This window comes from Sorghum bicolor, chromosome 2 (assembly GCF_000003195.3).
Source record: "Sorghum bicolor cultivar BTx623 chromosome 2, Sorghum_bicolor_NCBIv3, whole genome shotgun sequence".
Taxonomy (NCBI): Eukaryota; Viridiplantae; Streptophyta; class Magnoliopsida; order Poales; family Poaceae; genus Sorghum; species Sorghum bicolor.
This window is the reverse complement of record NC_012871.2, coordinates 14,325,557-14,396,168: the sequence shown is the minus strand read 5'-3', so window position 1 is coordinate 14,396,168 and position 70,612 is coordinate 14,325,557. Positions and strand designations below refer to the sequence as shown.

General features: G+C 44.6%; 6 protein-coding genes across 6 annotated transcripts in view; 4 read left to right on the top strand and 2 right to left on the bottom strand.

Annotated features, from left to right (window-relative positions):
• Window positions 1-1,918, top strand: part of LOC8059662 (methyltransferase-like protein 6) — a 3,576-nt gene extending 1,658 nt beyond the window's left edge. Inside the window, exons 3-7 of the mRNA XM_002461846.2 lie at window positions 1-95; window positions 182-270; window positions 491-593; window positions 671-813; window positions 1,210-1,918. The exon at window positions 1-95 is cut by the window's left edge and continues 114 nt beyond it. Of these exons, the coding sequence (XP_002461891.1) occupies window positions 1-95; window positions 182-270; window positions 491-593; window positions 671-813; window positions 1,210-1,311 (532 nt within the window). The 3' untranslated portion in view covers window positions 1,312-1,918. The remainder of the gene's footprint in view (window positions 96-181; window positions 271-490; window positions 594-670; window positions 814-1,209) is intronic.
• LOC110432522 lies at window positions 8,105-9,541 on the top strand. The gene is made up of 2 exons (XM_021453128.1): window positions 8,105-8,782; window positions 8,871-9,541. The coding sequence occupies exons 1-2, from the start codon at window positions 8,250-8,252 to the stop codon at window positions 8,887-8,889; spliced, it is 552 nt and encodes a 183-aa protein (XP_021308803.1). The 5' UTR covers window positions 8,105-8,249; the 3' UTR covers window positions 8,890-9,541.
• Window positions 9,878-21,888, bottom strand: LOC8057336 (poly [ADP-ribose] polymerase 1). The gene is made up of 20 exons (XM_002459710.2): window positions 21,632-21,888; window positions 20,844-20,893; window positions 20,531-20,717; window positions 19,887-20,067; window positions 19,508-19,805; window positions 18,609-18,801; window positions 18,372-18,530; window positions 17,912-17,972; window positions 16,022-16,085; window positions 15,661-15,918; window positions 13,974-14,211; window positions 13,779-13,891; window positions 13,616-13,692; window positions 13,356-13,519; window positions 11,960-12,151; window positions 11,745-11,853; window positions 11,444-11,526; window positions 11,211-11,348; window positions 10,444-10,626; window positions 9,878-10,344 (listed from the first exon to the last, which is right to left on the bottom strand). Exons 1-20 carry the CDS (start codon window positions 21,773-21,775, stop codon window positions 10,297-10,299), a joined length of 2,940 nt encoding a protein of 979 aa, XP_002459755.2. The 5' UTR covers window positions 21,776-21,888; the 3' UTR covers window positions 9,878-10,296.
• LOC8057928 (adenylate kinase isoenzyme 6 homolog) lies at window positions 23,081-28,816 on the bottom strand. The gene is made up of 3 exons (XM_002459708.2): window positions 27,816-28,816; window positions 23,528-23,673; window positions 23,081-23,447 (listed from the first exon to the last, which is right to left on the bottom strand). Exons 1-3 carry the CDS (start codon window positions 28,023-28,025, stop codon window positions 23,264-23,266), a joined length of 540 nt encoding a protein of 179 aa, XP_002459753.1. The 5' UTR covers window positions 28,026-28,816; the 3' UTR covers window positions 23,081-23,263.
• On the top strand, window positions 36,334-37,959 carry LOC8057927 (probable inorganic phosphate transporter 1-4). Its single transcript, XM_002461845.1, has one exon. It carries the CDS (start codon window positions 36,334-36,336, stop codon window positions 37,957-37,959), a length of 1,626 nt encoding a protein of 541 aa, XP_002461890.1.
• Window positions 55,242-62,021, top strand: LOC8057926 (granule-bound starch synthase 1b, chloroplastic/amyloplastic). The gene is made up of 14 exons (XM_002461844.2): window positions 55,242-55,378; window positions 57,551-57,894; window positions 58,168-58,248; window positions 58,352-58,450; window positions 58,545-58,634; window positions 59,820-59,880; window positions 59,959-60,059; window positions 60,188-60,297; window positions 60,376-60,622; window positions 60,696-60,872; window positions 60,963-61,154; window positions 61,331-61,417; window positions 61,505-61,633; window positions 61,727-62,021. The coding sequence occupies exons 2-14, from the start codon at window positions 57,562-57,564 to the stop codon at window positions 61,841-61,843; spliced, it is 1,824 nt and encodes a 607-aa protein (XP_002461889.1). The 5' UTR covers window positions 55,242-55,378; window positions 57,551-57,561; the 3' UTR covers window positions 61,844-62,021.

The window sequence follows — 70,612 nt, the reverse complement described above, 5'->3', positions numbered from 1 at the left end:
CTTTTTAATGGATGTTTCTAAAGAAACTTTCCCAGATTGGTTATTCTGCAAAGCCTGTCAATGTTCGCTGGGAAAAGATGCTGCACTTTTACTTGGTTATACATTTTGTTTCAAATATTCCTTCATTTGAGTAATATTTTCAGATTACCAAGTTTTGAACTCATTATATTTTTGCTTTCAGATCCAAGTCACCATGGAATTAGAAAAGAGCACCCAGTCTTCCTTAGAGAGAACCAATGTTGTGCTGGTGGCATGGATTTTATTACCATGGTAGATTAATTTTATCTGGTGCTAGTTGATTGGTCATACTCATATCATTTGTTTGCATATAAAAAAAATGATCATGGTGGACATGTATATGTATTAAGCTTGATTGCACATGTTATAGTTTTGAATGTACTTTAAAGAGCAGCACTAACACATTCTCAGTATAGGTACTCGTCTTTTACCAGTTAATAGATGTTATAGTTTTTATTTTTATTATTGGCAGATATTCACACTGTCAGCCATACCCTTCGACATAATGCCAACTACTATAGAACAATGTGTTTCTGTTCTGAAACCAGGCGGCCTTCTTCTGTTTAGGGATTACGGTACTGGCTTACATACAACTGTGTAATTTCACACTGCGTACAACCAACTGCTTTCTGATAGCTTTTTCTTGTACCAGGTCTTTACGACATGACAATGCTTCGGTTTTTACCTCATCAAAGAGTAGGGTTTCGGGAATATATGCGATCAGATGGTACCTTTTCATATTTCTTCTCATTGGATACTGTGAGAGAACTCTTTCATGCTGCTGGGTTAGTAGAGGTAACCTCTCAATTGCTTGGAATGTTTTCAGTATCTGATTGTACTCTTTGAATTTCCACCACTTGCTTTGAGCCCATCTATATTCCCTTTGATGCAAGAGTGCCAGAGCTATGTTAGTTAATATATAGCAGCTAAGTCAACTATTTCTTATGCTCATTCAAAAGAAGATTTGTTTTTAACTTTTTATGGATCTAATGCCCTGTAGTTTTACATAAAGAGTAGTAAATTAATTATGAGTTATAATAAGCGGTAACGTATACTGTTGTTGGTAGTGATCTTAATGGTTCAACACTTCTAACGAATTCATCAACAGTATCCTTTCATATCTTGTCAATTATTATAGAGTACTCATCATTACTATAATTGTTTATTGCTCACTGCTCTGCACTTCTGCAGTTGGAGCTGGAATACTGCTGTGTCAAGTCCGTGAACCGAAAGAAAGGGAAGACGATGCAGCGGGTATGGGTGCATGGCAAATTCCAAAAACCACCTACCTGACACCAGTTAGCTGTGGAGGTAGTAGCAACATAGGCCAGGTAGTTTTCTCGGCCACTTTGGTGTTGCAACAAAGCGCTGTAACAGTTTTGTAACCACAAACTTTAATGCCATGGAAATTCTGTTCCCCTGCATCAACACTAGCCATTCTGAGTCCCTTGTGTTGACTGCTTGACCACTCCCGGACTCTATTTCATAGTTGCATGTTAGCAACTCACAGGTGGATAGGGACCTGTTTGAATGAAGCAGTTTTCAAAAACTGCTGTATCAAAAAACTATGGGTTTATAAGCTAATAAAAAGACGCAGACCTATGGTTTAGAGAAAAAAAAGTTTTGACAAAATCATTGTTTTAGAGCTACAAAATTTGCTGCATCCAAACACCCAGTAGCCTTTGAAAACCTAAGTATTTTGCAAAACCACAGTATTTCTCCAAAATTTGTTGTAAAACCAGTACTTTGCATCTGTTTGCGTTGGAATGTAAATGAGAATGTAAATGGGCGAATGAACAGTTGTTTTCATTGATCTTGTGATGTATATTTATACATCCGTACGGACGCCATGGGGAAGTGCTCGCAGGCAACCGCCATGGCGCCGACGGTTCGTTCCGAACGTGGGAGCGTAGCGGGAGCGGGAACGGTTCCCGTCAAGGAGCGGAAGCAGTTCTGTCTTTGATGAGATTAACTCCGTTTAGTTGTAACACTCCCCCTTTGATCGAATCCATCTTGAGATCAATGAATAGTATTAATCCTCCAAAAATTCCTGTTTGGATAAAAACAAGGAGAAATACTTGATAGATATGCTGCTAAAAACTCCTTCAAACCCAATGGAAAAATAAGGAGAAAGCGATACAGCATATAATGTATTGCCTCATTGTAAACTCATATGAGAAAAACCTTTGCAGGAACAAAACTCATAGATAGTTTAGAGGACAATGTATGTCTTTTGTATCTCCTTAAAAACCCTGATGGGGAAAACAGAAAATACGACATATGCTTATGTTAATATTGCCTCATTAAAAACTTCATATGAGAAAGCTTGTGAGTAAAACTCATACGAAGAAAAGAGTGCAATATGATGGTTTGGACAAGGCAACATCTAGGAGATTTCTCCCCCTGAACCTTGCAAATCTCGAAGTCGTCCCATACCAATCCCTTGAACACATTTCTGGAACGAGGGAGGTGGTAAGGACTTTGTGAACAAATCAGCGAGGTTATCGCATGATTTAGTTTGCAAGATGTCTATTTCTCCCATTTGTTTTAACTCATGGGGATAAAACAACTTAGGAGAAATATGCTTAGTTATGTTGCTTTTGATGTAGCCTGTCTCCATCTGAGTAACACAAGCAGAGTTATCTTCATAGATAACAGTTGGTGAATCAAGACCACCAATACCACATGATTGTTGTATGTGGTTGATCACTCTGCGAAGCCAAACACATTCACGTGAGGCCTCATATAGTGCAATTATCTCAGAGTGATTGGTGGAGGTAGACACTAGGGTCTGTTTTGATGACTTCCATGAAATGGCTGTCCCTCCGTGTAAGAATACAAAACCTGTCTGGGATCGGCCATTATGGGGATTAGATAAATAGCCAGCATCAGTGTATCCAATCATATTGGAGTCTGGATTCCTTTGGAAAAATAATCCAAGATCTCGTGTGCCATTTACATATCTGAGGATATGTTTTACTCCTGTCCAATGACGTTTGGTAGGAGCAGCACTATGTCGAGCTAGCAAGTTCACTGCAAATGCAATATCAGACCTGGTGCAATTTGCAAGATACATGAGCGCTCCAATGGCACTGAGATATGGATAATGAGGACCCAAAATCTCTTCTCCTTCATCCCGCGGTCTAAATTGATCAGTCTTGAGCTCTAATGACCGAACAACCATGGGAGTTTTGGAGGGATATGATTTATCCATATTGAATTTCTCCAATACTTTCTGGACATAGGCAGATTGATGCACTAAAATTTCAGCGGGAAGGTGCTCAAGTTGTAAACCTAAGCAAAATTTGGTTTGACCCAAATCCTTCATTTCAAACTCCGTCTTTAAATGATTGCGTGCTTCATTAATATCTTGTGGGTTGCCAATGATATTTAAATCATCAACATACACTGATATTATGCAGAATCCCGTTTGGGATTTCTTTGTGAAGACACAAGGACAATCATCATTGTTAGTGTATCCCTTCTTCAGAAGAAATTCACTAAGTCGGTTATACCACATTCTTCCCGACTGCTTTAAGCCATAGAGTGACTTTTGAAGCTTGACACAATACATGTTGCGATTTGCGTTTTGATCCGGTATAGAGACTCCATCTGGAACCTTCATATATATATCCGAATCAAGTGACCCATAGAGATATGCAGTCACTACGTCCATCAACTGCATAGATAGACGATTTTGAACAGCCAGAGATATAAGGTATCGGAATGTGATTCCACTCATAACTGGAGAATATGTTTCATTGAAATCAATGCCGGGTCTCTGCGTAAACCCTTGGCTACAAGCCTCGCCTTATGTCTCACTACCTCGTTGTTTTCATTCCATTTCCGGACGAAAACCCATTTAAATCCCACAGGGAAGATTCCACGAGGTGTAGGTATTGGTTGACCGAATACCTTTCTTTTGGAGAGGGAGGCTAATTCCGCTTGAATTGCATCTTTCCATTGTTTCCAGTCCGAGCGCTTTTTGCACTCTACCATGGATTTAGGATCTGGATCATTTTGGATGATTTCTGCAATTGACTCAGCGAAATAGATGTCAATGACAGTAGACTTTCTGTCATAAGATTCTCCAGATTCAATGTAGTTAATGGAAATTTCATGTACCCTTTGAGATGTATCGTTATTTCCCAATACGACTGCATCAGGGTGTTCCGATGTCCCAACATCAGATATTGAGTGCACTGTTGATGTGGGATGTGAAGGTTGAACCTCCACTGGGTGTTTCTCAACATGAGGTTGAGTTGCATTTGCTGTGTTGAGGGATTTATTCTTCCCTTTCCTTTGCTTGCTGGAAGCTGCATCCGTGGAAATGGCCGTATTTCTCCCCCTCTTACTTGGGAGCTGAGTAGTTTTATTTGGTACCTCTACTCTTTCTGGCACATTTCTCGCAGGATTGTAGGATTTTGTAACACCCTTGTAATCAGTAAATGCATCTGGCATGTTATTTGCAATGTGTTGCAAATCAATGATCTTCTGAACTTGAAGTTCAGTTTCAGATGTACGTGGATCTGAATAAGAGATGTCTTTAGCATCCCAATTAATTTCCTGGCATTGTTTGTGGTTTTCAGTTCCTGCCCCTAATGCCGGGAAATGATCTTCATTGAAGATACTATCAGCATACCGGGCTGTAAATACATCCCCTCTTAGGGGTTCCAAGTATTTAATGATCGACGGAGATTGATATCCCACGTAGATCCCCAACTTCCTGTGTGGGCCCATAGATGTACGCTTTGGTGGTGAGATCGGTACGTATACAGCGCAACCGAACTTCCGCAGATGGGAAATATTTGGTGTATTTCCACGTACAAGTTGCAATGGGGAGGTTGCATGATATGCAGTTGGACGCAATTGAATCAAGTCTGCAGCGTGTAAGACTGCATGACCCCAACATGATGTTGGTAGACTGCAATTCTGTAGTAAAGGTCTTGCAATAAGCTTCACTCTCTTGATGAGAGATTCTGCCAACCCATTTTGAGTATGGACATATGGGACCGAGTGCTGAACTTGAATTCCTAAGGCCATGCAATAGTCATTGAAGGCACGTGAGGAAAATTCAGCAGCATTATCCATTCGGATAGATTGGATTTGATGTTCAGGATGTTGTGCCTTAAGTTTAATAACTTGGGCAATTATCTTAGAAAATGCATGGTTCCTCGTGGAGAGGAGACTCACGTTAGACCATCGTGTAGATGCGTCTATGAGAACCATGAAATACTTGAACGGCCCAGACGATGGTTGAATGGGACCACATATGTCTCCTTGAATACGTTCAAGGAACTTTAAAGGTTCAGCATGAATTTTGAGGTAAGAGGGCCACAAAATTAATTTCCCCGTGGCACATGCAGTGCACACAAAATCTGATGATTGACGAAATTTTGCATCACTTAAAGTGTGACCAACAGAATTGCTTATAATTTTCTGCATCATCCCGATGCCAGGATGGCCAAGGCGTTCATGCCAAGTTTGGAATGCGTTAACATTCTGGAAAATTATTTTATAAGCAACATGTGGTACGGGTTTTAAAACATTTAATTCTCAACAAATATGTATAGAATACATACTATATATAGGTATAAATTGTGCATAATACAATTATAATACCCAATGTGCTTAAACAAGTATAGTCAAGAACTAACTTATTACAACCATTCACAATTTAACAACATCATCCACAAATACTATATAAGGTAGCAAGGTATCTCGAAGTGCAGGAGCCTAGTTGAAGTCTCCAAAGATGTCGCCAGAGGTGTACTCCACGATCATGTTCTCCGTATCAGCGTCATTTCCATCAGGTGGTGGCAGTGCCTTGGTGTTGCTCGGTCCCGCAGGAGCGGTGTTGGAGCACCCAGGGGCATCTAGCATCGGTAGGTCAAGTTGGAATGCTTGTTCCATGTTGACACCAGCTTGAGAGTTGAAGTGTGCTTCAAATTGTCCACCTTGATTGGAACGTCCTTGATCAGAGCGTCCTCGTCCCACGGATTTCAAGTACAATTCCACAAGGTGCTTGGGAGTGCGACATTTCTGAGTCGGATGGCTATAACAACCACATTTGTCACAAGTGCTAGACTTGTTAGGCTTCTTTTTGTCCGACTTAGGAACATCCTTTCCCTTGTTAGCAACCCGAGACTTACGCTGTCTCTGTCTCTTACGCTTGTTCTTTTCTTTGAAGTTTCCAGGATTACCAGAGTTAGTGGTATTCCTTTGCTGTTTATTCTGAGTGTTAGCATGTACTTCTGGCAGAGGCTTGGTTCCCACAGGACGTAGGTTGGAGTTCCACATAAGGACCTCACCATGCTTTTCTGCCTGAAGTAATGTCTTAATTAACTCAGAATAAACAGTGAAACCTCTTTCACGGTATTGTTGCTGAAGGATCATCTGAGCAGGAAGCATGGTAGACAGAGTCTTCTCAATTTTCTCTACATCAGATGGTTCCTTTTCGCAAAACTTCAGTTTAGCACTGAGTTTATGAACAGCATGATTGAACTCTACCACAGATTTAAAATCTTGTATACGGAGATGGTTCCACTCATTTAGAGCTTCTGGCAGGATGACTGCCTTTTGCTGTTCATACCGTGTTTGAAGAGCAAGCCACAGAGCGCGTGGGTCTTCTTCCAACAGGTACTAAGCTTTGAGATCCTGGTGGATGTGGTTCCTTATGATGAATAAGGCATTGTACTTGTGAGGATCAGACAATGCATCAACTCCCTGTTGGGGTGGTGCAATTGCCTGATACAATCCGCGCAACGACAGACTCACTTTGAGATCCATCGCCCATGTGGGGAAGTTGTGGCCATCAAGAGCGAGAACCTCAAACTCTTTGGTGGCCATTGTGCCTACATAAGTAGGGCCATAGATTTGTTAAAAATCCTTGGCAATGTTGAATAAATAGTGCAAAATGCAATTAATCAAGGTAAACTTGAAATAGAGGGACATTCTCTATTTATGGAATAACATAGTCAAACACTGATAGTGTTAACTTTAGTTTAATTCAATTCTCAACATTGGGTACGCACGGTGAGGATAAAAATCCCGCAGTAGTACTAAGGTACTACCTTGTGTATGGCCAATGTGAGAAGAATTATATGGTAATCACTTCGGTGTAGACCTTGTTTATTTTATAATCAAATTGGGTACGCACGTTGAGGATAAAAATCCCGCAGCAGTACTATGGTACTACCTTGTGTATGGCCAATTTGAGAATAAATAAAGATAGTCACCAAAAGTGTAGACCAAATAGTTTCAAAACTTGATATTGGGTACGCACGTTGAGGAATAAATCCCGCAGTAGTACTAGGGTACTACCTTGTGTATGGCCAATATCAAAATTAAGAGAACTTAGTGTTATTCCAGAAATGAAGAAAATCAACCGAAAGCATTTGCATAAAATATTAAGTGCTTGTATGGAAAGCTAGAAACTTAATATATAAATTGCATAAAATAAATTGCAATAATTTTATGGAGTATATTGTTATAGGAAATGCCGGAGGCAACACTTTGAACAATATACTCAACACAAAATATTCATGTTATTGGGAATTGCGTGAAGCAAACACTTTGAACATGAACAACCATGTATATAATATTGTATTTAAACAAACACATATGTACATATACATGGATACATCAGGAGTCTAAAAACATTAAAATAATTTAGACTAATACACTGATGAACAGTACTGCGAAATTAGCAATTAACAACATAGTTAACATACTAAATACAGCAGAAATAAGTAGATAACTATTGGAAACAAACATAGTAGATGCAAGCCATCCAGCATGAGTGCTGCACGAGCGTACACCTAGGCCCTGTTTAGTTCTCCAACAAGAAATTTTTCATCCATCCCATCGAATCTTTGGACATATGCATGGAACATTAAATGTAGATAAAAAAATAAACTAATTACACAGTTTAGTTGAGAATCGCGAGACGAATCTTTTAAGCCTAGTTACTCCATGATTAGCCTTAAGTGCTACAGTAACCCACATATGCTAATGACAGATTAATTATGTTTAATAAATTTGTCTTGCAGTTTTCTGACGAGCTATGTAATTTGTTTTTTTATTAGTTTCTAAAAACCCCTCCCGACATCCTTCCGACACATCCGATGTGACACCCCAAAAAAAATTCATCCACAATCTAAACAGGGCCCTAGCAATAAAGAAAAGCCTAGCTGTCTTCGACCAGAAAGCAAAATCAACCAGACACTCGCATGTGGGAGCAAGCAGGTAGTGCAGTCCACCACACACTCGCATCCTCTGCTTCCCAGCTGAAGACTCCGCCGCCGCCGCTTCAAGAACTGCAGCAACTGCCGTCGAAGTGCCCGCCGTCGGCCAAGCCAAGTGGTGGAGACGCAGATCCGAAGGACCTCCGCCACCAGCACCTAGAAGGAGCGCTCGCCATCGCCGATTCGCGCCGTCACCAGCGGATTCGGGGGCACAAGCGAGGCTCCTCCACCATGGCGTGCTCAAGCCGGCGGGGAAGCACGGCCCCCATCCTCGTCGGAGGAGGACCGTGCGCCACCGTTTCCGCTGGGCCCGGCATGGCCGTTCGGGAGGCTGCGCGCCGAGTCGCCGTGGGGAACGCGGAGCCAAGTCCGGCGGAGCCCAGGGCGGCGGTTGGCGGCTTCTCCGGCGTGCACGCGACGACGGGGCGTTCCAGCAGGTTGTGGAGGAGGAGGCGGTGCAGCAAGCTCCGGATCGGCGATGATGCGGCGTGCCGGGGCAGATCGACGTGCCGCGATGGTCGAAGGAGATCGGCTCCGGCGTCTCCTCAGTCCGGCCGCGGTGAAGGACGGTGTCGGCGCTCGGGCGCCGGCTCGACATCCATCGCCATGGGGCCGGCCCAGTTAGAAGGACCGGCAACGTCCGGCGCAGGAGGTGATGGGAGCGCGCGACGCGGACAGGGACCGTGGCCATGTTCGTCGCAGTAAAGCGGCAACCATGGCGGACACGGCCCCGGTCCGTGCTCGGGGCACTCATTCGCCGGAGGGGGCGCAGGGGCCACAGCAGCATCGCCGGCGCGACGACGACGTCCACCACGTCCACCGACCCGCATCCGGAGCCCCCGACGCCTTCCCCGGCGTTCACCGGCCCGGCGTTCGCCGAGAAGGTAGCGGAAAGTGTCGAGGAGTTCGTCGCGGATGTAGTGGTGGTCGTGCGGGATCCGCATGTCGACGGCGCGGTGGAGAATCATGTAGACAAGATCGACGAAGAGCATCGCCGGAGGTATGTAGCGAAACATCGGCATGGTACCTTCCGATGGGAGTTTCTTCGCGAACTCGCCGGCGTTCTCGTCGGCTTCTTCTTCCTTGACTCCCTCTCGAGAGCACAGGGACTCGAGCAAGTGCTGATAACGTGTTCGCGTTGGAATGTAAATGAGAATGTAAATGGGCGAATGAACAGTTGTTTTCATTGATCTTGTGATGTATATTTATACATCCGTACGGACGCCATGGGGAAGTGCTCGCAGGCAACCGCCATGGCGCCGACGGTTCGTTCCGAACGTGGGAGTGTAGCGGGAGCGGGAACGGTTCCCGTCAAGGAGCGGAAGCAGTTCTGTCTTTGATGAGATTAACTCCATTTAGTTGTAACAGCATCCATTGCTCTTGGGAAGTCTGCTGGCATAGGCAGTGTTGAGCCTCGTAAGGGGAGCGTCCAATGTCCACGTGCAAGGCTGCCGGCATGCGTGCAAGACCTCTAGACTCAGCTCACTGGATTTTTCCTTTTAGGGTTTTGCTCCCATGTAGGCATGCAATTTACTCAATTTTCGAAACATGCCTGAAGATCCAGAGGAAACTTCGCAGCAGTTTCTCAGTTCCAAACTGAAGTGGGATCGGCATTGCTTTGATTTTGCAAATGACCTTCAACACACGCTTGTAACGTCCAGCTCGGGAATACAGAAGTTAAGTTCAGACGACAAGCCACCTTCCACTTCTTCGACCAAAAATACTCCTAAGTCCCATCGAAAGCAGTCATCACAAGTGAAGATAGCAGGTCCAGCTAACATATTACTCCTAGTAGATTCATGCAGTAACACGTCATCTTGTAAAAGTGGATGATTTGTGCTACTCGCACTGATGCCCAAGCAACACTTCCCAAAATGGATCAAGCGCGAGCACCCCATAATAACCTACCCAAACTACAGGCTAACAGGACCGTGGACCGGATATACAGGCCAGACTGACTAATAGTACCAAAAGAGACGCATCAACAAACTCTACCTCTCTAGCTTCCAACTCTACTTGCCTAGTCTCCCAGTCACCTCTTGTGATGGAAACGCACCTTCAGCAAGAACTGCATCTTTACCTGATGACACACACAGGGTTTCACAAAAGGTCAGTGCCCATCTCCTATGAACCGCAACACTGCAAGAGAGCAAAGGCGGGGCAAAGAACATTTCTGGACCTGGGATGTGTTGTAGACGATGTACTCATTGTACATGAGTTCAGAGCTCCTAATTGATGATGGCACTGGCTTGCCACAGGGAACGACGACATCATCCCTCCACTTCACAAACTCTGACTCCAGTGGCACAGTTTTGCCTAAACCTTTGGTCGAATGCTTCCCTCTTGGAGGTTTGTCCATGTACTGCAGCAACAAGCATCAATGGCAAACTCTCATGAGATCATAAACATGGAAAATAAAACAAAAAATGGTGACACTTGAATTATGAGTAAACGATGATAAATCTTCTCTCAATGTCATATCAAGTGTACGGAGATAATAGCAACAATGGTGTGCTTACTAGCCCCATACGATAAAACAACCCTAAACTAAATTCTTCTCACGATGTCATATCGAGTGTAGCGTCGATGATTTGATTACTAGCCCATAGGATAAAACAACCCTAAACTAAAGGTGTAGAGTATAGTTAAATGTTGCCTGTCAGAAGACTGCAAGTTGTGACTAAGATTGCAGGGTAGACCGAAGTGCCCCCTTCTAAATCTTTTGGTTATAACCGTTTATCACTGGTGCAGTTTATCACTGGTGCAACAGAGCAATATGTGAACAAATTTAAGGCATTAGAGTATTGAGATGTCTATGGTAAATTCATTCTAACAGGATCCTGTAAGAACAAAAAAACATGGCATGAACCGCATGATAGATAAAATGCAAGGATAAAAGCCAATATGAGCAATTACGTTGGTTTCACCAAGATATTTGAAGCTTACCGTGGCTTTCTTTAGTTCATTCATGTCTCCTAAAGCAACCTCAGAAAGAATCATCAAACCTACAGGATTATTCCTGTCCACATTACAATACTGTGCGCTCTTGCTTACTAAATCTGCAAAGTAGAGGCCTTTGCCAAACTGTCAAAGAAATGAGGAGCATCATCACATAATTGTATTCAACTAACATAATGACTGATGCTACACTCGAAACATATAGTGAATAACGAGCGAACCATATAGCCTGAAACAGGTGCCTCAGGAGGTGCAATTCTTAGCCCTTGACTAAGAATTCCCACAAAATTCGTCAACCTTGAACCTACAAATCAAGTTTTATAGTGAGACGGTGAGAAGAGAAAAACTTCTTATGAAGAAATGTTCGAGACCTTAAATGCTACCGAATGAACTGTATACCTGCAAACTATCTTTTCACCACCAACAACACAATTACACTTAGACCCATGCAATGATTGTACACTGAAGGCGATAACTAACGTACTTTTCTTTATTGATTGAAGTTATTGCTTTAATGCTTACCATGCCATAATAGCATCTTGTTATGCAGATTATTTTTATATCTTGAGTATTTATTAAGTTCTCCATCTCGATCGAGTGAAAAAACTTCCTCCAGTTCCAGCGACCAGTCCTATAAATAAAAAAAGATATTAAAAAAAACTTTGGCAAAGGACCTAAAAACAGGAAAGAAAACAGCTACATATCTCTTGATATATTAACAAAAAAACAGACCATACCTTGTGAGTAGGAGCATGTGTGTTGAGGAGATACTGCTCAATTAGCTTGTAATCTTCACTATCGTGATCCAGCGGGGTGATGTTACAGTGAAGTTTCATATATTTATCATCAAGAGATTCATCATTGTCGCTATCGAAGCCAACTAGCTTTGAAGCAATTTCAATATCCTGCAGAGCTTCAAGCATTTTTGCCTGTACATAAATTACAGGCAGGTTAGGTCTAACCGTCTAAGAAAGCTCTTTGATCATATTGAAGGAAAAAATTTAAAACTTAAGGACTGGGCATCAATGTTTTCTGGTCGGCTGGTCGATCCTGGTCGACCTGGGACCGACCAGGTGATTAATCAGCGACCAGGTCGATTAATCGACCCTAGTCGTCCCTGGTCGTCCAGGCATATCAGCTGGTCGACCTATATATATACCTCTATATATACACTATATTATACACAATAAAGGAAGCTTCAAGACTGCATTAGTGTAAACCAACATTCCTCTTCATCTTCAACTTGTGCTGGCGCCTCTAGAACAGTCCTTGAACTCTTTTTGATGTAAACCAACATCTCCTTCTTAACTATTTCTAGAGAACTGGGACAACCAACAGCAACTCCATACCCCCCACATATCTGCCCAGTAGCCCAAAAACAGAGCACACAACCTGGTCGTCCATGTCCTAATCGGACGATTAATCGCAATAAGTGGACGACTAATCAGAAGACCAGGTTTCTGGTCGACCTGGTCGGGTCGGACCTCCTAATCGAGCACTCCTGACCGACCAGGACGATTAATCACGATTAATCGTGATTAATCACGATTAATCGGACGACCTGAAAACATTGCTGGGCATAGGGAAGCATAAACACAAAATGGACAGAATAATAATCATAAATAGACCAAGGTTGCAAGGAAGATACATTATGTCATGAACAAAGAAATAACAAATGTCCCTGCTGAGTTACTGTATTATAATTCTGTACAGCCCTAGCAAGTGCACACCAGAGAAAAAGATAAGCAAAATTCAAGATACATTTAGAATATGCACAAGTAGCTGCAATGAACATATGTTTAGTTCACCTGTGGCACCATTTCCCAATGAGGTAATGCAAGGCTTATTCCGTATTCTTTTGATTATGTTCAAGCTTTAAGTAGCATGTCTAATAGTGTAGCTATCATTACATGTCACGAAGGATCAAGAGTTAGTTTAAAAAAAAAGGATCCAGAGTTGAAGACATCACAAAGCAATGAACTATTTGCAGCATTATAGCCAGACTTTTTCACAGAGGAATTATAGGTAAAATCATCTACTCCATGTGAAGAAGTTAACATGAATTACGAAATATAAGAGTCATTGCATGCTTCTCCCAATTTACAGGAATACGACTAGGTAATGAGCACATACTTTGATCATCAAATCATCCTCATCCCGTATAATATGAGGATGAATAGAAGGAATAAGAGTGAAAAAGCGATTGCTCGCAGCAACAATTAAGCTTTCTCTAACAGCCAGTGCTTGATCCGCGGTGTCCTTCAATAAATTCTGTATCTCAGTTAATGCTTCAAAGCCTGCAAGTAGTGCTGGTGTAACCATCTTCATATAATAATAAATAAATTTGAAAATTTGAAAACAAATAGTTCCACAAGAAAACGATATCAATGCACCTTTCTGAATATTTTCCTTGCTTAGCTTCCCAAGAGGCATTTCTGACATATTAATTTCAAATTCCATCATAGCAGCTCTGGAAAAAAGGTTTACTTTAATAGAAGAAAAGGAGCAAAAAAAATGTGGACAAGCATGGCATTGAAAAAAGAAGCAAGTATGCACCTATATGTCTCCACGTTGAAAAGCATCTTCATGAGTTCTAGCAACTGAGGAGCAAGAGAACTTTTCATTTCACTGATATCTTTCCGTTTTGGTGCTTGCTTAACACCATAATCCTGCATTATATATAACAACTTAGAATCCACAAAATTAGGGGAAAAACATGTCGTTAACCAGATTGTTTTTTTCCCAACATACAATATCAAGTGGGTAAAATCTCCCAGGCTGCTTCCGGAAATTGGTTTTACGTTCCCAAGCTTCCCATGGGTTTCCAGTCTTCTCCAGAAATAATCTTTTGAATTCCTTGATTGCATCAGTTTTTGACATCTCCTCCAGCTTTTTCCCTCCAATTTTTTCATTCCCAACCCGTCCCCACTTTCGAAATACATAGCACTCAGACCCATCATCCTCTTCAATGATCTGGAGTATATAGTAGCTTCACAAAAGGAAAAAAAGAAATAACTATTAAGAAAGGGGCCAGGGCAATAACATCAGAATGGAATAACATAACAAATAAGCTAGCACATAGTAAAACTATAGTATGACTCTAAAAGAAATTACATCATCAAACTGAGTTCTTTTTCCTTTCACTACTGTATTACACTTTTTAGCATTAATCAATCTCAGACAGGACAAAGAAAAAATATGCCAATTTCAAACCTTCTGGGTAGCGATCTGACAGGAAACAAGACAACTACTGCCTGTAGACATATTATGTCCATCACCTAGAAGTATTTGAACAGATAAGCATGCATCTATATTGATTAATTATTGAAGAGATTGGTTACAAAGTATATATAGAAAGGGAGGCTACGCTAGGGATTAAAGGGGGGAAGAACCAAGGCAGCACACCGAGGGAGAATCCAGCAGGCATGCTAACCAAGGCAGCGGACAATTGGTAGAACTACTACACCATGTTGGGTTTATCACTAGCCAGAAAAACTACGGTTTGTGCAGAGAGAGCAAGGCGAAGAAAGATGAATGACTCAGTGTATGTCTCTAACATGAAAGTGACACCATGTGGAAAACCAGGTCAGATTGTCTTCGGGAGGTAAGGTGTACTGTTGCTCGGCATGTATACAAACAAACAGTTTAGATGCTCAGGGTGAAATTTGGGCTCCAAACACAATGGAGGGTGTCAGAAACTTGCTCGAAACTACAACAAAAAGCCTTTTAGTCCCAAACAAGTTAGGGTAGACCCGACCCAATAACTTAATCAAAAGGAAAAACTACAATGATGATTTTTCTTTTTGGTAGCAGATAGTAGCAAATAGGGACTCTAAAGTCTAAATATCTAATCAAAGTTAGTAAGTTGCACAAAAATGCAGAATTGTAACTTTGTAAGAAAAAAAAACTCAGGTAAAGCCCATAGTTGGGGGAACTAACTGTTAGAGCCTAAGTTGTGTGTCCTCCATGTTGCACTGTATCTACCATATGCGTGATCTAAGACCCCAAATGCTGAAAAAGGATAGGATATGGCTTCCAAGTCCCCAAAAGGTAATCTATACAAAGACTACTAATCCAACATTAATGGCCTCTTGATTAGTAACTAGACAGGACAAGACAGATGGTTACTTTGCATATACATTCCTGTTCTATTATAACACTAAAGGTCAGGAAAATCCAAAAATAAATGAAAGATAGGTCACAATACAGACATATAGGAGCCAAATCCACCAAAATTAACAGGAAGTAGCAACAAGGATATATATTGCCATATTGGGTTATTGCAATCAGATAGAACTTGGTGTGGGTAAATGATAGAAAGAAACTTGCTGGAGGTTTCATAAAAATTGCACGCAATACTATGAACTCCTTTAATCTACTCCAACTAAAAACCAAGTTTTGAATATCAGAAGAAAATATTGTGAATAAAATTCCTAACCTGTTCACACCTAGTGCCAGGTCAGACATGTTTAGGGTTGTATTGTAAATGCTCTTCCCATCTTCAAGAATATGAGCAGTATCTTGCAAACCGGAGGACTCATGAACAGCACTTCGACCCTTAACTTTAACAGTGACAGTACCACCTTTTGAGGACTCTATGGTATTCTCTAGTTTATACAAATCAAATGGAAGCATTCTATTCTTTTTAATGCATTCTCCAATGTAACCCTCCCTTACAATTGGTATCTTCAGCCTCCTGCAAGCAATTGCATATATATGTCATGGTATTTGAACTCCAATAATAGCTAACAAAAACAATAAATAAACTATATTGAAGATGGATAGTAAAAAAAAGAGACCTTGCTTTCCTGACTTCAGCATTCTCATTGTCGAGCTCACCACATGAAATTAAACAATCAATATCTGCAATGTAAGTATTCCCTATAAGCATATAATGAAACATCATTTCTTTGATTCTTTCTAAACATGGTACCATATATTTGTTCTCCTTTACTCTTTCAAAAATTGCAAATACCACCATAGAAATCACTTCAAATTGTAAAATACCACCCAACAGGTTTATTAGTTAAATTTACCACCTGACAACTCAAAACCTCAGTGTATTCATCATTTACAAAAAAAGAAAACGATAAACTCAAATCTTGTACAGAATCCCCCTTCCTTTAGGTGTTTATGCCGATGCATGTCAGTACCCTGGGTGCTCCTCGTAGTTGCTGGTGTGGGAGGAAGAGGCTGAATTTTTTTTCTCAAACGGATTATATTGAGGAGGGCTGAGGATTCAAGGATGCCACAAGATCGCATTAGAGCTCTCAATTGTGACTCGGTCTCGCTCCTCGAATGTGGAGACAACAACTATGCATCAAGAGACCAGAGTTACATTGCCAGAAAGATGTCATCATGGCACAGAAGAGGCTAGAAAACAGGATTTGGGTATCTATCTATCTCTATCTATATCTCTTATAAAGCTAATCCCCACTACAAAGTCTATCTCAACATGTAAGACATCCACGTCATCTCCCACTCATAGTCATGTCACTCTCTAACTTCCAACCTCTTAATGCAAGCTATCCACTTAATTCATTCCAAATTATTCGCAATCCCCGCAGCAATGCGCAGGGTATCTTCTAGTTCACTTGATATATACTCCCTCCATTATAAATTATAGTTCACTTTAGATTTATCCTAAGTCAAACTTTTCTAATTTTGACCAAGTTTATAGAAAAACGCACCAACATCTACAACACCAAATTAGTATTGTTACATTTCTCCATGAAACGGTCTTGATACTGCATTCATTTGAACTTGTAGATGTTATATATTTCCTAAACATTTGATCAAATTTAAAGTTGTAGGAGAAAGCTCAAGTGAATGTTGAAATGATTGGATATTCAAACAAGTCACACCTTGTGTAGAAGCTTGTATTTAAACATGAATTTGCAATGCTTCGCATCGTGCAAAGCAGAGTTACTTTCTGGCTACACAGCCTAATGTAAATTTCGAAATTTTTTTCCTCCCTATTTTTTCTTTTCTTCTTGGGACAGTTTTTTTTACTTGTTTAATATATATTCAGTAGGTTTCCTAAAAAAATGGAAGAGGAAGTATTATTTTTTAATTTATTAATCAATTCTAAGTCTTTATCTTTAGTCATAAAAACAGGTGTTAATGAATACCAGAACAACTAATCTATTTCAATTCTAGCGCTGAATGTAGATCTACCACAAGATAAAAGGGGGTGAAAGGAAAAACAATAGAGAAAAGACAAGATGTGCTTCCATGCGCTGGCCTGCTAGCCCATCTAGACTCTTAGAGACCTTAAGATACCCTAAACAATCATCTCCAGCTCACGCATGCAGCACTAGCTGCCAACACTGCTCTTCTTCCCCATCACTGATCTTTCTTCTTCCCCCACACAGCCTCTTCGCTGGCGAAGATCGCTGCAGCTGTAGCTGAACGGGCTTCTCTGATGTGGCGTGTGCCGACACAGGATACTTGTCAATGTGGAAAAAGAAAACATTTGGAAACACAAATCCATGTATGCTACTGCGTTTATAATTGTGGCGGTATTTGCAATCCTTTTTGCTCTCTAAGAAACAATGACCTGACTAAGTCACCCATGTCTGTTTAATAAAGCAATCTCCTAGGCTCCAGCGGCAAATCTAATAAGAAACTCATATGCCTGAGGTACAAGAGAAGCCAGTTCTAGACTGAGAAAGGGAATAGAAATAAACCTTTGACAACCCTGGCATAGAAGTTGGCACCAGCAAGTTTGAGCTTCTCGATCCATTCATTCTGAAACGGATAAATAAGAGGCAATATCAAAATCATGAAGCAATAAATATATGTGAACCTACTATCCTGTACAATGTGGTAAGACTTATCCTAACCCTAGCAATAAACAACCTAAAGAATCATGATTATGGTTTTTATTTAATTATTGTGCCTGGTGCAAGCCAAAACTTGCAGTGTGGCCATAGTAAGACGGTTGCTTGTTTAACTGATGCAACTCATAAAAAGGCAGTTTATTGGCATGTGTTCATTAGGAAAAGACATGTACGTCTTTCTTATATCAGATTGATACATTTAACAAAGCACCAACTTTCCATAGGACCAAAAAAAAAGAAGCAAATAAAAATAACTGAAGGTATTAAGCACAACTGCACCAAAAATAAAAGTTGAAGATTTACTTACGGCCACTTCTTTTGATTGTCCTACAACAGAAAACCTTAATTTGTCCAACCCTTTAGAAGACAGCGATGACGTTCTCTGAGTTGCTTTACTTCCGGATTTCTCAGGTGACATTGGTGGAAGAACCCTCTCTGGTTTCTTAACCTTTTGAGACTTGAACCACTGCAAGGTATACCTATTTGTCAACCATTAACTGCAGCACACAAGCATCAAGGCAAAGCTACCTTTCATTAGGCATACCTTCATAAGGTAATCATTCTTTGTTCCATCTGGAACTTGCCACTTCTTAATGCGGACAGGTTCTGTGGTAGAGTATGTACACTTGGACCACTCTGACACATTACCACTGCATTGGTACTGACCATTATAATAGTACAGGCCACTAGCACAGACTGGGCAAGGACCCAATGCTCCAAATAGCATTCCATCAGCACTGTCAGAAAACAAAGAGGAAAGTTATCGAAGTTAGTTGCATATACGAAAAAGTTATGAAAAGTAAAGCCACTCAAATCTGTGCATGAAACACAGAAGAGAGAGCAATGCCCCAGAAATGTCCATGGAACCAATTATATCTGCTGCAATTAACTGTGTCATGCCACCTCTATCTGCACTAGGCCACACCTGCTCTGGTCCGTCCTTTGTCCACTAGTGTTGCAGTCCACAGCAGTTTCCAGAATTGGAGCAAACAACAAGGTTGGGACAATTTAGATAGTAGTGGTAGCAGCTTGGATGTGGCATGAACAGTAAATGCCTTGGAAGGGTCCAACAGGTTGATGGGCATAGAGTTCAGTACAGTGGCTAAAGTGCTAATCTATCAAATCCACCAAGTTAGATCCAAGGACCAGTTGGTGCTTAAACATTCCCATTCAGGTGATCCTTTTTTATGTTGCTTAACAAGTGTTTTCTTCCTTTACAAGTACTATCCGTCATTTATCATTGTAAATTTGTAACTACTTACTTCGGGAATACTAAGGTCCATTTATGACAAGGATCCTTTCAGTATTGTTTGTTTTGGTGCCAATTGATCTTCAGCTGTTATTAACACAGTCCAAAGAGCCAAATTCTTAAATAAAAGGTAGGAAAAAACGCATCATCAACAAATTCCTTTTCAGAAAAGGGAGAGACAGAAAGCAAATTACCAGCGGTCCAATAGGTGCCTCTCTGGTCCAGATATATCCTGCCCATTAGCCTCAAGCATATCCCTTAATTCAGCAGCCGATACATGGCTCTTAAGTTCATCCTTTAACTTCCAAAGTGTGTCACTTTGCACTTTAAGCTTTTGTTGGGTATCAGCTGAACTAGTATTGGAATCACATGGGTCCACAAGTTTCCCTTTGTTTCGCACTGTACCTTCAGATGTACTTTCATCTAACCTAGCGGCTTTGCAGCTATCCATATCATTTTCGCCCTTCTTGCGCTTGGAACCCTTAGTTTGTTCTTGATGAGCAAAATAAACAAAGTCAGATTACTAAGTAAAAAACGGTGAGTGGGGTTATCTGATTTCCATGATTTTCTTACCATTGTCACCGACATCTTTTTTAACAAGATCAAGCACGGTTCTCTTATCCTCATCTGACAGAGTATCCCAGCCTGAGAACTTCTCAACAGTTGCAGATGGGGATACCTCAAAGAAACAGTTAGCATGATACCATGGTATACCCTTGGAACCTTGACTCTCAAGCTTAGCTGACAGACGGACCTAGTCAAACATATAAAACTGTTATTGACAAAAATTGAGTCAAGCCAAAAAACAATGTTTTACAGCATACTTGCTCAGCATTAACGGAATTAAATATTAAATATTAAATATGCAATTCTTGAGAGTTAAGAACCAATATTGCATGGATCAAAGTTTCAAAAATTATGATACCAGCCACCACCACCAAAAAAAAAAGATATATACATATAGGAATGCTAATTCAATGCAATTGCTTTAAACTAAAAATCCAAAAGGTACCATTCCTGCCTACATGTAAATTACGCTTAAGACTGCTCACTAATGGCTAAAGGGGGTAGTTAGTTTATGAACATACTATGAACACAACAAAAGAAACACTTAATAAACTCTAGCAAACAAAAAAACAATCATGTGTGTCATTCAATAGCAATGATGCTTCACAAGAACTGATGACAGAGAAATTTATTAATCAAAATATACTTACTGATCCTTTTGCAATCTTTTCACTGCATCGTCTACATGAAGTACGGGCAGATGGAGCAATCTCAATAGTACATTTATCAGGAGCAGCAGCTGTGGAACTTGTAGCAGCTGAGGCACTCCCAATGTAGTTTCTTATCTTCTCTTGATCATCCCATCTAAGTGCATCTATTCCTTCAACATCATCGACGCTGATTGCAAATTACGAATCAAGTTAAAATGTTGACGATCAATACCCAAAAGACAAAAGGAAACTGAATAAATTAAGAAAGTTAAGCCAAAAATCTACTTGACAGGTAAAAGACACAACTACTTACGATTTTATCTGGTTCTTCTTACTGAAGATGCACCTAGCATGGTTCCACATCTGGAAAGGAGAAAACAGGGAGTATAAGGTTCCTTCAAAGATAATTGGCAGAAGCATCATGTACTCTGCTGTTCCAACAAAAAAAAAAGGTGTTGTTCCAGAAAGAGAGAAAGAGAAAGGATATTGTTCACAAAAATATTACCAAGACATAGTTGTGCACATCCAATCCTATACTACAAGTATCACCGAGCCACAAACTATCCTTGTTTAACAACATGATGAAATGCAGGTGACATGTATAACCAGAAAATGTGAAAACATACAATATCCTTCCCCTAAATGCCATTTATATGGTTTTTTAATAAGCGCAAAAAATAGATTAAAAAATAATCCGAGAAAAGGATACTACAGCAACCGAATGCACCACGAGCACAGCAGAATAGAAGGAACTACGTTCAATCAAACGCACCAAAATCAAGTGGGATTACCGCCATGCACGATATACAGTCACAGATCAAGATAAATCCCTACCACAACATGAGGCCTGAAGATTTTTCATAGCAAAGGCCCCCAAACCGGCCACCAGTAATACAGTATGACCTGCATTCTGACACAACCCACAGAAACCACCGAGAACGGCCTGCATTCCAGACCCAACTCACAGAAACCCCCGAGAACGCGACGAGGCACCTAAACCCTAACCTTCGGAACCCATCCGAGATTTAACGAAGGTTCGCTAATCTACCAACGGAGATTGGCTGCGAAGAGTGCGGGGAGCGCTGGTAGAGAGATACGCACGGGCATGAAGCCGTCGAACTGTGACGCCTGAACCATCTTGCCGAGACGGAGCTGGTCCTTGGCGATGGGGGACTTGCACGACTTGCACGACGCCCGCCCGGACTTGGCGTACTCCGCCTTCCACGCCCTCGGCGGCGCCGCCATTCCGCCGGCCAGCTGCGGTGCGGTTCCCCTCTTCTCTCAGCCCCTTCGGTGGAGTCGGAGGCCGGACCAAGGAAGACGGAGGTGGGTTCTGACTTCTGAGGTGTCAACAGGAAAAGCCCGTCTCTTTTCACGTGTGCCATCGCAAATTCGTTTGTTTTTAAAATATTTCTGTTTCTCGGAATATTTGGGAATATTTGGATAATCACTTCCTCCGTTCAGTTAATCAGTTCTCAGAATATGTTGGAGTATTTGGGGTTTCGTAGTCACGTTCATGTCAAAAGCACAAAAAAAATAACGAATGGATTAGAAAAATATGGTGAATTGTATACGTTGAAATTAACATGAAAATGTTTTACATATAAACAATTGTGACTCATTTATGTTTTATTTTCTTTAATGGTATTCCTTCAACCAATCTTGTCATTGATTCAGGTCTTGTTTATTTCCACCCAAAAACTCAAAATTTTTCAAGATTCTCCGTCACATCAAATCTTTAGACGCGTGCATGGAGTATTAAATAGAGACGAAAATAAAAACTAATTGCACAGTTTGGTCGAGATTCACGAGAAGAATCTTTTGAGCCTAGTTAATCTATGGTTAGACAATAATTACCACAAACAAACGAAAGTGCTACAGTGTCGCGAAATTTTTTTCTTCGAAAACTAAACAAGGTCTCATTGCTCGCTACAACATTGTGTGATGGGAGTGCAAAAACCACCCCATGTCACTTGAGTGCTCATATTTTTTCTGTATATTTATTTTATGATTTAATAATATCATTTTTGATAAAAATTGAAATGACATCATAAAATAAATAATATTTATTTTTTTCTTACGCCGAGCATGAAAACCCCACTCGCAACCCAAACCCTACCTGGTGGCGGCAGCGAGGCTCGGGTGAGGTCCTGTCCACTGTTTTGTGTGTTTTCTGTGTGCGTGCTGTTCGTTAAGAACGTTCTCGCTACATGACCCCCGTCTCATGAATTTTTGTAGCATCATCGCATTCCTTATGTCTGTAGCAAATATTAACTTCAAGTATTTTTGTTAAAAATCACTCAATTAAAAGAAAAAAGAGTAAGACCACGATGAACAACTTCGTTTCTTTAACCAAAACATCTCGTACATTCCTCTCAAAAAAAAAGAGACACCCGTACTCCCTCTATCCATGAAAAAAATACAATTATAAGATCTATGTCCGTCAAACTCATATAAGTTTGACCAAATTTATAGCAAATAGTATTAATATTTATATCTCTAATTATTTTTAAATGAAAATATATTATAAAACTAATCTAATGATATTTATTTTGTATTATAAATGTTGATTCCTTTTTATAGAAATTTAGTCAAAGTTCAAAACGTTTGACTTCTTAAAAAAAAGAATTGCATTAGTCGTCCACTCAATCCAGATCAACACACAAAGCATAAGACGACATTCCTTTTCTGGGAGAGGCAGCTATGCCCCTAGAGGCATCCTATAGTGTAAAGTCAACTAGGTCTCCAATTGTTTATCCAGTCTGTCAATGCACCCACGTTCCTACTAATATCCTCCACGTTGTCACTTCGCAATGGCATCACGATGTCCTCTCTGTAGCTCTCCCTCGCCTCCTCGAGAAGCACTTGGAAGATTTCGCACTCGATGTTGTTCGTGAGCTTGGAACCCGTATAACCTCTGAACAAGTTCAGTCACAAATATAAGGATGAAGGATGAGGTGACTAAAAGGCACTTAAGTCGAATTCAACTTGGATTACCTGCCGGTCAGACGATCATGCAGAATTGAGTTGTCAGTCTGGAGCACAACTACGAGGTCAAACCAACGTTCAGGAAAGAAATCACATCCGTGGTAATCTACTAGTATACCACCTTCTTCCATCACGTCCTCAAGCTCATCGCAGACCTGCAACAAAAAATTATAGCATCCATTTAGCAAATTTCTATCCAACAGCAGAATCCCAAATGTAAGGGAGTTGTATAGTCACCAAGAAGCTTTGATTGTTCAAAATAACTGGATCTAGGAAGTCAACATAATGAGGAAAGAGCGTTAATCAAATCCAAACAGTACAAATATCTATGGCATTTGCTCCAAAAGAAGCGCATGGGGTAGCTAAAACTCCCGGCTGTGGTGAAAGATTTTTAAGGAAAATCCATATTATGATGCCATTTTCATTTTATCAGAACATGAAAATTTTCATTTTCTGATTTCAGCACAACCATTTCTACCTTTTTATTACTTATTTTGATAAAGAAAAAGGGGAAAACCCTGTAACGACGGCTTTCCAACCGTTTTTATCCTTACCCAACTATCTATCGAAAATCATTATACAGGCTGCTTCTTTTGCAGCACTGCAAACAATCTACATCTACCATATAATGTACATCACAAAGACTATCCAGCTAATCAAATAAATAATTATATTATGAAGAGAACACACACAAATCACTCTAGTCTGTCATGATGGCTGTTCTAGAGCTAGGATGTAGATCCACAAAGCAAAAAAATGGTGCTATTGTGCTAGTCTTAGTCTTAATTCTTAAGGAAGAAAACTAGCACAACAGAACAGCACCTGAGAAAATTCGTATTTCCAACACTGGCATTAGTTGATCCATGGATAGACATCCCAGGTCAACAACCACGAAACCACCACCATCAAAGATTATCTTATTCCCAAATCCCAACACTAGTATTAGTTGATCCATGGCATGGATAGACATCCCAGGTGAACAACCACCATCATCAAAGATTAGAGGATTTGTTGTAAATATAATTGTCAATCCCATAAATAATTATGGACAGTAACTTCCACCATCCCAACATGTTTTCAATTTTTATAGTGCATTCTACTAAGAGTGTGTTAGTTGTAGCTATTCATAACGACAGCATGGTGAATGGTTAGAACTAACGATTTCTGACTATGACTGCAGTTAGGCAGAGAAAGGAATTGTTAATCATCCAACAAGTTACAACTGATTTCTCAAATCTCAATGTATAGCTAGGATAGGATGTAAGGCCACAAAGCAAGTCTCAAGACAAAAAGTTTTGAGTGGAATGCTGCAGTTATTGATTGTGTTTTCATCCTGAACATGCCATGAAACAAGCTGTGGACAAACATCTAAAACCGTGAACATTGAAGAACAGAGAACTTTGTTGCGAAGTTATTACTTAGTCCAATACATAAGTATGACAATTCCACTATTCAAACTTGTACTAGTACTAGTCATAGTTTTGAAATGTTAGTTTGGTAAAATGAGCATGGCATCATTAGAATTTTCAACAGAAGTACCTGAATCATACCAACTGTCAGCATGGATTTGGATTTTAACTACCTACAGATGGGATTACCCAAAGAACTTGCCACAGATAGCCCCAGTTCCAGGTGATCATTGCAGTAGGGCTAGGATGTAGGTCCACAAAGCACACCCATGCTAGTCTAAAAGAAGAAATGTTTAGTCCAGTAGAAGAGCACCATCCACAACGAGAATGGAGTGATTCTGTGTGGGATGCTGCGCTAGTGGACTGCATCTTCTTGAATAGCAGCATCGGTTGAGCCATAGACAGACATCCCAGATCCACAACAATCATCATCAACAAACAGGATCATCTACTGCAAGTTCATTAGTCAATCCTATACAAATAGACAGTAACAAGACTGGGTTCAATGCAACTACATACAGACAGAATCATCCAAAGAACTTATATAGATAACTCCGTTCCAGGTGATCACTGTTGTAGAGCTAGGATGTAGGTCCACAAAGCAGACCCATGCTAGTTTCAAGAAGAAAAGTTTAATCCAGTAGAAGAGCACCATCCACAAGAGAATGGAGTGATTCCGTGTGGATGTTGCACTAGTGGTTTGTCTCCTTCTTGAATACAAGCATCAGTTGATCCATGGACAGACATCCCAGGTCTACAGCAATCATCATCGACAAACAGGATCATCTGCTGTAAGTTCATTTGTCAATCCTATACAATAGACAGTAAAAAGACTGGGTTCAGATTGCAACTACATACAGACAGAATTATCCAAAGAACTTATGACCCTGATCGGCTGCACTTCTGCAGAGGCGGCTGCAGCTGTGGCTGCTTAGTTTCTACAGTGTGCACTGAGAGGTGCTGAAGCCACAGCACTGCTGCTGCAAACAGTTCCGACCATTCCAGGTGATCATTGTTGTAGAGCTAGGGTGTAGGTCCATAAAGCAGACCCATGCTACTTTCAAGGAAGAAAAGTTTAATCCAGTAGAAGAGCACCATCCATAATGAGAATGGAGTGATTCTGTGTCTATGTTGCACTAGTGGTTTGCGTCTTCTTAAATACGAGCATCAGTTGAGCCATGGACGGACATCCCAGGTCTACAATAATCGTCATCAACAAATAGAATCATTTGTTGTAAGTTCACTAGTCAATCCTACACAACAGGTAGTAACTATCACTTTGACTTACACTATTCAACCCTTGACGACAAAACTATTGACACATGAGGCTAAATAAAATCAAAATATCATTTTATACATTCATTGTTGAAGGCAAAAGGCATAATTCCAATTCTGCGGCAGGCTATAAGACGCTGCTGACAGAGCATGCAATGGGCATCATGAAATGAATGCCAAATCCTCTATTTGCATGAAATAAACCCACAGATAGCAGAATAATAATAAGCACACAAGAACAATTGCACACAAAATGTCCACACCACTGTTGCGATGCCATATCAATTTAACAAATTGAAAAGCAGAATCATGCCTCTCAGTATTGTTCCTGATGGACTATGTGCAGCTTGCAATTCATTGTGCCTGAATGTATGTGTTTGCTGGAAAATTGCAGAAGAGACTTTAGAGGTAGATGGGCACTTTGATTGACAGACCTCCAGTTCAATGAAGTTAACTGAACAATAATGAGGGATTGGCTACTTTCTTTATTCTGTTTAATTAGAATTACAAAGCTAAATTATCAGTTAAGATGAGACCAAAAACATATGACCATTGTAATCCATAAGGTAATGATCTCCGCCATATGAGTTGGCTTGCCGCACATCCATGCCTAACTGGTGACTTAGAGCATGTGTAAACTCATGTCATTAAAGAAGACCTTTTTTTTATTGCCTCAACCTTAGTATTTGAACTCACGCACACACACGCTACTCACTCACTCACACCACACACCTAGTGCGCAAGCTAGATCTACATCCTATACCTAGTAGGCTATGAAACACGGAGTTGTGGCACATCCGTGTGAAACAATGGAAATTATTTAGGGAACCACTGTTCCCAGGTGAGACACTGGCGTCGAAGCCAGGCTTCGAATGCGAGTGGGCTGGACGCACACCAGCAATCCAAGCCAACTCATGTCATTAAAGAAGACTTGAACAAATGTAGACCCTTGTTTAATGTTAGATGGCACTAGGTCAACCTATGGGACATGAGATGCGAAGGTGGGACCTATTGGTCCATGGTATAGGCATCAATCAATTCAACATGGAACTCTGTTTGTTGCAGATCGACCTCTTCTACCAGTTCTATAATGGTCAACTGACCATCCACGAGGACCTGTTTCCTTAACGACATCTAGCAAAAGAAACAGAGCTAACCCTGACCTGCAGTGCGGCTGATGACATTACATACCACAAAAAAGAAATCCACTAAGGGCCTGTTTAGTTCGCCTTGCTAAATTTTAGCCAACTAAATTTTAGTCACTTTAGTAGCTAATAAAGTTCCAAACACAATGACTAAAAAGGAACTAAAATAGTTTAGTCTCACTGGTTACCCAAGAGTAGCTAAAATTAATATTTTTAGCTGGCTAAGGGGAACCAATCAGGGCCTAAATCTTAAAAATTAAACATGGGGGCACTTCAACGGTTCAACCCCAAAATAAACTCAAAATTTCAGGTTTCACGCATAAGAATCCTGATATTTCAGCTCTTATATTTAATCTACAGGGCAAATGCTGAAATTCTGCGGTCCAGGTTAACACGATACGACGAACACAGGAATATCCGAAGAAATGAGCGGAGCGGAGCACAGTCGGGCGGAGGTGAGAGACTTACCAGGTCCTCGTTGATGACATGGCACTCGAGGTCGTCGTCCCAGCCGTCGTGGAGGCTCTTCTCGCGGACGAGGTCGCCGATGTTGACGTGACGGAGGCCTGCGGCGTCGGCAAGGAGGGAGCACGTCGTCGTCTTCCCCGTCCCCGGCGTCCCCGTCACTAGCACGTTCGGACGCGCGCGCCGCGAGCCGCCGCCGCTCCCTGCGGCCATCGCGGGGGAAGAGGGTTCTAGGTTTGAGGTCCCTCTGTAGCTTGGAGCCCAGCCCCTGGATGAAGGCACGGGTGCCGACTGCCGAGGCTCCGGCGCGGGCGCGAGTGGCCGGCTGGCGGCGCGGGCGCGTCTGCGCGTGAGTGCGTGACCTAGTCGGCCGCGTGGCTGAAATTACCATGGGCTAATATGCATGGGCCAAATACAAAGAGGGCTACCTGGGGTTATTGGGCCGCGACTAGTAGCCTTAGGCTAAAAAAACTCTAAAGCATGAAATCATATTTCAGGATACACCCTCCATTTTAAGAAATAAATTATTTTAGTTAAAAAAAAGGAAAAAAAATGGAGCTAGCCCATGCCGGCCGCCGCCAGGCACTGCCCCGCCGTGTGCGCTCTCTTTCCCTCCCTCATCGTCGCCATCTTCTCCAGCTTCGTCGAGCTCGCCCTCCTCCATCTTCTCTAGATCCACCAAGCCTTCCCTGCTCCGACCTAGCCCGACCACGCCTGTCATCGCCAGCTCTCCTAAGCCGCCCATCGACCACTTTCACTCTGACCTACCTGTCTCCCCCAAACCCTATTTCCTTCTAAGCCCACTGGAGTTTGGGAAGAAGGGAGAGAGAGCTCGCCAGAACCCTAAAATCCTAGATCCAGCAGCAGCGGGAAGAGAAGGAGGACAAAGGACCTACCTAGTGTTGGATCCGCCGCTGTCGCCACTTCTGCCATGGTCGTGCGTGGGGGGAGGTGGTGGGGCAGACGTGAGGAGGCCGCTGGTCACCGACGAGAGAGAGAGAGCGGGTGGGGGAGGGGATAACTGTGGGTGGGACGCGGGATAGGGTGTGCGGGCCTTAAAGATATCAAGAACACAAAGACCGCATCAGCTGTTGCGGTGGCTAGGGATGAAAGGGGCACTTTTCTAGGAGCATCGGCCCTATAAGGCATAGATGAAGCAGGGGTGGGCAATCACTAAGGCCCCGTTTAGTTGGGTTTATTAAACTTTAACTTTCATCACAACGAATGTTAGGACACATATATGAAGTGCTAAATATAGATTATTTACGAAACTAAAAACACAGGTAAAAAGTAATTTACAAGACGAATCTTTTGAGCATAATTGGTCCATGATTAGACACTAATTGTCAGATAAATCGAAAATGCTACAATACCTGTTAAACTTTAACACCTCCAACCAAATACCCCCTAATTAAAATAGCCAAACAATGGGTCCTCTAAGTATCTCTACGGTACTCACGTTAAAATTTGGATTATTCTCCAACACATATAACCTAGCATCCAAATACAAATGAACACATATAAGGGCACTCACAGTGCAGACTCTATCATAGAGTCTAAAGTTATTTATTATCTCGAACAATATGGACTTAGAGTTTAAATAAGACTTGAAGTCTTATTTTTTTCTACCTCTTTCTTCAATAAATATGCTGCCACATCAGCAAAATACCATAAATAATATGTAATTAATTGTCTTGGACTCTGTGATAGAGTCTTGCATCGTGAGTGCCCTAAGAGCAAGTATTATGGTGGGCTGCAAGCTGACTAAATGCTGATGTGGAGGAGAGAAGGGAGGAGAGAGAGGAGAAGCAGGTTGTAAGCTTACAGCCAGCTTAGACACAAGAACCAAGAAACTTTGTGAGAGAGATAAGTGAGTCATGTATTAATAGTGAATACCTAACTATTATATGGATGAGTTGGAAGAAGACTGCAAAGAACCTTACAGCTAAGTGGGGCTAATTAATTTGCGGTCGCGTAGGTGCCTTTTTCCATGCTGATCATGTAATCATGTATGTCATCGGTGGGTGAGCAATTCGTCATATTCCACGTAGATGCAACTGCCGAATATAGATACAGGATATGAGTCATCCTCTCGTGACTCCTTCCTAATTTCTCCTACTGTCATTTTCCCCAGCGGTTACAGGATGCAGCTGCTAGTGGTCCGAGTTAACTGCCACCACTTGCAGCCTCTCCCATGCGGCTCCAATCTGTCCATTTCTTTCATAACCTCTGCCTCAGCTAAATCCCTACCACCAATTAAGCTACCACATGATGCTGGATTATATGCAGGTGCTTTTCGCAGAGTTTTTTCTTCCAAAAAAAAGGTGTCTATTTGTTATGCAAGTTGTCTGGAACGATTTCTCAGCTGTTCGCTTTTTTTAGCATGGAGAATAATTTTTTTTTAATTCAGACAAGGTGAAATCAATCAATAGAAACGTCCGAAATGAAAACCAGAAGAAGTCAAATTATTCTAATTAACTCTTGCATTGCCAATGACAGGATTTTGAACATTTCTTTCCTAATGAAGTGATGACAAGCTAAGCACTCTATCAATTGATTCTTGGTGCAGCGGGGGTCAAATCTCTGTCCTTTGGTAGTTGTTGGAGAGAATAATTCAGAACTGCCTCCACATAGGAACACAAAGGATGCTCTATTTTGTTTAATGATGATGAAAGCTCAAGTTTAGTTTTGATAATTAATGACACCAAGTTGCTAATATTATTGTGTTTAAGTGATTTGAGTTAGGCATAACAACATATGCGATAAAAGAGAAATGTGATATGGAGTGGTGGCCACATTATCACAAAAAGACGAAACATGAAGTGGAGATCATGATGATCGAAAACTTGGTTATGGCCAAGGAGTAAAACGATCAAGGCAAAGGTATAGCCATAGGGTTTTTTTGCTTTTGCCAGTCTAAGGTAAGTAGAGAAGTGATTCACCGAATTTAGGATAGATAGTCAATTATCAAGAGAGAAAATCACGGTCATCTCTCGAATCAAATGCTACTAGGTCAATATCTTGAATGTGTGCATTAGGATTTAGTAAAGTGCTAACATAACTCCTTTGAGAATTTTTTGTGAAAATACTAACACACATGCACATGGTGGTGTACACTCGGTGGTGTCAGCACACTTGCAAAGGAGGTGGAGTTTGAGGGATAGAGAGGGGTTTGGGTTCCTGTCTCCAAGCTCGGTGGGATTCAGCGTTTTTGAGAAAATAAAATGCTTATTTTCTATTGTGTCGGAGGAAAGTTTTGGCAAAGTCACATGAGTGTTTCTCGCTGAGAAAACACTCGTCGGACGCTAGGTCAGATAGCTTTGGACACTGAGGCCATGTCCGATGAGTACAACATAGCGAGGCAGATTTTGTTTGTGCATCAGAGCGTTCGACGCTCAGGCGTCGGCGTGTTCGGTACTTGCATTGTAGCAGTGTTGTTTCGACGTTGTGTGCGTCGGACGCAACCACACGTCGAACACATCCGACGCGTCCCAGAGAGTTTCTAGAACTCTCTGAGTAGCGTCCGGTGGGAGGTGGCACATCCGACATTTGGCATGTGACGCATCTAACGCATGCTCCAAAAGTTCGTTAACGTTTAAGTGACCATTGACGATCAACAGGTCACATTTAACTAAGGACACATGGCAGCGAGCGTCAAACGCTAGACTACGTCCGACGAGCAAGCGTCGGAGCGTGTGACGCCCCTGAGTTTCCCCTAACGGCTAGCTCTTGGGTGGAACGTTATAAATAGTTGGTGGTCATGTTTGGAGAGCTCACTCTTGCACATCTGAATACTTGAGGTATACTTTGAGCTAGAGAACATCCTCTCCACTCATCTCCTTGCTTGATTACTCATCCTAGTGAGATTGAGTGAGATTCAAGTGCGTTGCTTTGAGAGTTGCATCTAATGGCACTTGATCCTTGAGTTTGTTACGGATTTCTTGTTACTCTTGGGTGTTTCCTCACACCCTAGACAGTTTGGAGCAGCTGAAAGCCCTAGTTTGGTTTTGGATAATTGATGAAACCCTAGTACTAACCTCTATACTAAGTGTGTGTAGACTTAATGAGGTTGGTACATGCCAAGTGATGGAGCAAGAGATGATCATGGTGATGACCACAAGATGATCAAGTGCTCAACTTGGAAAAGAAGAGAGAGAAAAACAAAACCCAATGGAGATCAAGGCAAAGGTATTGCTTAGGTTTTGGTTTTGGTGATCAAGACACCATAGAGGGTATGATCACATTTAGGACAGATAGTCGTACTATAAAGAGGGGAATTCTTTGGCTAAGCGGTTATCAAGTGCCACTAGGTGTCATTGTTCATGTGCATGCATTTAGAACCTAGTGAGCTAACTTAACTCTTTCAAAGAAAATGATTGTGAAAATGCTAACACACGTGCACGGTGCACTTGTTGGTTTACACATTGTGGTGTTGACACACTTTGAGAAGGAGGTGGAGTTTAAAGTGTAGAGAGAGGATGGGTTCCTCTCTCCCTCCCGCCGAGATTTGATGCTTTTTGAGAAAATAAAGTGCATATTTTCTATTGCGTCGGTGGGAAATTTGGAGAAGTCGCGGGAGTGTTTCTCGCTGAGAAACACTCACCGGACGCTGGCCACGGAAGCACCGGACGCTGTGCCTACGCGTCCGGTGTCCTGTGGTGCTTGGCTCGGTTAGGGTTAGGCACCGGACGCAGGTTAGACCCTGTTAGAGTGTCCGGTGTTGTGAGTCCGGTGTTCTGCGCTTTTGCTTTGCTCTCTGGGTTTGAGACCGGTGTGCACCGGACGGTCCGGTGCTCAGCGTCCGGTGATTGAGCTCTCTGCAGATCTCTGTGTGTTTAAGTCCGTTGAGGACCGGATGAGTCTGGTGTGGACTCACTGAGACTCCGGTGCTGCAGCAACAGGGAGACTCACGTTGGCGGCAATGGTTGGATTTCAAACGGTCGAAATGTTCAAGGCACCGGACGCGTCTGGTGTAACATGAAGAGCGTCCGGTGGCTCCGTTTTCAGTCCAGTGAAAGAGCCAACGACTCTATTTGTTTGAGGGGCTTATAAATAGTTGTTGGCCGGCTTGGGGCTCACCCTCTTGGCATTCTAACACACTTGACATTCTTGTGAGCCTAAGCAAATACCTCACACTCATCTCCTTCATAGATTATTCATCTTTGTGAGATTGGGAGTGATTCCAAGTGCATTTGCTTGAGTGATTGCATCTAGTGGCACTTGGGGATCGATTTGGCTGCGGTTTTCTTGTTACTCTTGGTGGTTGCCGCCACCTAGACGGCTTGGAGCAGCGGAGGACGTTTGGCACGAGTTGGTGATTGTTCGTGGCCATCTTTCGGTGATTGTGAGGGGTCTCCTAGCTTCCCCGGCGGAGAGCCGAAAGGTAACTCTAGTGGATTGCTCGTGTCATTGAGTTACCTCACTTGTGGGTCGGTTCTTGCGGTGTCCTAGTGAGGACGAGGTTCGTGCTACACCTCTTAGATGCCGAACCACCAAGTGTTGGTCGACACAACGGGGACGTAGCGTGCCGGCAAGCACGTGAACCTCGGGAGAAAATTGTGTGTCTCCACTGTGATTGTTCATTGGATTTCTCCCGGTGATTGGACTTGATATTATTGATTGGTTCATCCCCTCTACGCGGCGGTATAAAGATCAAACCATCTCTTTTTTACATTCTCGCAAACTAGAGTAGCTTACTTACTTGTATAGAAACTTTATGTAGCTTTCTAGTGTAAGTAGTGACATAGCTCTTATGTGCCTAGTGATTATATCAACTAGAATTGTTAGATAGGTGGCTTGCAAACACTCCTTTAGAGTTAGAGCAAAAAGCTTCGCTTTATTATTTACTAACCTCTTGCTCTAGTGAGTTTATAGAATTTTTAAATAGGTTATTCACCCCCCTCTAGCCATATTAGGACCTTTCAGCAGCGGAGGTGTTGAGCTTGTGATTGGAGATTATTTCAAACCTCACCAAGTGATTTGTGAGGGGTTCTTGAGCCTTCTTCGCGGGCCATGTTACCCTAGTCCATCGTGCCTGGCCGGATGAGGGCTGACACTACAAACCAGATCCAATAAGGAGACCCGATCCAAAGGCATGACTAACAGAACAACCCTAATCCTAGCCGGTCTGACAACAACGGTATAGGATCTCGGGTAGTGGTGGGTGGAGATGGAGCTGGCAAGAGAGACACGAAACTACTGAAGTCTTTACTAACACTGCAGTTGAGGACTACCGAACCAAGCCTGAATAGGGTGTAGGTGGTGCCTAAAGTGATGGTCGTGGTCAGACAACGACAACAACATAAAGAGAACACCACCATATAAGACTATAACTCAAGTAAAACAAACTAAAACTGAAAGCAAAGACTCGGAGGGGGGTTCCCACCTCTAGTGCGCTAGGGGAGGAGGGGACCAAGCGGCGCTTGTGTTGTGTCCTAAAACAGGCTATATCCGGCTATAGCAGGCTATAGCGGGCTAGCGGCAGCTAAGGGCTAACTTGTACATGAAAAAACTTAGCTAAATCCTTCTCAAATAGTTATAGTTGGAGATAGCGGAGGCTATAGCCGAAGATTAAAAACTTTGGTTGAGAGGCGCTTGGAGGGGGATCCTTGCTACCTCGGTTGGGAACTAGTCCCACTTGGAAAATTCTCATATTTCTGTCACCATCATTGGCTTCACGATATGATGTCCATGGCGCCTTAATGGTGCATGTTATTCTCTAGTACCTTGAAGTTTTCACATTCCTCACTGTCGCCAAGCATATTACCCAACCACCTAAACTATCCTCAGTTTGCGAGTGCTAGTTGGTTCTACAACTAAGCATATAATGTCAGCCTGAGTTGTTTGGAAAACTGAAAAGGAGTAAGGGCAGTCGTAATGCTAGAAATTTTATATAGTTTCTATACTTATTAATTTCTATAAACACTATATATAAAAACTATGGTCAATGGATAACTTCTACAGAATAATTCTTTATCCAACTTCCAATCACATACATTCTCTACCAATCATATTTCTTTACGTCTTGGTTCTCGTGTAGAGTGCCACTTAAGCATTTTGCTGATGTGGCAAGAGAGTTATTGAAGAGAGAGAGCAAAAATCATAGAAACTGGGTCTAAGTTAGAAACCATGTCTACACAAAATCCAAAACATAAAGTGATATGATTGGGTGAGAATGGATGTAATTGGATAAAAAAAATTCTATAAAAACTATCCATTGGGACCATAGTTTCTATATATAGTGTCTATAAAAATTAATAGGCATAGAAACTAATTGTAGTTCTAGCGTTGGGAGTGCCCTAACTTACTCCATTTGTGCTGTAATATAGTACATTATAGCATTCAAAATTTGTCCTAAAACATAATACATTCTGGAGGACAACAAACCCAACTTTGCATTAAATATTTTTCATTTATCAACCAATCATCATTAAACACGTTGATGATAGCATCTAATTAGGAAATAAAACGAGGATACATGCATATTTTATGTTCTCTCTTAATTTGTCTTAAAAATTACTGAACTATATTACATGACAGAGGGAGTAGACTCATTTATATGATTTTTTTTCTCTCTCTCTTTAATAACTACATTGCCACATTGTAAAATGCTTACTCCCTCAGTCCTGAAATACAGACAACATTGTGATTATTCTCAGACAAAATAAGGGAGGACAATAGACACATGTACTCCTCACTTAACTTCCTAAACTATTGAAATCTAATCCTATTTTGCATGATAAAAAGGGTGGAAACTGCATTTCCTTATAGAAAATATGCTAAGCATGAAATTACTTTCATTATTTAAGTAGAAAAATGAATAAAAAAGGAAGCAGTAAATCATGTATTTTTATTTTTATTTTCTTGTTCACTGGATGTACTATATTTGGAGACACCTCTCAAACGCTATATACACTCTACAGTCTACTCCAGGATGGAGGGAGTAATCTAGCTACATTGGGAATGTCATACAAGTATACAACTCTATTCTCGCTTGGGTACGTCCTGAGTGTGTGCACATATTTCTAATGGCACCTTGCCATAACAACACTGTAGTGCCCCAGTACTACTACTAACGTCCAGAAAGGTTTATTGAGCATCCTATTTAGGATATTCTGCTCTCACAACATTTGACACACCTCTGTGTACTGCACCGGCTCCAGTCCACTGCCCACCGTGCCTCGGAATTTCCATCCGCGCGCGTACGGCGTATGTAAGCAGCCAGCCAGCCACTCTGACACCTGCCGGGCTACCGCTGCTTGTTGTTTCTGCGCCATGCGGAAACTGCACACTCCGTCAGCGTCAGTGTGAAATATAATGGGCAGGGCAGGTCGCGGAGGCGGCCGGAGTGACAGCTACGTCGACGCGCGTCTCGTATCTTGCCCTTGTCCCGTTCGTCGCGCCAAATGGGCGACTGGCCGCCTGCTTATATAAAGCTTAGCCGTCGCGAGCTGAGCACTGGTGGATTGCCAAGAGCCCAAGCCTCAAAGCTTGCGAGAGTGCGAGGCGGCTGGCGGCGGCAATGGCGCTGGAGAAGCTGCACGCGCTGCACGCGCTGGACGTCGCGGAGACGCAGCGGTACCACGTCCGCGCGGTGGTCATCGCCGGCATGGGCTTCTTCGCCGACGCGTACGACCTCTTCTGCATCACCCTGGTGACCAAGCTCCTGGGCCGCATCTACTACCACGTCCCGGGGCGCGGGGAGCCCGGGAGGATCCCGCCCAGGCTGGAGGCCGCCATCGCCGGCGTCACCTTCTGCGGCATGGTCGTGGGGCAGCTCCTCTTCGGCTGGCTCGGCGACAAGGTCGGCCGCAAGAAGTTCTACGGCAAGACCATCATGCTCATGATCCTGGGCTCCTTCCTGTCCGGCCTCTCCTTCGGCAGCACCGCCGGCGGCGTCATGGCCACGCTCTGCTTCTTCCGCTTCTGGCTCGGCGTCGGCATCGGCGGCGACTACCCGCTCTCCGCCACCATCATGTCCGAGTACGCCAACAAGCGCACCAGGGGCAGCTTCGTCGCCGCCGTCTTCGCCATGGAAGGCCTCGGCGTCCTCGCCGGCTGCATTGTCACGCTCGTCGTCTCGGCCACGTTCCAGGCGCGCTTCGCCGCGCCGGCGTACGAGGAGGACCCCGCGGCGTCCACCCCGCCGCAGGCCGACTACGCGTGGCGGATCGTCCTCATGGTCGGCGCCATCCCGGCCTGCTTCACCTACCACTGGCGGATGCGGATGCCGGAGACGGCGCGCTACACGGCGCTGGTGGCCCGCGACGCCGACAAGGCCGCGCGCGACATGTCCAGGGTGCTGGAGGTGGACGTCACGGGCGAGCCGGACAAGGTGGAGAGCATCGCCAGGGACAGGGGCGACTACGGCGTCTTCTCCCGCCGCTTCGCCCGCCGCCACGGCGCGCACCTCGCCGGCGCCGTCGCCTGCTGGTTCGTGCTGGACGTCGTCTTCTACTCCCAGAACATCCTCCAGGAGAAGATCTTCAGCGACGTCAAGTGGGTCGCAAGGGCGCGCACCATGAGCGCCCTCGAGGAGACCTACCGCGTCGGCCGCGCGCACGCCATCATCGCGCTCTGCGGCACCCTGCCGGGCTACTGGTTCACCGTCGCCTTCGTCGACGTCGTCGGCCGCAAGGCCATCCAGTTCCTGGGCTTCGCCATGATGATGGGCTTCATGCTCGTCATCGCCGCCTTCTACGACAGCCTCATCAGCCCCGGGCGGAGGATATGGCTGGTGCTCATGTACACCTTCACCTTCTTCTTCGCCAACTTCGGGCCCAACAGCACCACCTTCATCCTGCCGGCGGAGATCTTCCCGGCGCACCTGCGCACGACGTGCCACGGGATATCGGCCGCGGCCGGGAAGGTCGGCGCCATCGTCGGGACGTTCGGGTTCATGTACGCGGGTCAAAAGGCGGACGGCAGCGAGGCCAATGAGACTGGGTACCCGTCGGGCATCGGCGTGCGCGCCTCCCTGTTCGTGCTCGCCGCGTCCAACTCGCTGGGGATACTCTTCACCTGCTTCCTACCGGAGCCAATGGGGCGGTCGCTGGAGGAGGTGTCCGGCGAAGACGGCGAGTACACGAACACGAGCACGAGCAGAGATGACGCTGACGTGGGAGACTCCCAGATTATCCCGCTGTAGATGTTCATCTTCGTTACCGGGGTTCATGCTCATGGCTGAGGGGTAATAGATTTAATTTGTGCTCATTGTTTTGTGCGAAATTTAAACAACAAGCGGTTGTTTCCCCTGTCTCCGACGCACGTTTTTCCAGTAAGATAAGATAAAACTTAGGGTATGTATACAACTCGCGGAAAGAGTACTGAAAAAAAAAAAGTTAAGTGTGCACCTAGTTTTTTAATGGAAATTGGGCCAAAAACCATACAACTAAAAGTGTTCCTGTCGACGAAAGCTGGTCGGCAGTCTACCTTGGGGTATACCCACGGTAGTAGTTTATCGGTAGACGGTGCGCAAACTACGAACTCGATGGTGACGCAAGACACGGACAAGCTTTTTATCCAGGTTCGTCCGCCGAGTTGGCGTAATACCTACGTCCTGCGTCTGGTTGTATTGATTTTTGCTGAGAGAATATGATGTCCTAGGGGGGTCCCTTGCCTCTCCTTATATAGTCTGAAGGGCAGGGTTACAGATCTGGAAACTAATCCTAGTCGGTTACAATTGCCATGGATAATTCGATATCAATTCCTATTCTAACCGACTAGAATCCTGCTTGATCTCCCCATCTTGTTTCCTTGCGCGAAACTCCAGGTTGTCGGATCAAGCCTTGAACTCGTCTCGTAATGGGCCAAGCTTCCTGGCCGAAGTCTAGTCGTAAGGGTATAGGGGTTTATACCCCCACAGCTAGTCCCCGAGCACCATGCATTGTGATGTAACACGCCGTCTTGAGCTTCTTCGATCAGTGAGACTTGACGTCTTCAATAAGTGGGAAAGTCGCCCAAACAGTTGCAACGGTTCTTTGACCAACTCAAAAGACAGTTGATCAACATTGACATCGAAGAAGCGAGTTGTTCGAAGAATGCATGGTGCTCTAAATTAAAAAAGATTTCTTTCCTGGTGAAGTGTGCCCACTTTACTTTTTTGAAAGGTATAAACATAAAAAAAGCAAGCATATTCACCGCAAGGTGAAGTGTGCCCACTTAGTCCCCGAGCCTGGTAGTAGGTGACGTAGGCACGTGGTGCCAGGGTCAAAATAAAAGTCCTCAAAGAAATTCTGTAACTGAGATGCATCGCCAGATGCATCGTACCGATGTAGTCCCCGAGCTTGCTGGAAGGCGAAGTATGAGCCTTGTAGCAAGGTCTAAAAAATTGAATTTACCAGTCCGTCTGCAATTGAATAGACTAATCGACCAGTCCCCGGGTGTATAATAGTATGACGACCAGTCCCCAAGCACCAAGTGCGCTCCTTAGAATTCTGCGTTGCTATACTGTACGACCAGTCCCCGAGCATCGAGTGCTCGGTGGTCGGTGCAGTCTTTGAAGTTCCAAGCTGATAGACTGGGCGACCAGTCCCCGAGCGTCGAGTGCTCGGTGGTCGGTGCAGTCTTTGAAGTTCCGAGCTGATAGACTGGGCGACCAGTCCCCGAGCGTCGAGTGCTCGGTGGTCGGTGCAGTCTTTGAAGTTCCGAGCTGATAGACTGGGCGACCAGTCCCCGAGCGTCGAGTGCTCGGTGGTCGGTGCAGTCTTTGAAGTTCCGAGCTGATAGACTGGGCGACCAGTCCCCGAGCGTCGAGTGCTCGGTGGTCGGTGCAGTCCTTGAAGTTCCGAGCTGATAGACTGGGCGACCAGTCCCCGAGCGTCAAGTGCTCGGTGGTCGGTGCAGTCCCCGGATTGTTGACTCTCTGGCATATTTGTCTTCTTTTTATTGAAACGATCTTTTCAGTTAAAGTTGACATGACGAGACCTCCTGATGGGTTGTCAGATGGACGCATGAAAAGTTGCGCCTGGCAACTGTACAGCCGCCCTTTGCGTGGTTTGAGAAAAAGGGAACCATCAATTGGTACGAAAACTCCGCCGCATTAATTGTCTATAATCATTATAAACCGAAACGCCGCATCCGCCGCATGGCCCGCCCACTTCCCGAGAATACGGGAAGTGGGAGAGGTGGAGTTGCGGGTTATAAAAGCCTGACAGTTCCGCCTGTACTCCTTACCCTGCCATTGCCCTCAAGCCTTCCATTTTCGCCTCCTTCAATCACCTGCATCTTCGTAACCCAAATCCACTTCTCTCCTCCAATGGCGAAGAGCAACGCCAAGAAGAGGGCTGAACTAATGGCCAAGGAGTGGAAGAAGTCCCGCAGCACCACCAAATCCCTCGGTGACCTCGTCAACATGGGACTCCTGCACAGCTCGGAGCTCGGCGGCTGGAGAGCACCGGAAGGAGAAAGCTTCCCCGACCCTCGTGCCGGTGAGATCGTCGTGTTCGAAGATTTCGTTAAGAGGGGCTTTGGGGTTCCGGTTCATCCTTTTCTCCAAGGTCTTCTTCTGTATTATGAGATCGGGATTTGCAATCTGCACCCGAACTCAATTCTCCTTATTTCCACGTTTATTCATCTGTGCGAGGCCTATGTTGGCATAGAACCGCACTTCGATCTTTTTCGTTACCTTTTCTGCTTGAGGAAGAAGGGAGCAGTTGGAGGCTCCAAGGTTGCAGGTGGAGTGTACCTCAACCTTCGTGATGGAATGAGGAATCACTACCTGCACTGTCCATGGAACACTTCCTTGACCGAATGGTATAGGAAGTGGTTCTACGTCAGGGAGGAACCGGGCAGCTCCACGTTCTGCGACGTGGGGTACATTCCCGAGAAGAGGGTAAGCTGGACCGACCGCCCGGAGTTCGACGGTCAAGTGGCGGATCTGATGAAGCTGATCGACTGGTCGCGCCTGGATGGACTTGGTGTGGTCGGCAACTTCATTTGTCGTCGGGTGATGCCCTGCCAGAAGAGGGTGCACTCGGCGTACGAGTATTCCGGAAGCGTGGACCCGACCAGGATGCGACCGGAGATCTTGGAGAAGGCGGAGGTACAACGGCTGTTGAACGAGCTGTTCAACTTTGCGGACGGAGGCTTCATCCGCGGCAGTGATCGGGTGCAAGCCTTCAAGTTAGGCCGACCAGCACCAAAGGTATGTTGCAGAGTATTTTGTTTTAGCATTCGTATATCGTCTGTAGCTGACTCATCTTTGTTGCTTTTGCAGATCGGCGATGTCGACCGGTGCACAGTGTATGTATCACTGGCACCGGGGATGGAGAATCCTGCGGGAGAAGACCTGCCAGAAGACGATGCTGCTAGGTGTACTCGTTACACCAGCAGTGAGGAGGAACAAGCCCGCCCCGTCCCGACCACCGAGGAGAGGGTAGCGGGGAAAAGGCCATTGCCGGCAGATCCCTCGCCGACACCGATGTTGCCGGCAGATCTACCGGCGGAGAGCAGCCAAGCGCCGAAGCGTCGTCGGCTCGTGCGGATCGTTGACGACGACGACGAGGAGGCTGCACCGTCGTTAGTCCGACGGCCTCGGAGCCGCCCAGATAATGCGCCGGCCGCTACTGATCGAGTGGCCAGCGACCCCCATGCACCGCAAGTTGTCGAGATGAGGGCGCAGGTGCCGACCGGCCGGGCGAGGAGGAGGTTCACCGCGACCCACCGTCGATCAGACCTGTAAGTGTTCGACTTACGTATTTTGGACTCCTCTTTGCTTTTTTTTTAAAATTACACTTTTGTTCCTGTAGTGCGGCGTCAGATGTCGACCCCGGCCAGGCTGCCAGCCAGGGGACGGGCGAGCCTGTCCGCGCTGCTGAAGATACGGCCCTCCAGACCACAGAGCAGCCTACAACTGCAGCCGCGCCTGGGAGCACCGAAGGGCTCCCGACCGCGGCACCGACTACGACAGGCAGCCCGACCAGGGCTGAAGAGGCTCCCCCAGCTGGCTCCACAGAAGAGGAGGGAAGAGCCCCGACCCCTCCTCCCGCCGGGGAGGGTGAAGTCTCCACACCGCCCCGAGCAGGGGCCGCTTCGACTGCAGGCTCCCCAGGTCTGGTCTGGGGACCAGTAATGCCTGGGACCGCTACCGGGAGCAACGCAGCGCGGGAGGAGGAAGCTCAGGCGGCCTCCGAGGACGAGGTGGAGGAGATTGAGGGTCGTCCCCGTGATGGCCGCCAACACGTGTATGTGTGGCGCCAACGCGGGGATCACTTTATCGGGCATGAAGAGCTCGCCGAGACCGAGGAGGCCGCCAGGGTGGAGCGCGCAGCCAAGCGCCTCGTCGACAAAGTCAAGGTAAGCGACTTTTTGTACTGCTGTACATTCTATGCCTTGTCTTGCATGGTCGTTAAATGTTCGCTTTGTAGGGCGCAATGAAAACGGCAAAGTACCGGAAACGGTGCTTTGACCAGATAGAAGGCGTCGTGGCCGAGAACAAGGCCCTGGCCGCGGAGGTAGACCGGCTGCGGTCGGAAGTCGGGGAGAAGGTGGCCGAGATGAGCGCCCAAGAGGAGCGTCGTCTCGACCTCACTCGTCGCTTGGCCGACCAGTACCGGCAGCGAGAAGGTTAGTCACACGCTCCGAGCAGCTTTGCGTACTTGTGTAGTTTGCTTTACTGACCAGTTTATGATTCACGCAGACTTGAAGGAGGAGGTGGCGCGCCTCCGACAAGAGAAGGAGCAGCTCAGCCAACAGCTCGCCGGTGCGCTGGAGTCCGGGCGGCGAGCAGGAGAGGAATTGGGTCGAAAGGACCGAGAATTATCTGGTAATGGGTGCCGCCTTGTTGGCTGCTGCTTGTCGCCCCTTTGTTTGTTTGGTATGCCGAAAATAACGCTTTGTTTCCTTTGCAGTGCTCAAGGTGAACGCCAAGAAGCACCTGGATGATCTGATCAAGGACCGGGACTCCTGGAAGGTCAACTGTTGCAGGATCTGGAAAGGAGTGTCCCCGGTCCTAGACCTGATCAGTCCCGAGCTCCCGGAGAGCCAGCCCCGCGCGCCACAGTTGACCCCGGTCGAGAAGGCGCAACGGGCGTGGGACTGGCTCCAGCAGTTCGTGAAGGACGCCGGGGAGTTTGCCGGCGCGCACGTCCTCAGCATGGTGCGCGCCCACTATCCCCTGGTCGACTTGAGCAGGCTGGAGAAGGGGTACCCAAAGGAGGTCGGCCCACAGGAAGCGGACGAGCTTCGGGGTAGTCTGCTGGATTTGTCGTCGACAGTGATTGGCGACATCAATCTGTGCGGAACGGCCACTCCCCCAGACCAGCCGAGTTCAGATAGGTCGGCCAGGGAGTTGTCGGGCGCGTCCGTTGTGGGAGATGGGCGGTCGACGCCTGCGGTCTCGACCAGCCAGGCGCCGGTGGCCCCGACCCCTTCGTCCGGGCAGCAGGGCCAGGCGGGTGATCAGCCCGAGCAGCTAGGCCAATAGAGTAGTCTGTAGGAATAGACTAGTGTCTGCCCGTCAGGGTATTTATTGTAAACTTTGTATGTAAAGTTTGTAATAAAGTTTGCTTTTTGTCATGACTGTTGTTTTTGAGCGCTGTAAGATTATCTGAGTGACGTGTCACCGTATTCGTCTTGGTGGTCGTTAAGAGCATCCATTGCAGGAGTTTTGCCGAGTGCTGTGTGCGACAAGGTATAGGCAAAAAATAGAGAATTTCATTATCAACAATTATAAGATACTTACAGAGGAAAGTTATTAAGACTTTATGGATAGAAACGTCGCAGTTTGTCTATGTGCCAAGAGTTAGGCACTCGTGTTCCGTCTGGGTATGCCAATCTGTAGGACGTAGGTCGTGTGACCTCGGTCACCACGAAGGGTCCTTCCCAGGGAGTGGATAGCTTGTGCATTCCCTCCTGGCTTGTTTTCCATCGAAGTACCAGATCGCCGACCACGAAGGAACGGTCCTTGACGTTCCTGTTGTAGTATCGCCTGACTGCCGCGAGATATTTTGCTGTTCGGAGACAAGAATCTAGACGCTTTTCCTCCATGCAATTGATTTCGAGTTCTCTGGCGTTGTCGGCGGTCGCCTGGTCGAAGTGTTCGATTCTAGGAGATCCGAAGTGTATGTCAGACGGCAGGACCGCCTCTGCACCGTACACCATGAAGTAGGGAGACACCCCTGTGTTTCGACTGGTCTGAGTTCGGAGGCCCCAGACCACTGCCGGCAATTCTTTCATCCATCGACCGGGTGCTCTGTCGTTTTCGGTGTACAACCTTTTCTTTAGGGCGTCAACGATCATTCCGTTAGCACGTTCAACTTGACCGTTGGCACGTGGATGTGCCACTGACACGTATTTTATGACTATGCCTCTGTCATCGCAGAAGTCCCAAAAAGTGGTGCCAGTAAACTGAGTGCCCAGGTCGGTGATTATGCTGTTCGGGATGCCGAATCTGTGTATGATTTGATTGAGGAACTCCACAGCCTTTTCGGAGGTTGCCTTGACCAGAGGCATGTATTCAATCCACTTGGAGAACTTGTCGATTAACACGAAAACAAACTTGAAATTGCCCGGGGCTGGTTTAAATGGCCCGATCATGTCAAGCCCCCAGCAAGCAAAGGGCCAAGACGACGGGATGGTTTGAATTTCGTGGGCAGGTACGTGGGTCCTCTTAGCGAAAAACTGACATCCTTCGCAATGTCGAACCAGTTTTTCTGCGTCGCCGACCGCGGTTGGCCAATAAAAACCTGCTCGGAAAGCCTTTCCGACCAGCGTTCTGGATGCGGCGTGATTGCCGCAGGATCCAGCATGTATGTCCTCTAAGAGCTTGATACCATCATCTTGGGGTATGCACTTGAGCAGTACTTCGGAGCTTGCGTTTTTCCGCATGAGTTTGCCGTCGACCAGGATGTAGTTCTTTGATCGTCGAATGAGGCGCTCGTTCTCTGTTTTGTCCTGAAGGCCTGTCCCGTCTGATATGTATTTGATGAATGGGGTACGCCAGTCACGCCCACCGGTTGTCGGAGTGGCGTCGTCTATGAGCATTGCCTCGGTGGGTTGCTTGTCGCCCAGGGAGGAGCCTACGCTCGGCTCGCGGACATCCTGGACGAAAATACCCCGCGGGATCTGGGCCCGAGATGAGCCTAACTTTGACAACGCATCTGCTGCTTGGTTCTTATCCCGGACCACGTGGATGTACTCTATGCCGTAGAAGTTGGTTTCCCATTTGCGAATTTCTTTGCAGTAGAGATCCATCTTCTCGTGGGTTGCGTCCCACTCCTTGTTGAGCTGGTTGATGACCAAAGCGGAGTCGCCATAAACATAGAGGCGCTTGACTCCCAGCTCAACGGCTAGTCTTATGCCATGCAAGCATGCTTCGTATTCGGCGACGTTGTTTGACGCCGGAAAAAGGATACGAAGGACGTAACGCAGTTTGTCCTTGTTGGGTGATACGAACAGTATCCCAGCGCCGGCACCGTTGATGTTCAGGGACCCGTCAAAGAACATTGACCAGTGGTCTGAGACATCGGGAACGGAAGGCTCGTTGAGATCCGTCCATTCAGCAATGAAATCGACCAGGGCCTGAGACTTGACAGTGGTGCGACTCTGGAACTCCAGGGAAAATGGACATAATTCCATTGCCCATTTCACGATTCTGCCATTGGCGTCTTTATTGCGCAGGATGTCCCCGAGAGGGAAACTGGTTGTCACCAGGACTCGATGGCCGTCGAAGTAGTGCTTCAGCTTTCTTGACGTTATTAGAATGGCGTATATGAGCTTCTGTATTTGTGGATACCTGGCCTTGGACTCGTTTAAGACTTCACTTATGAAGTAAACTGGTCTCTGGACCTTGTAGGCGTGACCTGGTTCACCTCGCTCGACCACTATTGCCGTGGAAACAACCCTGTCGGTTGCAGCAATGTAAAGGAGTAGGTCTTCATTGGGCTGAGGCGCTGTAAGGACAGGTGGTGAAGTGAGGAAGGTCTTAAGCTGGTTGAATGCGGTGTCGGCTTCTTCTATCCAAGAAAATTTTTCCGACGCTTTTAATAGTTTGAAGAAAGGGAGGCCTTTTTCTCCTAGCCTTGAGATGAAGCGACTGAGGGCGGCCATACATCCGGTTAGCTTTTGGATATCCTTTACGTTCTTCGGTGGTCGCATGTCGAGTACCGCCTTTACTTTTGAAGGGTTTGGTCGTATGCCGTCGCGACTGACAACGTTGCCGAGCAGTAGACCGGAAGGAACGTCGAAAATGCATTTCTTGGGGTTGAGCTTGCACTTGTACCTATTGAGTGCCTTGAAGGTTCGGTCTAAGTTGTCGATTAGGGTGCTCGCGTCCCTTGTTTTTACGACCACGTCGTCCACATAGGCCTCGACGAGGTCATCACGAATCTCGTCGTGGAGGCATTGCTGGATGGCCCTTTGATAAGTGGCTCCGGCGTTTTTGAGTCCGAAAGACATGGTCGTGTAGCAGTATGCGCCGAAAGGAGTGATAAAGGATGTTTTGATCTGATCTTCTTCCTTTAACGAAATCTGGTGATAACCAGAGTAGCAGTCTAGAAAGGAGAGGAGTTCGCATCCGGCCGTTGAGTCGACCACCTCGTCGATGCGAGGGAGACCAAAAGGATCTTTAGGACAGTGTTTATTGAGATCAGTGTAATCAACGCACATTCTCCATTCATTATTCTTTTTGCGTACAAGAACCGGATTGGCAAGCCAATCGGGGTGATACACTTCTTTTATGAATCCGGCTGCTAGAAGCCGTGTGATTTCTGTCCTAATAGCCTCCTTTTTGTCGCGAGCGAACCGTCGCAGCTTTTGCTTGATTGGTCTTGCGGTCTTCGAGACATTTAAGGAGTGCTCGATCAGGTTTCGTGGGACGCCGGGCATGTCTGCGAGTTTCCATGCGAAAACGCTTACGTTGTCCCTTAGAAACCTGACGAGCGCGTCTTCCTATTTTGGATCCAGGTTGGCCCCGATGAGGGCCGTCTTCTCGGGGCTTCCGTCGACCAGCTGAACTTCCTTGTGCTCCTTGGATTTTGAGTTCTTTCTGGCTGTCTCCTGCTCAGGTAATCGGAGCTGGTCGGGAAGCAGCTGCGCGGCTTGAGTTGCTGTTTCTGCCATGCGGATTGAAAGGTCGATTGCTTCGGTGATCTTGAAGCTCTCCTCTTCGCAGGTATACGCAGTGTAAACATTGCCTCTGACGGTTAGGACACCCTTCTCCGTAGGCATCTTAAGGACCAGGTATGAGTAGTGCGGGACTGCCATGAACTTTGTCAGCGATGGTCGGCCCAGTATAGCGTGATAGGTCCCGTCGAAATCGGCGACCACGAAGTTGATGAACTTCGTCCGGAAGTGGTCGGGTGTGCCGAATTGGACAGGCAATGTTATCTGTCCGAGAGGCACTGAACTTTGACCCGGCAAAACCCCCCAGAATTGGGCGTCGTAAGGTTTTAGTTGTGCAGGAGATATCTTGAGGGCGGGCAGGCTGTTGCGAAAGAGGATGTCAATGGAGCTTCCCCTGTCCACGAGCACGCGCTCGAATCTGATGCTGTTGATGCAAGGGTCCAGAATCAGGGGGAAACGACCCGGCTCTGGGATAGCGGCCCACTGGTCTTTCCTGCTGAACGAGATCTCCCTGTGGGACCACGGGAGGAATTTTGGGTCTGCGATCAGCCCGTCCGTGCTGTCTATGTTGAGGCAAGCTCTCTTTAACAGCTTTCTTTCTCGCTTAGATTCAATGGAGACCTTGCCCCCGAAAATGGAGTGGACCACGTCGGTGGGGCTGACGTACTGGTGTCGGGGGTCCCTATCTTGGTCCTCGTCCTCATCTTCGTGGTCGTGCCCGTCTCGCTTGTTGTTTTTCTTGGCGGAGTCGTCTTGGGCGGCCCGCCGTGTATAGATGCTTTTGAGGACGCGGCACTCTTCCATGGTATGATTAGACTTTGGGTGCAGTTGGCATGGTCCCTTCAACGTTTTGTTGTAGTCTTCTTGGTAGTCCCGTCGTCCGTTGGGACGCTTGACCGTGTTTACTTCGTGATCGTAGTCGCGAGGGCGCTTTCCTCTGAAATCGTCGCGGTTGTCGCGCCGCCGATCCCAACCCTCTCGGTGATCGCGGTTGTCGGAGCGGCGGTGGCTTCTGCTGTCGTAGCGACCACGACCATCATCTCGCCGGGAAGGCTGGTCGGGACCTCTCGCATCGTCTCGGATTAGTTTTTCTGCGTCGTCGGCATCGGCGTAATTTTTGGCCGTGGCGAGGAGCTCTGCTACCGTTGTTGGACGTTTACGCAGCAGCTTGTTCCTCAGCGCTTCGTGGAAACGCAGGCCCTTGATGAAGGCTGAGATGGCCTCGTCGTGGGAAATCTTCGGGATTTTGAGGCGCATATCCGAGAATCGTCGGATGTAATCGCGCAGGGGTTCGTTCTTCCTGTCCCTTATCCTTTCGAGGTCATACTTGTTGCCGGGCTGCTCGCATGTGGCGATGAAGTTGTCGATGAAAGCCTGGCGTAGCTCTTCCCAAGAGTCGAAGGAGTCCTCGGGCAAGCCAAGAAGCCACTGATGACCAGCCTGGTCGAGGACTACGGGGAAGTAGTTAGCCATGACGTGCTCATCCCCTGCCGCTGATCGGACGGCGATTTCATAGAGGGTGATCCAGTTCTCTGGATTTTCCTTGCTGTCGTATTTTTTAAGTTTTTCGAGCTTGAAATTGCGGGGCCACACGACCTGGCGGAGGTGTGAGGAGAATTGTCTTAGGCCCGGAGGACCGTGCGTTGCATCGTACTCGATGCGGCGCAGGTTTTCGTGGACTGCTCTCTCTGCGGCGCGCCTGTTGATGCGGTCCCGGGCATCTTTGGGAGGGATGTCGTGGCGGAGATCCCTGTGCTGGTTTACTTCTTGGCCGCGTACGTGGTTCTGCTTGCGGTGACCGTCGGCGTCCCGACCACCGTCGTCGCGCCGTGAGTCCCCTCGACGGTTGTCGGGGGAGCGGCTGCGGTGACGCCTGCTGGGAGGCGGTGGGGCCCGGCTACGATTAGTCTGGTCAGAGGCGGCTCCCGTATAAGAGACGTCCTGGACTCTCTTGAGCAGAATGGCTGTCTGTCCCATTGCAGCGATCAGGTGTGCTCGGATGCTGGTCCGGACTCCCTGGCATTCGGGGGTATCAGGAAGCCGATCTAGGTTAGCCATGGCGACAGCCACGTTGGCGCTTGGCGTTTTGTAGACTGGCTGGTCCCCGACCATGTCAAAGGCATCGTTGAGATTATTTGGTGGCATTTGTTGTTGCTCGTCTGCGCGTCATCGGGCGCGATCGGCGTTGCGCTGTTCGCGGAGTTGCCTCTGGTCATCTGTTTCTCCATCAACGACCGGTTCGTCGGCGCTGACATTGAACACAATATCCCCTCGCCGGGGGGGAAATATCGGGAATCGGTCGAAACCCGGAGGGTGTGAAGGAAAATCCAGGTCGTAGTCCTCGTCTTCGGTGTTTATAACCTCGGTGGGGACGGAACCGGTGCTTGAGTTGGTGCTGGAAACCTGGTCGTCCCGTAGTTCTCGGATTGTCACCATGTTGACGTAGTGACGATCGTTCCTTGTCGGCAACCAACCCGCCTTGCTGAAAACGGATTGGGTGTGCTGTGAGTAAACAGAGGCCGAGTTGTTCAGGCCGCAAGGATAATCTTCCTTCTTGAGCTCGATGGATCGTCCTGAGGGTGTTGAGGTTATCGTCAGAGACGTTCCCAGCCGTTCGTGTGTGGCGACACGAGTTGGCCGGCGGGATTTGAAAAAATCCGCTGGAGCAGCTTGGTCGGGCCGACGCAGAACTCCGTCTACTAGTTGGGAAACTTCGAGTAGCTTGGAGTCAGCGCGATCAAGCGCTTGGAGAAGGTCCGAGCTGTCGATCTTCTTTCCCTTGTAGAGCGGGAGCGGTGGTCGGGCGCTCGGTGCGGCCACGTGTGTGGTCGGAGACGGCATGATCTCAGATTGGATCTGGGTCTCTTTCGAAACCGTGGTCGTGAGGCCGCCGCTGCACGTCGTCCACGTGATCTGGCCAACGGTGAACGTGAGGCCTTCAGGCACGGTCGCGGAAGCTGGGATCGTGACCATCTTGTTCGCCGTAAAAGTTGCACGCACACCCCCTACCTGGCGCGCCACTGTCGACGAAAGCTGGTCGGCAGTCTACCTTGGGGTATACCCACGGTAGTAGTTTATCGGTAGACGGTGCGCAAACTACGAACTCGATGGTGACGCAAGACACGGACAAGCTTTTTATCCAGGTTCGGCCGCCGAGTTGGCGTAATACCTACGTCCTGCGTCTGGTTGTATTGATTTGTGTTGAGAGAATATGATGTCCTAGGGGGGTCCCTTGCCTCTCCTTATATAGTCTAAAGGGCAGGGTTACAGATCTGGAAACTAATCCTAGTCGGTTACAATTGCCATGGATAATTCGATATCAATTCCTATTCTAACCGACTAGAATCCTGCTTGATCTCCCCATCTTGTTTCCTTGCGCGAAACTCCAGGTTGTCGGATCAAGCCTTGAACTCGTCTCGTAATGGGCCAAGCTTCCTGACCGAAGTCTAGTCGTAAGGGTATAGGGGTTTATACCCCCACAGTTCCACTCGTCCTACACAGCTCTGGTACAACATTCAGCCAACTTACGTCTCTACTTATTTTAAATTGGTCGAATTGGCCTAACTAACAACTCAATTAAACAACTAACAAGGACAGGAGAAGCACGTTGACCTACCGGGTGACACCAAACAACACAATTTGAGGCACCACCAAGACCAGATGGCAAGGAGCAAACACGGAACTGGAAAGCCTAGCCTCCACCCAAGGAGAAAACGACACAGAAGCATGGACAAGTTAGCCCATCATGGGAAGGTTTTTACCTACAAAATCCAGCACGGTAGGAGGAGAGGTAGTAAAGGACGTCTCCAAGAAGAGAACGACATCTGCAGGAGGCAGGGTGTGGCAAAGATTCAGCAGCAGCCCCGCCCGTCCGCCCCTTGTCGAAACCAGCAAAGCCGGCTAGCAGTGAGCAGAAACGGCTCGCTCCGCTATGGAAGCTACCTTGAGGAAGGGGGAAGGTAGGTGACAGGAATAAGAGGGCCAGAATAAAAAAAGCCCTAGTCACCTAGGCCACTAGCATCCCAACCCCTTGTTGAGTCAACCTTGCGTCGTCCACCACACCGTGCAAAGTCTCTAGCAGCCTCCGCACCAAAACTGTCGTTGTCTTGTGCCAGCCCCACGACACCTCCACCGCCAGTGAGCTCCACCGGAGTAGATCCTGCTCAGGGACTGCCAAATCCAACAACTGAGGCGGACGATCTACGATCATAACCTTGGCTCGGCACTGCTGGCCGCACCATCATAGCACCACAGGCATGCCAATGCTAGGTCTCCACCAGCCAGCTCCACCTTAACGCACTAGAGCACACCCAGACAAGCCACGCTGCCCACTCCACCACGATGATGGGATGGGGTTCCTAATCTTCCGTTAGGTTCAAGATAAACACTGCAACATTAGCACCACGTCAGCCGTTTCACAAGCTGGTTGACCTTACCAAGAAGTCTAGCCTTCCCAATAAGGACTATTGAGCCGATGAAGAACCGAAAGTTCAACTTTGATGTGCTTGTACTCCAAGATTGCTCTTGTTCATGACATATCCATACTCTATCATCATTGTCATCCTTCCTAAGCACAATTGAAATACCTATATTAGATTGTAACAAATTCTTAGTCTTACCATTATACAAACATAAAAAAGAGCTCACCTTGTCTTTAACATTCATCGACATGTCTATACTTGTCATGTCCTCATCAGACGATGTCACTGACGAACCACTGCACCACCGTTGCCTCCACACGCACCACACTGATAGCTAGGGCCACATCGCAGAGCTATAGATCTGGGTCGGAACACCACTAGCACATCCACCGCACCACCATGTCACCGCAACCTCCTCCCACTACCACGTAGAAGGACCACATGCCACTAGACTGGACCGGCCGAGGGGAAGTCAGATCCACATGCAGCAGGCTCGAATCCCGCCACCAACCACCATCCCCAAGCAAATCCACCATGGGAACACCTCTAGGATAGGGAGGAGAAGGGGGAGAAGAAGACCTAGCCGCCACTATCCTTGCCCTAGGCCGGACTGCTGATGTCAAGCTCTGGCGGCGACTAGGGAAGGCTGCTCGAGGGAGAGGGTTCGAGGGTGGGAGGGCGCCACTTGGTGAGAGCGACGCTGGGACTAAGTCCTATTTTTCACTTGACAAATAGACAACTAAATAGACAACTTGTACAATGTGATGTCTGTTTTGTTGTTATTGTTTATTTAATGCTTGCATGTAGTTAAGATCAAGGGTCAATATTAATCATGTAAACTATGTGATGCTTATTGATACAAAATAGATCAAACAAAACTAGTATATTTATTATATATTTATATGTAATGTAATATAATGGATTTTTTGAACCATCTCCGTATATTATTTTGTTGTTTTTTTAATACAAATAAGATCTTCAGAATGACATAGTTGCTTCATTCATCAATAATATATTCTCAAAAAAAAAAGAATGACAGAGTTGCTTCATTCATCAATAATATAGTTACATATACAACATTTGGTCGTCAGGTCGTGCAGGCAACTTAAACAAGAAGAAAAAAAAAACCCTAAGCTAGAGTATCTGCATCCTGCAGAGCCAATAATCATCGTGCTCCGAACTTTGTTCTACTACTCACCCACCAGCCACCAATCTGTCTGCAAACTCCGATTCAGAGAACATTATGCTTTGAGCAGGCGGTAGAACACAAAGGACATGCTGGAGGCATCTGCTCCATGAAAACATGCTTCGTTTGGGCATTGCGTCGAACAGGCTCCAGACATCATGCCTTCCGCTTCACAAATACTTCTCGGCACTGTCACGTGATGCTGCATCTAGCGGCGTGGAGAAGAGATGACGGGTGCTAGGCGAGGGTTAGCGCGTAAACCGATTTTGCCAGCAGCGTACTCCCTCCATATCATTAATAGAAGTCGTTCTGCGGTTAGAATGGAGTTGACGAAAAGATTTCGTTCTGCCGCATGAACGCAACTTTGGATGCTGCTGCCCCCGCGCTTGGGCTCCCGCACCGTGTGAGTTGTTAGCACCATGCTCGACGCATGTGCGATTGGCCTCCCATCCGTACGAGTTATTAGCGTCGCTACTTCCATTCGCTCGACGCATGCCCTCCCATCCGGCGGCAAAGGTGCTTGAACGCAAAAATTTGAAAGGAAAACGTGGTTGTACATGCGCTCATAAGCAACACTAGCGAAAACTATGGATTTCTTTCTCTCTCTCAACTAGGTTAACATCTCTCTCTTCTAGTTTAGTTTCTAAAACCTTTAACTCCTCAAGGAGCTCTTTCTTTAACTTCTTCATACTAGCATTAATATTAATAGCTCATCCTTTAATTTTCTTTCTTAACAATTTGATTTTGAATTGTCAAATATTTAATAGGTCAAAAAAGGCACAAGGAGTTAACCAAATCTTTACAATCAGACCTTTAAAGTCTGGTTGTTCTAGCCACCACTTTCTCAAATCTAAACAAACTAGGTTTTTTAAGTCTTTGTGAGCCCGAAATTTAAAAGAAGAGGCACATGGTCACTAGCAGCACTGGCCTTAATAGACACAAAAGCTAAAGGATATTTGCTCAAAAGTAGTGGTGTAGAAGATTTCATCAACAACAGCCATTGGATTTTCTTGATCGTTGGTCCAAATATTTAGTCTTGTTCACTTGTCTGAAAAGTCATAGTAAGTATTGTTCACTGATTTATTGTAAGAGAAAAATAATATTAAATGACTGACAGATTTAACAGATAAATTCAAACGGACAGACTCTAGCAGAATTTTTAAGTTCTATAAATCAGTCCACTTTTGGTTGATCACACCATTATTTTTCTCTCTAGCATTTGTCACTAGATTAAAACCTCCCCCAATAATTGTAGGACCTTCCCAGTTATCTAGGAGGCCCTCAAGTTCTTGCAAGAAATCTGTTTTTCCTCCTTGTAAGGGACCCATCTGCAACAATTTCAGATAAAGTTGTCAACACAGTTTTAAAATACACTGGCCACACTAAAAAAATCTCATTTACCAATAAAGCACTTCAAATTTGTACTGTTACCTCCCAACAAAGATGCTCCCAGCAGTACCTACAGCAGGTAAAGCTTGCCAAACAAAGTCATCAGAAATTATTGAGACTCTAAATGATTTTAATTTAAAAACTTTTCAACTATAAAGTTGTAAATCACACTGCTGGCTACAATTTTGATATAAAATATATCTTTATTTGAGTTCATATGAAAAAATATGAGTTATTTTTTCATATAAAGTTTTTAGATTCACCCGGTTTTTGATCCAGATGAGTCTTAAAAATAAGTTTAGAAATCGGGACGACACAACTGAACAAGTTTGAGAACCTATATGAGAGATTTAAAAGTTTAAGGAGCAGAATGACACAATTGAACAAGTTTAAGTATCTAAATAATCGTTTTGCGAGTTTAAGGATTGGAATGGCACACCCAAATAAATTTAGAGAAATTTAGAAACTGGTGATGGATTTTAGGCCTTGTTTAGTTTCCAAAAATTTTGCAAAATTTTTCAGATTTCCCGTCACATCGAATCTTTAGACGTATGCATGAAGTATTAAATATAGATGAAAATAAAAACTAATTACACAATTTGGTCGGAATTATCGAGACGAATTTTTTGAGCCTAGTTAGTCCATAATTAGACAATATTTGTCAAATACAAACGAAAGTACTACTATTTATATTTTGCAAAAAATTTTAGAAGTAAACAAGGCCTTATTTTTATTGAAACCATCCCCTCCGCTCACAGTCATCAGAAAGAGAGGAAAGAACCGCCAAAAAAAAAAAATAAATCTCGTACCCCAGGGCCCGTCCCAACACATGTCCGGCGTCGTTTCCCCGTGTCCTCCACAACACGCCGCTCTCGGTGGGCTGCCTGCCGCTAGCCGACGCCGACGCCGACGCCGACGTGGCCCTCCGGCCCCTCCCCGCTTTCAGAACCAACGGCTCACGCTCCCCCGCGCCCCTGCCGCGCACGGGGAAGACCACGAATTCTAGGCGCTTTTCCGCTGCTGGGGCCCGGAGACGAACCGACGGCCCTCGTGCCGCCTGCCCGCCCCGAGGCCGGCCCCCACCTGCTGCCTCCTTCACATCGCATCGCGCCTTTTGCCTCGGCATATTCGCCCGCAGCCGCGCGCCGGTGCCGGTACGCTGGTGGTGAGGCGCCCGCGGCCCGCCCCATGTCACCACCATGTGTGGTGGGCTGGTGGCGGTGGTGGCCGTGCTGCTGGTGCGGGCCGCGCCGGTGCAGCCATCGTGTGGCGCCCGTGCGCTAGCCACTACGCGCTCGCCGCCTGTCACACGCGCGATATTTTTCCTGGCCCTCGGCGCGCTGCCGCTGCTGCGTCGCCGCCTCTGCTTTTCCTCCTCTACTTGAGTGCGGAGTGCGCCTCCCCGCTTCTGCAGTCTGCAGTTCTGCACTCCCCCGAGCCAGCACCACCCAGCCGCTTCGCCTTCCTCCGCGGTCGCAGGGGCAGCGCGGAGCACTAGCAGCCGCGAGGTACCTGGCCGGCATTCGCATTGCATTTGAGATCCTTTCCTGTTTCCTCCTCCTGCTCTTCTTCTCTGCCCCTTCCATTTCAGAATGCACCTGAGATTCCAGGAACGGGGGCAATAGGAACTGCGGAGGGGGGCTATGAGTTCTGGGATTGTTTCTTTTGTCCACTGTAAAGTTGCCTTGTTGTGTTGTTTTACTTTACAATGTTAGTTCGGATTTGGGAAGAGTGTGATGTGCGTGTGCACTGAGGTTTGCTAAGCTTATTGCTTATTGTTTCACAATGCGCTAAATCAAGCTCATTCCTATCCATCCCGTGCATCCTGCTCCTGCACGCTCCTGGGGTCAGCTCTTCCACAAACGTGTTGTGTTGCTAAAAATTTCCTGAGAGGCACTTGTGATCAGTAAGTGTGTTTGATATGATGTTTTTGTGTCAGGGCACCATTTCTTACATGAATCATTTAATCTCAGTCCTACATGCCGTCACATGCACACTCTTCTGATGGCAGGATCTGCCTTCTGATCAAATCTAGCACACCTTTTGAATATGCCAATACTATTGTGATCCAAAGTACAGGGGGTTATATAATAACTTACTGACTCACAATACTTTTCATATTCTCATACTCTCAAATCCACCTGTGACCACAGTAGACCACATATATTCTCAGATCCTTTAATGTTCAACAAACATTGATAAGTAAGTTATATATAGATTTACAAAATAATAGTTATTTAATTAATCAAATCCCATATCCAGTTTATGATCTTGTGTTAGATGGAGTGGATAGGGCGGGATTCCCCTAGTGCAAGTTTTACAAGAGTTCATCTGGGTGGAAATACACTTATTATTAGCACTTTGCTTTTCCATGTTCGAATCTTCATACTTTGCATGCCACTCTCCTTCGTGACTTGGGTACTGAGAGCAACCACAATGTTGCTCAAAAGCAATCCATACGGACTAAAATAATCCCCACCAGCTAGCTGAAACACTTTGATCAGTCCATAGTAAAAGATACCCATAAGCTTATAGATGACCCATAGAAAATAAAAATGTTATTTTTTCTTACTCCTCCCCCTCCTTGTAAGTTGATGGATTGGAGATGGGAATTTTTTATCTTAGGTGGGACCCACATTGCGGAGTACTTAGTCCATATATATTTTGTGAAAATAATAGCAACTATGGACTGGTCATGTAGGTTCCATGCACATAAAGAGATGGTTCCCAATAAAAAGAAGAGAATGTCAGGGCCAACTGGGGCCACTATTTTCTTTATCATCAACATGGCAGTAGGTTGCTAGGACAGTGACATCTGCAGTCGTGATAATTGTGGATTTTCCATGTTTGAACTAAAATACTGTGGAATTGTGGATTTTCCACGTTTGAACTAAAATACTGTGGAATTTTGTTGCTTCTGGGTAATAGAATTTGATTACCCCGTTCTGGAAAAAAATTGGATTTCTATGTTTTGTTAGACCCCTAGTAAGTTGCATTGGTTAGACCCTATATCACCCTATTATTTTTTTTAAAGTCTCACCAGTCAATTGTAAACAATTTTTAAAAATCATTCATATTACTGAAACAAGGAAACTTCTTTCAAAAAAATAAAGTAAAATAAAAAATAAACAAGGAAAACTAGTTTTGTTGATATTTTGGTGTAAAAGGGCTCTTTCGGTCTTTCCCCTTTTCTTTACTATGTCTGAGTAAAAATGGCTGATCTGGGTAACTGAGCTCCTTTAGTAGGGTGCATGGTCAGAAACCTCACTATGTTTTTGCATAGATTTAGAATCTCGGGTAACTATGTGCAACTCAGCATTAGAAAAAATGGCATTCCCTTGAATGGTGTCTCTGGTTAAACTTGAGGCCCCTTTTCAGGTTATGAGGCTGCTATGCTGTCCCATGAATTGCTTCAGCATCTTAAGTTTGAGGATTCTAGCATTGTCAAAAAAAAAAAAAGTTTGAGGATTCTCATCCTTCAAGCACTTGAAACCTCAAAATGTTATACTTGGATCTAGTCTCATGAACATTTGCTCTAGATCAACATAATATGTACCTTCTTTTTTTGTGTGCCGCTCTCCTTTGAGAATGAGAATATCTGCTTAGGCAATGTGGTTTTCATTTTTCTCTGAACCAGGATAACATGAAAAACTTCAAAGTTTTCATTTGGCATTTGACAGGTCATCATTGAATGGCTGCAATGATGGGTTCAATATCTGCCTATGGTTCTTACCAAACAAATAGGCCCAGTGCACTAAAGCAGGCACCTCACATGCAGTTCCAACAATGTTGTAGCAGTGGAGTTGGGTTCTTAAGCAAGCACTCACAATCCATGCGAAGTAAGACACAGCTGGCTAAAAGAAGAGCTACAAATAATGGAATTCATCCAAAGACTACTAGGCCCCGGGCACCTATTGTCTGTTCTACTGGAATGGCTATAATTTTTGTTGCAACTGAAGTGCACCCATGGTGCAAAACTGGTGGCCTCGGTGATGTTGTAGGAGGACTGCCCCCAGCTTTGGCTGTAAGTATTCTTGCAACACATTACTATTTTCAATAACCACAAGTTTAAAAGCTTGAGTCCATTTCGCAAACCAGTTGTTCATAACCAAATTCTTAGGTAATTAGGTCCAATTGAGAAAATCTGATCATTGAACACTAGCAGGAAATAACTCAGACATAGTTTCTGCATACTATAATGATGCTTAATATATTTGTTCTCTTTTGAGATTGTATTGCATAGACATTTCTGTGTAAAATAATGTTTTACATCATGTATATATATCACTTTTTATAGGCTATGGGACACCGTGTCATGACAATAGCTCCTCGTTATGATCAATACAAGGATGCATGGGATACAAGTGTCCTTGTTGAGGTATACATTTTTGTTTCTCTGTATTGCTATGTAGCTTGCATCTAACTTGAAGCTGCTTAATGATATTTATATGAAGAAACTGAACTATGTTTCACTTCCACAGGTAAATATTGGTGACACAGTAGAAACTGTTCGATTCTTCCACTGCTACAAAAGAGGAGTCGATCGTGTTTTTGTTGATCATCCTATGTTTCTTGAAAAGGTCTGTTGAATTGCATTGCTGCATTGCTTGCTTACTGAATAACCTAAGCAGCGGTGGTGACCTTTCAATGTTGCTTTTGAATCATATACTCCAGGTATGGGGCAAGACTGGAGCAAAATTGTATGGTCCTACTACTGGAACTGACTATCGAGATAACCAGTTGAGGTTCTGTCTTTTGTGCCTTGTAAGTAATCCAATTTATTCATGTTTACATATGCTTAGCAAACCCATGCATTCTCTTTCCTAATTTAAGGTATACTTTAGTTTTTTTAGTAATCCCTGGCGACTCTTGATCTCTTGGACTCCTAGAAGCCCTTATTGGTGTAGAATCTCATTGTAAAATTATAACTTCTCCTTTTTACAAAATACATGGATGATGCAACTTTCCAAGCAAAAGTTGTTGGATGGGATTTCTATATTTGTTACAGAAAAGACTGTCACTTAATGTCTTCTGCTACAACCATTGCAGCTAAAGTGAAGCAACTAAAACACCGAAGATTGTGTGATGTGCCATTTTCACCTTGTCATATAAGCATTGTTGCCACACTGAAAATTGCCCATTTGCCCCAATAACTCTTGTCATCAACACACCCCACCCCACCACACTGCACAGTCCCCACTCCCCATTTTCACTATTTTCACATAAACTAGCATGAGCAGCCTAATAAATATATTTTTTTTTACTTTACTTTAGCAACTGCAAGTTTTATTATTGTTGATGGTAAATTTACTTTTGGTTTAGTTGAGCAAAACAATGTTGTTGTCTGACTGCTTCTGTTCCATGTTATCCTTAGCAGCAAGTGTGACTATGCCTGTGGCATTTGCTTTTTCTGATAATGCTACATCTTATTGACCATTTGGTTTTCTAATCCTATTCATAGCATAACTTTCCTGTACTGCACCATCTAGGTATCTACTAAGAGAATCTAACGGTCTAACCGCTAATGTTAGATCAAATGGCTTATTAAACATGACAAGTTTTTTAGGCAGGGCAAATACTGTTTCAAAATGAAATCAGTAAAGTTGGGCAAGGTAATGTGTCCCTGAGTTTTCTAGGCTTTTGCGGTCACATTGTGAGTTAGGTTGGTCTTGGGTCTCATATTCTTAGGAGTCAAGGATGAAATAGTACGAAGGAAAAAAAAATCTGTCTACTCATTGTCCTTATCAACTTTTCAAGTTCATGCCATAGTATTGATGCAGCCTAGGTGCGGGAATATGGGTTGAAGTATTAATAGTAGTGCCCACATGTCTTCCATTTGGCTTATACTTTTGATTGCTTTGGTCGGTGCAGAAGCTCAGTACACTGCAATCCAACCTCTCTGTTTTATATCATTTTATTGTTTTTCTTCTAACCCAGTTATCCCTTTAGGCTGCATTGGAGGCTCCAAGAGTTCTCAATCTCAACAGTGAACATTTCTCCGGACCATATGGTAGGTCTGTCTATTATACGAACTAACATGACCACACTCTTACTTACTAACATTTGTTTGTTTTTTTCTTGTAATCAGGGGAAGATGTTGTCTTTGTAGCGAATGATTGGCACACTGCTGTTCTGCCATGCTATCTGAAGAGCATGTATAAGCCAAATGGAATTTATGCTAATGCTAAGGTATCCCATTTCCTTTTTGTTTTTCAATTTTTAAGCAATCTTGTGGACTAAATTTGTGAGGAGCAGAAAATGATCATTCTTAGTTTTCATGATTCGCTTATTTTTATTTCTGGACTGTGATCTTGTAGGTTGCTTTCTGCATTCATAATATTGCCTATCAAGGTAGATTTGCCAGAGCAGACTTCGAACTTCTTAATCTACCTGACAGTTTCTTGCCATCATTTGATTTTATTGATGGGTAAGGCCTTCATGTTCTGTTGCTTCATTATATCTGTGTTCTTCTAGCTTCTTTGACATAGAATTCAAATGTGTGCAGATATGTTAAGCCTGTTGTAGGGAGAAAGATTAACTGGATGAAGGCAGGGATCATTGAGAGTGATCTGGTTCTAACAGTTAGTCCACATTATGTAAAAGAACTCACTTCTGGCCCAGAAAAAGGTGTTGAGTTGGATGGTGTCCTTCGCACAAAGCCTCTTGAAACTGGAATTGTAAATGGCATGGATGTTTATGAATGGGATCCTGCAACTGATAAGCACATCAGTGTGAAATATGATGCAACAACGGTAAGGTCTATTATCACATCATCCATTCTTACCTCATATGGAGATTTCTCTACATAATGAAATAACATGTCAGGCACCTGAAGCAAGACCTCTCAATAAAGAAAGATTGCAAGCTGAAGTTGGATTGCCTGTGGACTCGAGCATCCCCGTTATAATTTTTGTTGGCCGTCTTGAAGAACAGAAAGGATCTGACATACTCATTGCAGCCATTCCAGAATTTGTGGGCGAGAATGTTCAGATAATTGTTCTTGTATGTTTCAATTTAAAAGTGATTTCTTATTCTTTCACATGACAGTTCCACCTGATGATTGCTAAGGGGGAAAAAACTTTTGCTCTTCAGGGCACAGGAAAGAAGAAGATGGAGGAGGAATTGACGCAGCTGGAAGTGAAATATCCAAACAATGCTAGAGGCATAGCGAAATTCAATGTTCCATTGGCACATATGATGTTTGCTGGCGCGGACTTCATTATTGTCCCAAGTAGGTTTGAGCCCTGTGGTCTCATTCAGTTGCAAGGGATGAGATATGGAGTGGTAAGAGTTTCTAACTTGCTTTGTTACAATACAAGTATTATTAAAGTTAAGTATTAGCAGCCAGTTTTTGTTATCATTTTACATCTTGATTCCCTGTAAAATGTTAGAAAATACAACATATTTATGTAGATAAAGTGCAACAAAAATGACCATCAGTAGTGCAAATATTTTTCTAGATCCCCATCTGTTCATCAACTGGAGGACTTGTTGACACGGTTAAGGAGGGTGTCACCGGATTCCACATGGGTTCTTTCAGTGTCGAGGTAAAGAATAATGGGCAACCACTGATTCATTGCTCTCAGGCTTAATAAATAGCCTTTGGTTATTTATTTATTTTTTCTATCTTGTAGTGTGAAACTGTAGACCCAGCTGATGTCACAGCAGTAGCGTCAACTGTCACACGAGCCCTGAAACAGTATGACACCTCGGCATTCCATGAGATGGTGCAGAACTGCATGGCGCAAGACCTGTCCTGGAAGGTAGGCACATATGCCAAGTTTTCCGTTTATTATTGACATGCAGCTACTATTTGTCAAGATAAGTATAACACCTCTCATCTATCTCTGGTCCAGGGACCTGCAAAGAAGTGGGAGGAAGTGCTTCTTGGCCTCGGAGTCGAGGGAAGTCAGGCTGGCATCGATGGCGAGGAGATTGCTCCACTTGCCAAGGAAAACGTAGCTACTCCCTGAGGTTTGGTGCCTCGGAAATATGTGTTGATGATAGGAAGCATCTTCTAGGATCCTGACCTGGTGGCTGGCGAGATGTTGAGTCAGACACCGGCAAAACCACCAGTTTCGCCTCTACTACTTCATTTGTAATATAATCCTTGACGTTCTAAAAATGCCATGCCCCTGGTTTAATTTTATCCATGCACATCGTTAGCTGGGATGTTCGGAAATACTTCCCGCTTTCCTTGGATCCATGCACAACGTTAGCTACGATGTAAATGGCTAATGTCAGAAGGCCACTCGAATGGTCCTGTTGACGTTGGATTGTGATCCAAATCACATACCAACAAGAGCTAGCATGCCTGGGGTTGCAAACAACCTGATACACGCAGCAAAGAACTCTTGGGATTGACTAAACTGATCTAGAGATAGGTTAGGCCGATCTAGAGTCCGTCCAACGCTGCAAAAGCCTAAGAATGCCTCCCGGGAGGACCCGTCAAGGAGGAGCACACCTAGGGTTGTTCTAGGACCAGCAAGGCCGTCTAGAATGCCAATGAATCTTGCGGAGGGATGCAACGAACAGCTGAGGGTTGGAAAAGGGAAAACTAGGTAGTAGATGTATTTTTTTAATGATTGGATAGATGAGAACTCAATCGACTATGCTCCTCTCATATATATAGAGGGGGACCGGTTTTATCCTAGTAGAAAACCTCTTCAAGACTTATTTTCTAAGTTTTCCACGAGTTTGGAAGAGTTGAGATCGAGTTTGAACTCTTCCATTTTCGCGCGAAGTTCTCTGTCAAGAATAGTAGAGCAGCTATAGTTGGTAGAAAATGCATTAGAGTTGAAGGCCTGTCTTGCAAGTGTATTGGCTGTTGTATTCATCTTTCTTGGAATCTTGTGGACCTTGAACTGTGACTGCTACAGTGTGTTTAGAAGTGTAGCTGTGATGATTTTGATATTCTAGTGGAGAGGGTTGGAAAGATTCTTAGAGTTGTAGTAATCCGCCATTGCTTGTGAGGAAAGTAACAGAGTTCAGTTGTAGCTACTTTGTAATCAATGTAGCTAGAGTGGTCGCTGTTGCTTCCGCCGTTAGCACTGAGGTGGCGTGGTTCAGCTGTGCCTATAAAGAGTAAGCCGTGTCGATCCTTGTTAATGCAGCAAGAAGACTCCTAGGCGGCTAGGCCCGCATGTCTTGCGATGCTGTTGTCTTTCAGCCTGAGTGAGGCATCAGTGTAACATCGTCGCCCTCAAAGTGTTATGGGCAGAAAAGGCTGTTATGTTCATGTTGTTGACAACTAAATTGTCCATTATACGAAGACTAGAACTTTTGATCCCCTACCAGAACTTCGTACTTTCATATAGGAGTTTTGGCTTTATAAAAATCAGAACTTTTGACCCCCTACCAAAACTTTTGATTTTAGTCAGGGAGAGTCCAAACTCGATCACAACTCTTTCAAACTCACGGGAAACATAAAAAAATAAGTCTTAGAGAGTTTTCCTACTGGGATAAGACCACTCCTTTTATATATATATATATATATGAGAGGATCTTGGTTGATTGACTTCCTATCTATCTAATCGTCAAAACACAAACACATTTACTCATTTTACCCTTTTACTCTCTTCTTCAACCTCTATGCTATTCATCCCTTGATCAATGACCAAGGATGGCATCCTAGGCTTGCCGACTGACCTAGGACACCTCGACGATGTCCTTGCCCTGATGGGGTCCCTCATAGGCGAGAGCTTCGACAGTTTTTTTGCTAGTTTATTCGAAAACTAGCCGGTTCTTTATCACACAAATACATTGGTTATCCTTTGGTGGTTTGCTTGTAAATCCTCTATTCTTCACCATGAAAGTGTGAGGTCCTCGCTACGATCTTTGATTTGTGGCAGCCCAGGCATCCAAGGCCCTGCTGGTGTGTGATTCAAACCACATCCAACATCAACACACTTTTTGGTGACTCCAGTGAGAAAGAATTTTCTTTGGCTCTATCTTCTTGAGATCACCATTACCGTTGCATCTAGCCCAAAAGGCTGATCGCATCTGGTTTTGACCCCTGTGATCTTGCGTGTAATTTTGCATTGCGTTGTGCTTGCTATTGAAAAATTCAGCAAGGCAGTGAAGCTCTAAATTATGGAGTACCAAGGTGATTCATCACAATTTACTACAATCACCCTGAGGTACAACTTGCAAATACATCTTATGATCTCAATTGTTATTTTGCAAGTTCTTTGAGTTCTTATGTTGGTGTTGCTAGCTGTAATGATACTAGATATGTCACATTGGCTATTACTTTTGATAATGCTCCTCATAATGCACATAATGATTATGAATACTATGATCAAGAGCCGATGTCAATTATAAATTCTTTGAATTTTGATATTACTAGCAACATACAACATGTAAATCCTTATTCATCGGCTATAAGCTCACGATATGTGGTTCCGCCACAAGACATACCGATGAATGAGAGAATTGGCTATGACAATACTAGTTATTTAGTCAATTACTCTAAAAAATTTAGCACCATATGCAAATATTGATGCTCATAATTCGGCTTCATATGTTGCTCCTAACTCTAGCCGAATCAATGAAAGGTGGGTAAATATTTGTACTCATGATTCATCTTCATATGTTGCTAGTAACTCATGTAATAAATAAGAATTCAGAAAAATATTCTCAATCAGACATTGATTTCAAAAAGGCAATGTTAGAGTTTGAAAGAATGCTTGAGAAGCAAAATGAAGATTTTATAAATAAATACTTTGGGAGTACTAGCAAGAGGCCAATTATATCTAAGTCTTTGGCCATGAGTATGAAAAAAGAAGCTATCCCATCTGAATCAATCATATCTCAAACAAGTCTTGCTACAAAAAAACATGGAAAACAACAGAAAGAGCTAAAGAGGTTATACACTTATCTAGCGATTATCGCATCATTCATGGAGATCAAGCCTCTACAAGCAACATAGGAGGGATGCCTAGAATCAGCTGAGCCAACTCCTACTAATTCTAAGTCTGCAAGGTTGACTTCCCAGTCGGCTAGGCTAACTACGACTATCGCCTGCCATAGTTAGCTAGGCCAACTTTCTAGTTAGCTAAGTCGACTGCCCTTGCTAGTGCCCAAGTCGGCCTAGTTGACTTCTAGTCGGCTAAGCTGACTTCCTCTGTTTCAGTAGTTGTCAAGGTGCTTCCGGGTGATTTGAGCCTTCTTGTTGATTGGTTACTAGAGATGAAGAGCAACACTATTCAAATCAAGGATATGCACTTCTCCAGCCTGATCAACAAGGTACAAGATATAAATAGTTTGCTTAAATTCCAACCCGGTCAAACTATTTTAGTTCCTACATCTGTTAGATACATCCTTGCAAATAGTTATAAAAGACCAATTGAGAATGACACTTTATTTGATGACAAAATAATTCAGATTCTATCAGCCAACATATTGTTCCATATGGTAAGGCCGATAGTGCGATTTTGTCAAAGCTAAAACCTCCCATAAGCAGTTGCAAAGGTGTGGCCAAATGGATTGATGTCAAATCTAATCCATTCATTTTCCTAGATTTAAAGCTGACGCCACAAAAGAATTGGCTGAAGAAATCAAAGTACACCTTTGACTTTACTTTTGGTGATCATATCTTTGATACCTTGCTCAAGAATAATTTTATTAGGATCATTGATCACAATGCTTTGCCATTGTTGATAGTCCTTAATGCTATTATCAAAGATAGGGCTTTAGGCTATCCCCAGCAACGGTGCCTAAAATGTGCCTAAAATGTGTGTTGGTATTTAAAGGATTTCACAAGTGCACAGAACTACACCTAAGAGTACTAGATGTCGAAATTATTTTTTTCCCAAAGGAAGGCAGGCTGTGATTCCTTAGGTGTGGTAGTCGAGTTGGTGGGTATAGGTAAAATAAACCTTAGGTAAAGATATTCAATTAAGGATAGCTAAGGTGAGCTACTAAAGAAGCTCAAGTTCAATAAAGCTCTAGAGCGGATAACTATGCACTTATTCAATTAGTGTTGGTGCAAAAATAGATCTGCAAACACAAAGGGCTAATACCCGAATTGATGTTAAGGCATGCCAACCGATTTGACCTTACAATCGACAAAGGTGATAACTCGAATACTTTGGTCCCGACAATAGCGATGCGCCCGGATGTCACGGTCATGAGGTATTCACGCGGAACTTGAGAACTCGCCGAGGTTGACTCGATGAATTCCTAAGAACTCGTAAGTAAAAGGAAAATACGCGAGGTGACAAAGTCGTCGAAAAAGTAGATGCTGAAATAGATATAAAAACTTGTGTTTGATTGATTGTGTATATCTATTACATTGCTACGGGGTTTATATTTATACCCTGCTCAAAAGAATTACAACCAGACACGACTAGGATTCTAATTCCAAATTGAACGGAATCCATATACAAAACAAACTCTAATAACTATGGAAAGCATTAATCTACCTACCACAGGCGATCGACACATCACCACTATCCTATCAGCAATTCCTGCGCCTCTTGTTATCATCGGCAATCGGCAAACCACCTTCCATTGGTATCGGCAACCACCAGTATCAGTCATCGGCATAAATCAACCACCAGCATCGGCCATCGGCATAGATCAATCACCATCCTTGGACTTAGCCACATCCTGCTACTTCGCTATCGGCATCAATCCCTATCGTCAATTCCTTTGATAACCAATCATCACTCTTTTCACCTACCGATACTTATTCCATTAATCCCCAGATACGGGTCCAAAGATACGTGTCCAAAAACGGTGTCAACACTTACCCTCAATTTTGGAGTATAAAATCATGAATGCTCCGAAATTCTCTCTAATAATAACGCCCTTTTCGCAATTAATTCCTCCTGACGATCATTAATTGCTAAATCCAAACAACCTCAGCCCAGATCTCTAGCACACACCTCGAATCTTTCAACCTCTCAAACCAAACCACCTAAATATCCGTTCATCGGTAAGTTTTCCGTTAGAATAAACTACCGATGAACTGACCAGGAGATCTTATAAAGTGAAATATCTTCAAAATCATGACCGCTTGCTGTCAAATCACCTGCACAATCCCTTGATTACCGTGTGAACAGTTACCATATCCACCTGATCACCCTCGAATTTCACGGATATGGCAAAGAGATAAGTCAGAATTGCCCCTGTTCACTTTACCCTATAAATACTTCCTTCCTTGGTACTCTTCCTTCACCACATCCTCCAAACCCTTCTTTCCGGCGCCGACATCTTTCCAGCAAGGATCTTCCCCAGCAATTCTTCAAATCTTCGATCTTCTCCCTCTTCAGGAGGACATGGCCATCAACTTCACCGTCCCTGAGGTCAATTCTATCCTATCTTCTTTTCTTTTATCGTACTTTTATCTTCTACAAATCTATTTACTGAGTACGTTCTTTCTTTCTTTTTCCCTTTTCTGTTCTTCCAAACTTCAAACCTTTAGGAATTGGCAGATAAAATTGTGATTCCCACCGATCAACCCCACTTTCAATGTCTCAGGCCATTGGGTAACCTGGACCCTACCGATCTGATCAACGTAGAGACAAATAGAATCCCCTTTAGAGATAAAAATTTCTCTATAGATCTATGGAAAGATACCTTCCGATCTTGGCCCAGTTCTACTAAGGGATGAAGAGATTGGTTTTTGAGGGTTGGCAACTCAAACGAAATCCAATGGGGTGAGCGCAAACTGGACCAGTGTATTAGGTTATCCATTGCCGATATGGAAAGAAATGAATCACTATTGACAGCTGCTTCATACTTCTAGTCAGAGACTTTCAATGCTTTTCTGTTTGGTCATGGCCCTGCTCCCCCACTCTTGCCGATGTGCTCATGCTCACTGGTTTAGACATATCGTCTGCCGATGATAGCCATCTATACGACCGCAAACCCGAGCGCAAAGTAAAAACCCGCAACATCGGCGGTTGGTCATGATATATCTAGAAGTATTAGAGGACGGGACCAGTCGGTGAAAGGGAACATGCTGTTTTCCTGAACATGTGGTTAGACAAGTTCGTCTTCTGTGGCCGATCGGTAGGACCAACATCTGTCTACTTATCGGCAGCAGAAAGACTAGCCGATGGCGGCCGATTTCCTCTCGGCCGATACTTGCTTGGTTCTGCCTATCACCTCCTGCATCAAGTAGCTGAGAAGCTCCTGTTAGGCCAACCCATTGGCAACCTAGGAGGTCCTTGGTGGTTCATCAACATGTGGCTTAATGTCCACATGCACAAACGCCTCCGATTTGACCTCTTTGCACAACAATTCCCCAGAGATATCACCGAAGACCATGAACTGAGTGACGAAGAATCGGCAACTCGCCCACCCTTGAATTACGGTGAGGCTACCATAGTACTACCTGGCACTGGCGGTAATGAAGACCAGGTCAGCCGATTCTTCCAGACTCTGTATGATGGTCTTCCCAAAGATCAACGAGCATGGATGCCTTATGAAGATCCAGAAACCATATTTCCACTCATCTTTCATCCCTTTGATGATGCTCTTAATAAAGATAATGATCTGATGATGGCAATCATCACTCTGAGGGCCATCCCAGTAAACACCTTTGGTAGTGGGAAAAACTCTAACCCCACTTACGAGTTTTACAATCCATCGGCATTAGCTCGTCAACTGGCATTTGGGCAGCTGCCGATCAGACTCTGTTACGCCGACGTGGTGAAGCCCAGGGAAACTATAACCAGTGGGCTCGAGTGGATAAGGATAGCCCAGCTTCAACCAAATGCCGATACGATAGATATCGATCTATCGGCTTGGATTCCGGCCCTCTTCATCACTCAGGCGTACAAACAGTGGTGGGAAGAATGGAAAGAGCAGCTATTCTGCACATTAGCTGTGACATACCGTGGCATGATCGACTCCAACTATAAGGTTCCCGATAACACTATAAGTCTTCAACTGATATCTCAGTTCCTTCGTTGTTTTTGATCCTATCGGTAACTTACTCTTTCCTTTTTAACAGGTTGTCAACCCACCACCGACAGTCAGCAGGAGTGGAAGACCGATCGAACTCCTCCCGTCAGGTCCAATCTCTCTGATTGGTCACAACACACCAAGTCTGGCAGCTTTAATGCATCGAAATGTGTGTTTTAAGAAGATAACCACCAAGCGGTCAAAGACATCCCCATCAGTTGCTGCTACTACCCTGGCGCAGGCTTTCAAGGTAGACTTTTGATTTCCTTTGCTTATACCGATTCTATCCCATACTCACATAATCTTTTCAGGATACATCAGTTTTTATGGGAACCTCATCGGTAAGCTTTACCTTTTAACAATATTTGATCAACATTCTTTCATACTTTTACTCATGAAATCTTGGTTGTTGTAATAGCAAACTGGCAAATCGGCAAAGACTAGAAGTACTCAAACAAGTGCCGATGCCCCTCAGCCTAGCCAAGTCAAGAGAAAAGGCCCCAAGAGCACCAAGTCACAGCCAAAACGCCAGAGGACAGCACCATCTCCTCCTCTTCAGCCAACGTCACCGATCCATGTAGAATCATCACCTTCTTCACCAGAAATCCAGACACAACAAGTACCGTCCCCTCCTCAACCAGCACCCCAGCCACAATAAGCACCAGCCGACGTACCTAAGCAAACTGCCGATCCAGCTGATCTGATCATATCATCGGTTGTTCCGCCAGAACAAACAAGCACTGCACCTCCTCAAGGTAAAGTAATGACCATAGAATTATCACCGATGGATTTATCTTTACAAATTATAATTATTCTTGTAATTTCTCAGCTGACATTGTTCCATCGGCAACTCCAGCCGATCAACCTATAGTACCGGCCGTGTCCCCTCGTCAAAGGCGTGAAATTGCTCTGAAGCAAGTAAGTTTCTGATCTCCACCCTTTATTATCAGCACTCGATTATCAAATATCTCAGCTCTATTCTCTTCTCAGGAACAGGATTCTCCAGACAGCTTAAGCTAGGTTGTTATCCCTAACATAATACCAAAAGATGTAGTCCCTACTTGAGCATGACTCTAGAAAGAAATAGAAAATAGAGACTAACTCCTAGGGTTATTCTAACTATAGGTCATTGAGCTACATTAATTAGTGCAATTACATCTAGCAATTATGGTTAGAGTAACTTGTATCCATACACAAGAGATATTGCTAAGGTGGGTCAGGAACATTGTTGGTATAAATTAACTGCACTCCACTAAATAAGATTTAAGTAAGATTATTCGCAAGCGCACAGATATCGTACCAATGTCACATTTTACCCAGGGGGTTTTAAATATCGTATCCACATGGATGGTCTATATGTAGGACTTATAACTATAACTTATGCTATTGGTGTGAACAGTAAACCATAACTAGAATCCTACACATAATAGGGATAAGTCACTTGATAAAAGATATAAGATAAATAATGATCAGTCAACATAAATAGATAAATATCAGAGCTCTTCTAGTCATATCAATAGCTAGCCATTGGATAAACTCAGGAAGAAATACTAAGGTAATTCTATAACTACATCAATGAATAACTCTATTAGTGCAATTACATCTAGAAATCATTGTTAAGTCAAACCTATATCATGATCACATGTAAAGAGCATCAACTAATGAGGATTTTAAGATGCAACCGTCACCTCCTTCGTGACCGCACCCAAGCTTGCCCTATGTATGGGGGGTGGACTACAGAGGAATCAAAGCAGCTGTCACCTACGCGGACTACCACATGACCCGGCACATCAAGGTGCCCTCGCAGATAAACAAGATATCTTGAC

What these genes read in the sequence shown, in the direction of transcription:
- LOC110432522 (XM_021453128.1), top strand. Translation starts at nt 8,250, where the DNA reads ATGTGGGAGCAAGCAGGTAGTGCAGTCCACCACACACTCGCATCCTCT.
- LOC8057336 (XM_002459710.2), bottom strand. Translation starts at nt 21,775, where the DNA reads ATGGCGGCGCCGCCGAGGGCGTGGAAGGCGGAGTACGCCAAGTCCGGG. An exon ending in AAAAGATGTCGGTGACAATG is followed by an intron (nt 19,806 to 19,886) that starts GTAAGAAAATCA and finishes TTGCTCATCAAG; the next exon opens with AACAAACTAAGGGTTCCAAG. An exon ending in GACAATCAAAAGAAGTGGCC is followed by an intron (nt 17,973 to 18,371) that starts GTAAGTAAATCT and finishes TATCCGTTTCAG; the next exon opens with AATGAATGGATCGAGAAGCT.
- LOC8057928 (XM_002459708.2), bottom strand. Translation starts at nt 28,025, where the DNA reads ATGGCCGCAGGGAGCGGCGGCGGCTCGCGGCGCGCGCGTCCGAACGTG. An exon ending in ATGTCATCAACGAGGACCTG is followed by an intron (nt 23,674 to 27,815) that starts GTAAGTCTCTCA and finishes TTTTTGTTGCAG; the next exon opens with GTCTGCGATGAGCTTGAGGA. An exon ending in CATGATCGTCTGACCGGCAG is followed by an intron (nt 23,448 to 23,527) that starts GTAATCCAAGTT and finishes GAACTTGTTCAG; the next exon opens with AGGTTATACGGGTTCCAAGC.
- LOC8057927 (XM_002461845.1), top strand. Translation starts at nt 36,334, where the DNA reads ATGGCGCTGGAGAAGCTGCACGCGCTGCACGCGCTGGACGTCGCGGAG.
- LOC8057926 (XM_002461844.2), top strand. Translation starts at nt 57,562, where the DNA reads ATGGCTGCAATGATGGGTTCAATATCTGCCTATGGTTCTTACCAAACA. An exon ending in GGTTCTGTCTTTTGTGCCTT is followed by an intron (nt 58,635 to 59,819) that starts GTAAGTAATCCA and finishes TTATCCCTTTAG; the next exon opens with GCTGCATTGGAGGCTCCAAG. An exon ending in TGGGTTCTTTCAGTGTCGAG is followed by an intron (nt 61,418 to 61,504) that starts GTAAAGAATAAT and finishes TCTATCTTGTAG; the next exon opens with TGTGAAACTGTAGACCCAGC.